General features: G+C 45.4%; 1 protein-coding gene and 1 long non-coding RNA gene across 2 annotated transcripts; both read right to left on the reverse strand.

Annotated features, from left to right (window-relative positions):
- Positions 1-4918: 4918 nt before the first annotated feature.
- Positions 4919-35526, reverse strand: LOC103681364 (low-density lipoprotein receptor-related protein 2-like). Its single transcript, XM_040643174.1, has 23 exons — positions 35454-35526; positions 34616-34784; positions 34068-34236; positions 32704-32929; positions 25113-25424; positions 22892-23089; positions 22119-22334; positions 20344-20582; positions 19336-19465; positions 18934-19118; positions 17987-18173; positions 17187-17405; positions 16608-16791; positions 15010-15211; positions 14758-14922; positions 14381-14581; positions 12850-13399; positions 12315-12440; positions 11096-11206; positions 9567-9803; positions 7272-7752; positions 5763-5871; positions 4919-5076 (listed from the first exon to the last, which is right to left on the reverse strand). Exons 1-23 carry the CDS (start codon positions 35524-35526, stop codon positions 5050-5052), a joined length of 4716 nt encoding a protein of 1571 aa, XP_040499108.1. The 3' UTR covers positions 4919-5049.
- A 45-nt stretch (positions 35527-35571) lies between these two features.
- Positions 35572-37573, reverse strand: LOC103681320. The gene is made up of 3 exons (XR_573256.2): positions 37427-37573; positions 36373-36498; positions 35572-35657 (listed from the first exon to the last, which is right to left on the reverse strand). It is a non-coding gene; the product is annotated as an uncharacterized LOC103681320 (long non-coding RNA).
- Positions 37574-71766: the final 34193 nt, after the last annotated feature.

A 71766-nucleotide genomic window follows, 5' to 3' on the forward strand; every position in this document is an offset into this window, starting at 1 on the left:
GTATGTGTCCCCAATTCATGGGCGAAGCCTTCTCAAGATCACTCAGATTGTGCCTACAGGGACTGAGGAACGTGTGAAAGTAGAGCAGACACCGCGTTCACAGGGTTCCTGCTCTGCCTGCTTGCCAGTCTGGCTCTGATCTAGAACCGTGCCCTCACTAAGGAGGGCTGAAGTTCTTAGCACACAGGCTGCTGAGCCTTTGCGGCGGCTGTAAAGGTGCTGCCAGCGATGCTTCTCGACCACTCTCCTCTTCATTGCATAGGTCATCCAACCAGTAGGTGTGGGGACACCTGTCGTTCTGTCAGCACATTTGTGGACACCTTGGAAAACGAGCATTCCAGGCTCTGCCTTTGGGGGAACTTAACATGCTCAAGCATAGCATGAGAGCTGTGTACAAGGAAAATGACGAGTAACAGACCAGGGACAAGGGCTGGAGGGAAAACGGGTAGTATTTTGGGAAAGGTGGTCAGGAGGGAGGTGATGCTTGAACAGAGAATGGCGAGAAGGGAGAGGAGTGCATTCCAGGCCCAGAGCACAGTGATGGTGCAGCAGGCCTGGGGGCAGCATGTTTTCTTCTGCTTGGCTCTAGAACTGGCTGCTAAGGACAGGAGGAAGCTGGCGGTGTCTCTGAGTGAGGCGGGGGCAATCTTGTCCTCTCCGCTTTGTCAAGCTAAGAGCTTCTTGAGGAGGGAATGCAGTCTGGCACAAACGCAGTCTTTCATAGAATGTTTTCGGAATCAAATATAAATGAGTCGATCTGTGACTACCTCGTAAGGAACCTCACACTCTGTCAACGTACAGACAGCCCACGGTGCCGTAGCAGAGAAGGAAATTCGAATCTCCAGGCCTTGTCACATCCCCAGATGCGGATCTTGCCCCCATACCCACCTCATAGCTTCAGTCCCACCTTCTTAAAGTGAAGGCCTGTCGATCACGTCTTTAAAAGCCTCAAGAACTTCCTTACATGTCATCCACTCTCTGCTTGAATTTCATTCATGGCTTGGCCAAGGCCTCCGTGATCACCCCCCCCCACACACACACACACCCTAAATGGTTACTTTCCCTCCTCAGCTTCAAGGGGTCATATTGGAACGTATCACTCACATGTTCAAGTGTGTCATTTTCTTGATGTACTTTCCTGTTTTACCTCTAAATTGAAGGTAAGGGTACAATGGTTTCTATGTATGTTTGTAGTTCCAGAATGGGTATTAACACTTGTTCAGGGCCCGTTAGAAATTTAATAAGTTAATGTTACTTCTAAAATCTGTTTCTGTACCCTAAGTGCCTCCTCGCCTTATACACGACTTGCCTTGTACAGAGTCCTCTGTGGCCTGAGGCCACGGGCCTACAGCGGTGGAGGCGCATGGACATGGGTGGGGGGGGAGGAACGGGCTGCAGGAGCAACTTTGTGAATTGGGTTATGATCGGCTTGCCAAGACCAGTCCAAAGCAACTGGTGCCTCCTCTGGTCTCAGCACATCATGGATGAGATTTTCTCCATGTACGGGGAACAAAATAAGAGACAGCGTCACAACGTCAAATAAAAATTTGTGGGAGGGGCCAAGGAGGGGAAAAACAAACTTGTATGCAATTCTCATCCAGTCTTCCCAGTGCCCTCCACACACATTCCTCTATTCCCTCACTGCACGCGGTTAAATGACCCCCTCCAGCAACTCTCCATTACACAGGACAGAACACAGGAAAACAAGGACCTTTGTCCGAATCAAGGAAAATACGGACAAGGCTTTTGGGGTGGAGGACCAGGCGGGGAGCCCGAGATGGCAGGTGCACTCACGGGCACTAGTCACGTGGCAAACGCCCCGCCCCTGCTCTTCCCAGCCACCACGGTTGCCTCCCCAAGAGCTGCCACTCATCACAGGGCTGAGGGCCACTGCATTCGAGTTTGGGGGACATAGGCTTCCTAACAGCATAAGCCCTGCCTTTGCAGGATTTCCGTTTTCTCCTCTGTACAAGTGGGAAGACTGGGTTAGATGTGATCACAGAGCCTTTCTAAATTTAATATCTTGAGAGTGAAGGTTAAGAATTAGGTGAGGCCGAGAGGAAAGAAGCGTATGTGGAGAGTGAAGGCTGGGGTTGCCGACTGACCTGTAAATTTAGTAACTGGTCTGATGGTAATAAGCTCCAAGTTCTAGTTCCTGGTTTCTCTGAATTTCACAAGCCTTCCAATAGTTAAAATAGTAGGAACGTGGTGCACTCCTCCCATCATCAAGGATCTCTCCCCCATTTGTTTCCTAAAAAGAGTATCGAGTGTTTAACCAAATTGCTAGCTAGAGACCTAAAAGGTCAAGTTTTGCATTGGGCTCTTTGAACCTTAAGCATGAACCAATGAACTTTTCTTAAGTTCCTTGTCCCTCTAGAAGAAAACCCAAACCTACCACCTGGTTACAGATGTTGAGTTCCTATAAGAAAATTCAAATTTTACATCTGCTACGGAGTTCACTGCCTCATCTATATAGGTGGAGAGAAATTAAGAAATTAACAATATAGAGATCATCACAAAAGAAGGCTCTTCACAGTTAACATGCCTTCGCTCCAAACAGATAAGATTATGAAACTGACCTATGAAAGCCAATTTGGGGGGCAGGGATGGTTAGGGATTGTTAATCTTCGAGTGGGTACTTAACACTTATACCTAAGTCTTTCCGGTGAAGACGATGTTCAGACGTGTCTTGTAAATTCTTGAATTGGGGAAGCAGAGCAAGGTGCATTAAACTAGCTTCAAGCGGGATAATACTTAGGCACGGATAATACTTAGGCACGCATTCATCGGAGACCGAAGGTAGGAAAAGGTGTAACTAAGCTGGGGCAGGGCGTAGAGGGAAGGGGGGCCTACGTGACACACAGATTTGACTGCAGTCAGCCACCCTTTCCTCCCAGGAGAGAAACGGTGGATGTGTCAGGGGTCTCACCAGAAGGTGGGCCTTGCAGAGTGGAAGGTGGGGCCACGAGTCCCGTTCCAGCGCACAGCCTTGGGAAGTCGGAAACAGTCGGAGCTGGCCAGAACGCAAGCCTTGGACGTCTGGTGGCCGCTTAGGGTCTGAAGGAGGTGAAGGCAACAGCTGAAGTGTTAACCAAAGTGGTAAAGCTGTCTTTTTTACTCACTCTGCCACAGACAGGCAGAGCCTTGCCAAGGGCCAGCAGGGGGATGCTCTTGGGAGAGGTGGCAAGAGAAAGCAAAGAGTCACTCCGTGGCGGACAGGGTCTCGGGCGCTTTGGTGCTGAACCGGTTCCTCTCGAATACAGCTAAGTGCCTGAGGAAACTGAATGCTGCTCCCTGTATCTCTCAGCCCCAGGAAGGGCGGAGACCCCAGCATTGTTTTTCCGGCCAAGTTGATCTGTACTTGGGAATTTTTATACTTGACTGCAAAGCACAGTCGATTTTATGTACCGTACCCCCAGTAATAAGTCTAGAACTTCTCTTTACGCCTGGTAGCCTATACAAATGTGTTCTGCAAGAAACTAAATATGAATAGTCTAGAAAAAAATCCAAGCAAGAAAAGACTTCCAATTCATGACTATAATTTGGACTTAGGTTCTCAGCCTCTGGTACTATGCACTGAGCAGTGTACAGGCATTTGTGTATTTTCATGCGATGATCCATTGGCCTGATGTAGGGTTCTGTTAATCCTCTTGTTATCATTGGGGAAACAGTTCCATGATTAAGTGATGTGCCCAACGTTGCTACTGAATTTTAGCCAACACTCCTGTGACCCGTCTCCCATCAGAGATTCAGTGCCCTTAATTCCTCACATAGGAGTGTGAAGGAAGAGGTCATCTGGAGGGTTAAAGGCAGTCTGGGATGTAAGCAGCACCCGCGAGTTCCCCCAGCAGGCAAGAGCTCATTAAGATGAACTCTGGCCCACACCTGGAACACCATGCCGAGGCCCCCAGTGTCTACCCACTTGAAGTCTTAGACAAATCACTCGTCTGAGTTTCTACATCTGTAAAGTAGATTCACCTGTACAGTTGATGTTTGGGCATTCAGGGGTTGGGGCGCCCACCAACTGCAGTAGAAAATCCACATATAACTTGACTCCCCCAAAACTTAACAGCCTACTGTAGACCAGAAGCCTTACCCATAACAGTCGATTAACGCATATTTTGTATCTTACATGTATTCTATGCTGTATTCTTTTTTTTTTTTAAGATTTTTTATTTATTTATTTGACAGAGAGAGAGAGACAGCGAGCGAGAGAGGGAACACAAGCAGGGGGAGTGGGAGAGGAAGAAATAGGCTCCCAGTGGAGCAGGAAGCCTGATGCGGGGCTCGATCCCAGAACCCCGGGATCACACCCTGAGCTGAAGGCAGACCCTTAACAACTGAGCCACCCAGGCGCCCCCCTCTATGCTGTATTCTGACAATAAAGTAAGTTAGAGAAAAGAAAATATTACTAAGAAAATCATTAGAAGATACAGTCACACTGTTGCACGTGCTGACTGAAACAACCTGAATGTGAGTGGACCCACACAGTTCAAACCTGTGCTGTTCAAGGGTCAGCTGGACTTAGTTTTAGAATCAAATGACAGCATAAGAAGAGCACTGTTCTTACAAATTTTCAGCAAAAGTGAGTACTAACTTTGCAGTAACACGTATCTGAGAGGGAGTGATAAAGAATACTTGAACACTCGCTACACTGCAAAAACTTGACCTTCACCTCATTTCCTTATGTAAGACGAGGAAGCCAGTTCAGAGCAATTAAGTACACCTCCAAGTTAGTGACAGAGCCAAGATTCAAACCCGGAACCTCTGACTAGCACTGGGCCGGGCACGCTGGGACTGACAGTTTCTGCAGATGAACTCTAACCGAAACCACATGGAGCTTGTACTGAAATCGGCCCCCGCCTGTGACCGTGCAGTCCTACAACACCCACCAACAAAACCAGACGACCTCTTCCAATTTAAAAAGCAGTTATTTTAATAAATCACCATTTTAGCATATAGTTACAATAAGTTACAGACGTTAAAACAGTACACAATGCAATGTATAAACAATTTTCATTGAGATGTTTCAGCTCCTTTTTTATCAAGTTAGTCACTTTGTAAAGTTAGCAGTTCCTGTAGGAAAAGAGACGTGAAGTTAGAGAGTGCGTACTACCATAGTTTTTTTGGTTTTGTTTTTAAAGATTACTTTTCAGTAATCTCTACACCCGACATGGGGCATGAGCTCCCAAACTCTACATCAAGAGTCACCTGCTCCACTGACTGAGCCAGCCAGACACCCCTTAATATTGACTGATTGATTGACTGATTTTTTTAACTGTAAGCTCCATGCCCAGTGTGGGGCTTGAACTCGTGACCCTGAGACCAGGAGTCACCTGCTCCACTGACTGAGCCAGCCAGGTGCGCCTGAATGCACACGACGTTAAAACACGGCAAACGCAGAGGTGGTTGAGTGACGGAGAGGTTAGGAGAGATCACAGGGGGACACAGTTTTAGGGGTAAATCCAACTAACCCTAATAACACCCCACCCCAGGACTGAGCCCCTTGTGGAGGTTCAGCAAAAGCTGAACGTCTTGGTTACGATTTCATGCACATTTCACTTTGGTTTGAACTAGAGATTGAACAGAGTCTAAACAAGTTACTGAACGTTCGTTTGATTCGCCTAACAGCGTCATTCTCCATTACAGAAAGCTCTCTAAGGTAACACTGCCTGCTTTCACCCAGCTCGGATTTTTCAGAAGGGGCCTCCTTCAGCTGTCTCTCACCATCTGCTCTCCTCAATGACACTTCCCAGGCGTACCTGCTCATCACAGGCTTCGTTGACAAAGGTCTCACTATTCATTAGGTTCTCCTCTTCTTGGCCGTTTTCTTTATGGCGGGTCGAATTTCTTGATGTTGCTGCACGATTTCTAAGAATCAAAAGAACAAAACAAAACAAAAAAACAGAGTCAAAAGAGTGGTTCCTTGAGGTTGAAGCCAGGATGGGTCTATGGTTGGAAAGGGCCAACTCATCCCCTATCAAAGGCTATTGTTATGGGAATTATGTTCTGTTTTGTCTTCTGAATGAATCCAATGACCTAGAATGGGTGATACTTGAGTCAATTATGATTTGTTACTTGGCATTCACTTAACTTCCAAAACAATACACCTTCTCAGTTGGGGCACACTACTAATTGGGGTCAAGCAGAACAGAATCCAAGGACAAGTAGGTGGCGATTAATGTGGTAGAAAGACCTGAGGTGACCATCAAAACCCCAGGGGTAGCATTCAGTCAGTCTTAATGTTAGTAATCTATCAACCAGTGTTACCTTGGGCAAAGACGCACCATTTCTTCTGGCCTTTTTTCTTTAGTCTGTGAGTGCGGGACAGAAACGTAACTTTTCCAACTTTCCTTATCTATTTCTTGAGACACAGGCTGCTTAATGTCCCTCCTCAGCATGTGTAACCTCAACAGCGTCTTCCGTTACTACAACTTCCCATACTAAAGCCAATTCTGTCATCATCCCTACTCTAAGCCAGCATTGTATTATCGTTTGTTTCTTTAATCTCTCTTGCTCTTGGGCAAAACTTAACGTGTTTGCTTTTAATCTTTCCCGAGTTCATTTCACCTCCTGCTATGGGCTGAGTTGTATCCCCTCCAAATTAGTATGTTGAAGTCCTAATCCCTAGTACCTCAGCGTGTAACTGTTTTTGGAGATAGAGTCTTTAAAGAAGTAATTATGTTAAAATGAGCTCATCAGTTTGGGCCCTACTCCAATATGACTGGTGTCCTTATAAGAAGAGATCAGGACACAGACAAGTACAGAGGGAAGACCATGCGAAGACACAGGGAGAAGTCTGCATCTATAATCCAAGGAGAAACCAGTCCCACAGATGCACTGATCTCAGACTTCCAGCCTCCAGGACGAAGAAAATAAACCTTTTGTGTAAGACACGCAGTCTGTGGTATCTGTTACAGCAGCCCCGGCAAACTAACGCACCTCTCGATTCTTCCTCCTGTCGTTGGCACCAACTCTGCCTCGTTGGTAAAGAATCTCATCACTTCATCCCTGAGATTGTGCAGACTGCCGCTGAGGCAAATTTTACCTGCACGAATGCCTCCTATCCCTTACAAGATCATTTGCCCCGGGTCTCAAAGACGTGGCCTCTCTTGTTTCTCCGGGTCATCTAACAAGTGATGGCTGCTTCGTCACCTAAATCCTTCCCCAGCGGACAAGGTCTTAGGGGAAGAGTCATACTTCCAACCCCACTAACCCTAGAAGCCTTCTTGGGCTTGAACTCCCCCATGACGACGTTAAGAGCTGCTCACCTTTTAAATTTGTGTTCTCTTCTGAAATAGACAAACGCTCCCAGAGCGACTAGCACCACTGGCAGGACAACTGTGAAGCTGAGGACGATGTAGCCAGGGGCAGGTCCACGCGCTGGCTCCTCACAGAACTGTCCGCCATATTCCATCAGACAGCGGCACTTCCTCAGCTCGCCCACCACTGTACAGATCCCTCTCCCATTGCAGAAATCCGTGCTGCAGGGCAGATGTGCTGCCCCCTGTGAGTCCTTGCGCTGAACGAGCTCGCCTTTTTCCTTGGCTTCTGAAGTCTTGCTTTCTCTAGCAGGAATTGGAGGAATTAATGTTTTTCTGAGAGGATAACTCATCCCTTCTGGACCCGGGTATCTAGCCTTGGTGGACTTGGTAGCTTGGAGAGGAGGCCGGGCAGCTTTTGGAGTCAACCTTTTTCCAGCCTCTGCATTTTTAGATGTTGGTGTTGAATGGGTTTTATCTGGATAGGTACCTACAAAAACAGGTACGAGCGTGGGTATATACACATATTTGTCAGTTACGAAGGATTTTAGGAGAATAAGAATTCTAGAAGATTTAACCAGATAAGTTTGAATTTATGAAATCATCAAATCATTACCATTACTTTTGGCCAACCAAAAAAGTATTGAAAACATATAAAAAACTGCATATCCTAAGGCACTTAAAATGTTTGGTTTTGAGACCAGTCTATCATACCAATCTACTTTTAAACAATGGTATGCCCAGTTTTAGCCGTGGCAGATTCCCTCAGCTACAAAAATATTTTATTCTGTAAAGAATAGTATGGTAGATCTAAGTGGTAAATATCTAGAAAGATTTCTAAGATGTATGTTTATCTGTAAATATGGATTTTTTTAGTCCAAGTTGACTGTTGGTTTCATAAGATGTACAAGCTGCAAATCTTGGACCAGATTTGGTGGCAGTCGTGGGCAGGAGGGAGGAGGCAACAGGCTGCTTCTAACCAACGAATTGAAAGTTAGGTCTGTGTGTAAGACATTTCACCCTATCCTCCATCATCGTTGGCACAAGCATCGTTGCATACGTAAATACCAAAGACCAAACTATGGGGAGGGAAGGCAGCAGTGTTAGTGACAAAACCGGTTGCTGCCTCTGCCTCGAGCTGGTGTCACAGGAATGTTTCCACTCCTGGGCAGTCTGGGGTCCCTGACAGTTGGGTATACCCAGAGGAAGGCAGTCTAGCTTTACATGCCCACCACCATCCCCTCCGAAAAAGTTTCAGGTACAAGTCAGTGGGAAATACTTATTGAATAGAGCCAACTCGTGGTCATCAGGATGGGGTAGCAAGTGAGGGTAGGTCAGGCTTCCGGTTTAGGTCTAAAACCAGACAGGGAAGGCGATCCATTTCTCACGCACTGACCTGCCTCCTAGAGTCACTGTAACGTGAGGCTTTTGAGAAAACTGCCCTCATTCGAAAGACCATAGAATCAACTCTGGGAATCAAAATCTATTAACTTTCCTATTTAAGATGAAGTCATTGGGGGAACAACTGGTATTCCAACTCGTCAGCTTTGAGGAAGATGAGGATTTAAATTGAGAAGTCAGTAAGGACTCTTCACTGTAAGATTCCTTCTCCAGTTTGTTTTCTCACTAGTTATGACAAGTTTCAGTGTGGAGCCCACTGTGTCCTCGATGCCACGGCTTACGTGACTTGGCTACCACTGGAGTGGTGTAGAATTTGAGGAGAGTGACCACCACAGAATTGCTCTGTAACAACCGTCTACTAGCCAGCATTTAGGAAGTAACCTGACAACGGTAAGTACTAACATGGCCGCTTTATTCACACACTCTTGTATTCTGGAACTGTTTGAGATAGAAAGCGCTACTGCCCCATTAAAAAGGGAAACCGAACCAAGACAAGTTAAATCATTTACCCCACCTCCTCCTCCTGGGCCACCCTCACTATGTGATCAATTTAAATGGACAGAATCAAATCTAGTTAAATAAGTGCTCTTTCAGACAACACACAAACTGTCAAACCCTTTGGAGCTCTCATATCGCCCATTCTAAAACTGAATCAGAGGGCACGCTAGCTTTCCAGAAGGCGTCCGCGTAATCTATACCCAATTGCCCATAGTTAGAAGTTTTACCTTGTTCAGTTTAGAAGTGCCAGTAATAAAAGGCATGATTGAGAGGATAAAAGCTTCAGGGATACTGCAGAATTAGATATTAAGAATTAGATTGTGATACCGAGGATTATATTATAAAATATTCGAAGTATGTCATGTATGGTGATGAACAGTTGGCTCCTGGCTAGGAGTTACTCACAGCTCAGCTCATCAGATCCATCCAGACAGTCAGCATGACCATCACAAACTTGCTCCACGGAGACGCACTTCTGACCATCCTTACAGGCCTGGGACGGCTCAGAGCACGGGGCGGCTTCCACACATTTGCTTAGATTAGCCAAGGAGTGCCCACTGGGACACTTACAAGTCAGTCCTTCAGGGTTTGGTAAACACATATGGCTGCAGCCTCCGTTGTCTTTTGAGCAGCTGTTACTACCTGTGGATCCCCCCCCCCCAAAAAAAAAACCCCATTGATTTAATGGTTTCGGAAGGGTCTTCTGTAGACAGTGCTCTACAAATACACTGTCAGAGTTACAGAACCCAGATGTCCTTTCCGGTGGATAGTTTTTCAGTTTCATCCTTTTGGTCAACCAGGTACCAAGTGATTGGTGATTCTTCTTCACGGGTAAGGATGGCTTTAGAAAGCTGGGAGTTCAGACAAGGGACCAGCTTAATAAAAACTGAGCTGAGCTCTGGCCCACCCAAGACCCCTTGTGAGTTCTCCTTTCCCCTCACACCAACATCAAAACTAGGGGGTCTTAGAAATAACGCTCTCTTTAGATGAAAACATGAAGGCTGCGGTGTCTATTATCCCTAAGAATCCGAGTAGTGAGTCAGCTATTTATAGCTGACCATAGCTCAGCAAGGCTCATATCTCAAGCTTTAACTTCTAGTAAGGTCTTATTTTGAGATATTCCAGGACTTATGGAACAGGTATGTATGGAGTGCAGATAAAACCTACCTCAGGAGCGGCAAGGACCCTCCTTCTGCTTCTCAGAACTAAGCCACAGATTTTCATTTCACTTGGATGACCATAAATCACACTGAAGAATTCTAAGAAGGTTCTCTCCACAAGGCCAAGACTTCAGAAGTTTAAGCTTGACTAACACTAGCTTACAAAGTTTAGCTTTCCAAAACAAGGCAATGGAGCAGCATTCGCTTAAGACCAGTATACTCAACATCCCTGGTAGTGGTAGATGTGGTTAACATTTGCGCTCACATTGTTGGTGTTCCCCTCGACTAGGAAAAGATTATATCTATTACTACTTTAACTAAGCCCATCATTACTCTACTCAAACACTGGAGAAAAACATCCGAGCATGCCCAAGTTGGAATTTCAAGGATTAGTTAACATCGCAAGTAGATACAAGTAGCAATAAGTAGAATAAAGACTAGTTTCCACTGCAGAGCTAAAAGACGATTTCGAGTATACCACGGTTGTAATTCCACCTACAACAGAACTTAAAATTATATAAAACTCCAGCCCAACGTATTTACCACTACTTTGTCTCCTAGAAAAGTAACAGCGCTAGTTATATACCAGAAGTATAATCCATGTAACTGCATAAAGACAAGAGAGTTATGCAGATCTGTAAGAATTTGCCAGAGAAATAATTTAGTGGGAAACAGAAAGCCATTTCAAGCAGATCTTGCGGGAGACAGAGGATCCCCTTCACGGGGAAATTCAGCAGGCTTCAATGTTGTCATAATCATTACAAAGTTGCTTACCCTGTTGACTAAGTTTACTATAAACTTTTAAATCCACAATCTTCTGGTCAATTTGGAACCACTGGTTTTCTGAAAGTTCTGCCTTGCTGTACCAAACTTTAGTGATCTGGGCTGAAACAAAAGCCAGTGAAAAATCATTAAGAAAAGCAAAATTTAAATTTTTTTAAGAAAAGCACATTTTAATTTTAAGACAATTTCCTGTGCCAAGAAAATTGCTCACTTTGAAAACCGTCACCCGTGTGCGTAAACGCCAGTTGAATAACAAGCGTTTTTACAGAAGAGACATGTGTTTTTCTAATTTTTTTTTTTCTGGGAAGAAATTTCAAGACAAATCAAAATTGTTCTATGCCTTCCTCCAAAATAAAGTCAAGTATAAGTTATGAGCATTCATATATGTCCAGATATACAAAGATAGATAATTAGGATCTGAGACACTTAAATGCAGTTCATGCAAATGATGGGTAATGATTTTAAACATTGTTCTAGAAAATACCTGAAAATGGCTTTCTGTAATAAGTGTTACCAGGGGATCTTAAAACAGATACCAAAGTCTCAGCCCACATCTAATAAGATAGCACCTCTCGGGTAGGATCAGACAACTCGTTTTTGCAATTGTGATGTGGCCAGCCCAACTGGTCAATGGACCAGCATTTGGAACTATTAGAGATAGATTTAAATAGCATTTTCCAGTTTAACCAAATCTAGACTCTAGGCATAAACAATGTACCAGGACACTGTTGTTTAGGCAAATCTCTTTAAATACTAGTGATACCCTGCAAGTATAGAATATTCCGTAGTTCACCTAGTACTTTTATGTGTACTGAGTCAAGTGAGACAGGTACTGTCTTCCTTTTACAGGTAAGGTGTTACAGCTACTAACTGACGGAGCAGTTATGCTACCTGGCTCCAATTCCTGGCCCAGCTCTCTCTGTACCGGATCACATTGTCCTTGACAGCAGAGAGCCTGAGATGAAAGCCAGAAATCTCAGGCAGAACAGGATTAAGCACATTCATATATAAAGAATGACCAAATAAGTCAAAGCTTCCCCAAGTCATAGAATCCCTGTTACACATACATGTTAGATTAGGGAAGTTGCTTAATTATTCGTCCCGAAGAAAGACCCTGCCAAAGATCAGTGCTAGGCATTAGCAGATTCGCTTAAGAGACCCAGGAGTAAATTCAGATCGCAAAGACAATCAGACGCTGAATGAGACTTACCATCATCAACTGTCGTCCAGAACATCATGCCTTGGCCGAATGTAAAGAGGGTGAGGCCCTCAATTCCTCTGCGGTCTACTCTGTAGCTAGAGCCATCTTGTTGAATACTCTCTAGGAGTCCTGTCCCTGGAAAGAGAGGCTCAGTGAATTCACTCGGCCTACAGCTCTACTCTACCCTGTAGCTGTGTCTTGTCTCGTCTCCCCTCCAGGAGGCCTTTGTCTACTCTGAGCTTTCTGAAGGACAGTTCTTTACTCACTCTACTCTAACAGTGATACGCCAAGATTTGCACATGCATATTTGTTAAGTTCCCGATTTTATGCCTTCACGAAAGGACAACTGCACGGCTCTGTGGGCCATGACATTCTACTCAGAATGGGGAATCACTGGGTTTGTTCGGAAGGTGGTGCAGAGTATGTAAACTCAGACCTAAAAGCTGTTTGAAGTCACGGCTGAAGACCAGAAAGCAGAACGTCACCATTTCACTCTGGCCAAAGTCCTTCCGACTCACGTTTAGGGTGTGTTCTAATTGCTTACCAGTATCAGCCCAGTAAACTCGGGTTCCCGAATCTGAAAAGGTCAGGCCCTCAGGGACCTGGGCTTTCTGCCACAGCACCTTCCTCCTGCTGCCGTCCATGCAGGCACATTCAATGCTGGACCCACGCCCACCATCGTCCTGGGGGCCCAGGTCCACAAAGCACATGACTGCAGAGGGTGGGTGGAGCACAACAGAGGTCGGGCGGTAGAGATTGCCACTGACCAGGACGGTGGGATACTGGCCTTCTGAGGAAGCTACATTGATGTGAGGATTCTCACTGTCAATCCAATATATGTTTCCACTCAACCAGTCCACAGCAAGGTCGATCACTGTTCCCTCCACAGATACGATTTTCCTCCAAGAGAGTCTTCCGGATTCTTTGAGCCTCAGTAGCCTGATATCACCGTTATCCAACTCTGAAAGGTAGAGAGCCTTTTCCTGGACTATGTAGTCCAGGGATGCCAGCTGGTTCACACTGGTAAAGGGAAGTATCCTATGTTCGGGTAAAGCTGGTTGTCCTAGTAAAGCTTCTAGATTTTTCAGATAAATCTATGGGAGAAAAATTAGGTGGATGGCACCAGCTGAATCAAGTGTAATTCTTCATCTTGATTTTGCATTAGTGTTACAATACTTAGAATATATGAAAATCTGAATTCATGATCTAAAAACAGGTAGCCGTTATTTCTCTCGCTTCCTGGAGCTTTAAGCACTTAAAAGTCCTTGAATCCACGTGTTTCAAAGATTGACTCCTTTGTTAAATGCCCTCCCCTTTATTTTGTAAATATTGAGCTATAATTGACATATAACATTTGTCTAAGTTTAAGGTGTTCAATGTGTTGCTTGGATACATTTATATATGAAAGGCCCTCCCCCTTTAAATGAGACGCTACTAATATCTTACTGAAACTCAAGTCAATCCTCTACCCCAGCATTTGCCATTTTAAAGTGCCCAAGCTGATAAATACTCTATATGGTAGAAGACAGAAGTAACTTGTTTGTTGGTACCTCCTATGACTTAAGAAAAGTTTCCTCATAAAATGTACCTCCCCCTCACCAGGCTAGAACCCAGCCGAGCTGCTCGGATTCAGAATTACTCTGTATCATCAGTGAGATGCTTGGACAGCTGCACTAGGTGAGCCGCACTCTCAGATCCCTAACCTGTGCTCTGACGTACTAGTTCTCAAGCTGCAGTCTTCGTCTCATAGCCCCTTCGTTTTTGGTCACGATAGCTCCCAGAACACAGTGAACACGAAAATTTAAGTTGTTTTTGAAGACTATTCCGGGGCAGTGGGGAGCACCTGGCTGGCTCGGTCAGTAGAGCATGCAATTCTTGATCTTGGGGCTGTGAGTTTGAGACCCACGTTGGGTGTAGAGATTACTTAAAAAATTAAAAAGTGAAAAAAAAAAAAAAAGAATACTCCAAGGGCCATGGCCCCTACTATGTATAATTGTGCCTAGAGAACTCGAATTACTCAGTCTGTAACAGATCAGCCCAGGCACAGACATGTGAGTAAGGCTGCAGAACAGTACCTGCGTGATAACTGTGGGCAACGCGAGGAACAGAAATGCGGACTCCTGGAGCGGAACACAGGTGATGCCGTCATCTGCGAGCAGGAGTCCAAGTGGGCAGTGACAGCTTCCCTTGGATCGTGGGCTCAGAAGGCACAAGTGAGAACAGCCAGCGTCCAGACAAGCATTAGGTGACTTGGGCTGGAGCACTTCATGCATTATCTGCAAGAGAGGAGCTGGATGTCACTACGCATGATTGAATCCTTACAAAGAGCACATGAAGAAATCTTGCTTTTTAATCATGAGAAGGAGGTCACTACAGCTTGTACTTGGGAAGCTCATACACGTAGCCTTTTCAGGGAGAAGTAGGGGGATATTTTGAAGAGTACACCGTAGACCTTGAGTCCATAAGGCTGTTGGGAACGCTTGATGAGGACCGCCCTATTCTTGCCTGTCGTCTTCCTCATGCGCTGTACTGTTCTCATCTTCATCTCAGACCAGAAGACCTCATCCTCAAACACGGCGACCGAAAAGGGGCTCTTGATTTGTGTTAGCTGCAACATCTAAAACGGGGATGATGTGGTTTCTGGGTGAATTTTATACAGGCTTATAAGACATCTCCTGCAGCCTAATAACCAAGGAATACTTACGCTAACACCAGTACCGTCTAGGTTAGCAGAGCCAATGCAGTGAAATTTGTCATCCGACCAGAATATCTTCCAGCTCAACCGGTCGAGAGCTATGCTGGTTGGCCAGCCAAGACCTTGACTGATGAGGACTTTTCTGCTGCTACCATCCATCCCTGCTTGTTCTATTTGAGGTTCTCCTCCGATTTCAGACCAGTACATTAACCTGTACCGATAAAAGTCAGCTTTCAAGTATTACCTCCCAGAAAATATTGATTCATTCCTTATGATACTGATGTCTAGCCCAATTATTTCCTCCTCAAACGTGGTCTATTCCTTAAGTGAAATTGTGAAGTAAAAGAGAGTCTCCCTTGAAATCTAATGGTGCTTGTTTAGTCATCACTTGGGGATAAAATATCCTGATAGCTATAAGCAGCCAAGGACCACAGGAGTTCCTGGACCTGGAAAGTAGCCAGGGATCCCGCCAATCTTTCCTGGGCTAGAGAGCAGGTTGGTTCTATGGGAAGATGTGCACCTCAGACCTTATTCTTGGTCACAGTCAAAGCCATTAGATGCCTCGGAAACTACTGCCAATTTCCTGAGGACCATGGTAACTGATTCCCGGTTGAAGGTATTGAAAAGGTGAGAAAAGCAGATAAACGGTACCCAATCTGGGTCACCTTTCAGTCCTAAGTTTTGCTCTATCTTGTTCGTACATTGGATGGCCATCCCAATGAGGGCTTGGGTTCTGACAGCTGGGAAATGTTGTGTCTAAGTTCCTGGCCTTTTCCAGAAAGAAAGGACTCTGGATGCAAGAACCTAGATTCAACCTCAACACATAATTATTTCCACCACTACCACCAAGCACATTAGTGTAAATTAAACACTATCCTGGGGTGCCTGGGTGGCTCAGTCGGTTAAGCACCTGACTCTTGATTTCAGCTCAGGTCACGATCCCAGGGTCCTGGGATGGAGCCCCGCATCGAGCTCTGCACTCTGTGGGGAGCCTGCCTGAGATTCTCTCTCTGCCCCTCCCCCTGCTTGCACTCTCTCTCTCAAATAAATAAATCTTAAAAAAATAAATACTATCCCTAGTTTCATTCTCCTTCCTCTTGCCATTTAAAGCCATAAACAAATATACCTCTGAATGGAGAATTATTTTAGCAGAAGAAAGTACAGGTGGGCCACCAAGTGAGAACATCTATATCTCACTTTGCTGAAATAAAGAACCTTTTTTCAGAAGCTTTTAAGATTACTATACATATGGGGGCGCCTGGATGGCACAGCGGTTAAGCGTCTGCCTTCAGCTCAGGGCGTGATCCCGGCGTTATGGGATCGAGCCCCACATCAGGATCTTCTGCTGTGAGCCTGCTTCTTCCTCTCCCACTCCCCCTGCTTGTGTTCCCTCTCTCGCTGGCTGTCTCTATCTCTGTCAAATAAATAAATAAAATCTTAAAAAAAAAAAATTACTATACATATGGTTGACACACATCACCGTAAGATCTGAAGTCAAGTCAGATAGGTTTTTTACTCATTCTGTGTTAAGTGAACACAACCAAAGTAGAACTAAAGAGGAATAAACAACTTAGAGGACTTAGTGGCATTCTGACCCCTGGACTCACCCACTTAGGGGATCTAAAGCCAAAGACCGTGGTTGAGTCACGTCGTCATCCAGGACAATCGTGTGCTCAGATTTTCCTCTCCACACAGCGGTCAGCGGAACTGCCGAAATCTGGCCAGCTGTCCCATCCACCCAGTAGAGATTCCTCCCAATCCAGTCGACCGCGACACAGTCCGACTTTACCCCTGAAGAGAGAGCGGAAACCACTCAAGGTGTGAATCTAGGTTAAATTATGGCTTTTCCTAGGTTTCAGCTCAGAGGCATCGGACTTGAGTACCGTGTTAACTCATTTTACAACTGGTATATGCGTCTCCATCAGAGCAATCTTCAAATTCCTCCAAGGTTCTATTTGTAGAGGAAGATGACCGTGAGAGATAACGGCCACTGGCTGACAGTCTGCCGGGCTCCTGTGGTCTACTGAGGTGACAAGGCAGCCTTCTCATTTCTAGCCCACTAGCAGGCCTTGGTCACTTTGAGTTAAGATTTCATTAAATCAATGTCTAGAACGTTAATGGCCATTTTACTTTTCATGTTATGCATCATTCATAAAGGCAGGACAAAGCCCACACAGGGGACATACCCTTCACCATGGTCCCTCTCTTCTTTGCGTCCATACTCATCCACTTAATGCTTTCTGCACTGAGATCCGCCCAGAAGACTTTCTGGCCCACTAAGTCATAGTCAATAGAGATAATCATCACGTTCTTGTCTACAGTTGTCAGAATATCTTCCTTCAAGCTCCTCAAGCCATAGAGGAGGAGGCCGAACTGAATGGCCACCAGCAGGATCGGTTCGGTACCTGCCAGATAAGAACTGTGTTCAGCACAGGGCCTTACGGAGCTTGAAACTAACCTCAACACTGGCTAAGGAATTAGAGAACAAAGTAGCCTTTGCCTTCTCACTGCCAGGGCTGGGACACCAGCTGGCTGGTGTCTCAGCAGTTCTCCCCTAGATGTCATGCTTGTGCTAATACAATTTAAAGATACTTAGAATAAAGGCATGATTGGCATAAATTGGGGGAAAAAAAACATTTCCAACTAAGTATTTAGGTGTAGGTGGAATCTAGCACTTCTACGAAGGGCTTGGCAAGACTTTTGACTCTTGTTCTAACTTGAAGTAAGGCTGACCTGTAGCTACAGGGGCCAGAGTTGTGGTTCTGCTATCATGATGGCTTATCTGTCGACACCTTCAGACTCTATTCCATCGAACCGCTATATTTAAAAAGGGGATCTGGAGAATGTGCTAGGCTTGCTCGGCAGACAGAAAGCAGGCAGGAGCATTTAAGACTCAAGAAAGAAGGTTTGCATTTGTAGTCCTGGGAGATTCAGGGCTTCGAAGTTCCTGACCTGTGGCTCCAGAGACATCCCGGTTCCAGCTTACCTGTTGCTTTACAGGTGTGGCCATCGGGCTCCAGCAAGTAGCCAGGGTGACAGGTGCAGCTGTAGGAGCCCTGGGTATTGACACAGGTCTGACTGCAAGGCTGACCGCCCGGCTTCTGGCACTCATCCACGTCCTTGCAGACATGGCGACTGCTCCCCAGCTCGAAGCCTTGTGCACAAGCACATACCTGAATGGGATTCAGAAACATTAAGACTTCCTGAAGACACTGAGACATAACCTTGATGAAAAGGCCTGACCTTGTTCTTAAAAGCACATGGCGATGCACTCAATTTCAGCAGCTCAACACGAAAAAGTTCTTAGAACCAACTTCATCTTAAATTCAATCATTCTCTCAGTCTTATCGATGCTGCCACACACCTCACACCCTTGCCACCACCGTGGGTCCTGAGTTAACAAAGGGGTCCAAGTTCAGCCCAGGACACCTGGAAGCCCAGCAGAACCAGTAAGACGCATGGAGACTGAGCTGAACTGGCTGCCCGCCACTAGAGAGGTTACCGTGATCAGACGTCAGAACACTGTTTTCTTTACTTGCCCATCAGAGCCAAGTTCACGATGTTCAGCCCGCTAATAATGCTAGACCAGAACACGGGCAGTCCTCGATTTAAGGGCGGGTCCATTCCAAATACAGCTATGGAAGAGACGTCCATAAAAACGTCTGGCTTAGTCCCAAGTGTCACCCTGAGCTCACAGTAGCAGTTTCTGGAAGTTGGGTGATAAAGTTCCAGGAGACACGACACAGGGAAGGAAGCTGACAGGCCTCCGCAGGAGCCAGCGAGGGCTCGGCGGACATGAGAGGACGGATCAGGGCAGCTCAGCCATGTAAGGCTCGGGGCTTCGTGACCAGTCAGGGCCAGACTGATGAGGTTGCCCCCCCGTCACTAAACCAAGTTTACAGCTGCTGGTGAGCAGTAGCTGAATGAACTCACAGGCCCGTGCGGGGACTGGTAGCAGGCGTGGGAACACTGCGCGTGGCTGCATGCTGACGACAAGCACCTTCCCCCTTCGTCGGAGCCGTCGGCACAGTCCTCCTTCCCGTCACACACCAGGTGGAGGTCGAGGCAGCCATGGGAGCGGCACTGGAACTCAGAGCTCTGGCACTTCTCGGGGGGGCCTACAGAGAATGACTTGTTACTTTTATAGTTTGCTCCCCACCGTCCCGAACATCCCTCCCGCAGCAAGGATGTACAATCATGACACCTCCATCCTGGTCAGGGAGTGGACGTCAGGGCCAGTGGCACTTGCCGGCTGAGCCAGCTTCAGGCCAAGAGGAAGCGAGCAGCCGGGGCCCCTGGAAGTGCCCTCCCCTCCGGGGGAGCGCCCGCGCTTACACCCAGCCTCGTCGCTGCCGTCCTCACAGTCTCTCTGGCCGTCACAGCGCCACATGTCAGGCACGCACTGGTCTCCGCCGGCACAGGACCACTGCCAGGAGCCACAGAGAAGCTCCTCGGGGTCACAGTCCTGAGGGGACAGTGACTCCGTCAGTGACACCTGCACTCAGAGCCCAGGATGGGGGTCTCGGCGGAAGAACGAGCCTGGCTTACAAGACAACGCTCGAGTCCCTTCTGCAACAAGGCCAGAGAAAGCCCCAAGACTCAGAAAAACGTTTTCAGCAGCCAGAGTTGAGGTGAGGAGGTCTGGGTAAAGCGAACCTGGCTGTGAAGTGAAAAGGTCTGTTTTATCAAATCAGGATATCTCCATTTAAAAACCTAGGCAGGAGAATGTGCTCTAGAAGCTTTTCTTCAGAATCCCTTTGCCATTTCAAAACCATCCCAGCACAGTAAACACTAGGGCACCCTTTGCACCTGCCCTGACTCGGACGCTAGGCTCTGGGGCAGGATGTACTAGAGGAGGGCAGGGGACACCTGTGCCTCTGCTAATAGCCCCGAACCTTCGGAGGCATTCTCACCCCCTCAGGCACCACAAGGCCCATCTCCTACCCATTTGACAGAGGAGGAAGTAGAACCTGAGGGGAGTAAGTACTTCCTTCAGGTCAAATGCAAGCAGCAGGATTCAAGCCAGGCTGCATGTCCCACAAGGTGGCAGGGTCAGGGCACTTCTCAGTGATGCGGAGGCAGAGCTTCGGAGCAGATCTCCTGGGCGACATTTACACCATGGCCATGAAGACCGAACACTTGCAAACCTACAATAAAAGCCTCTTAAACATTTGTCTTTTGACAAGAGATCTTCTCTGGACACTCTGATGTCATGACGAGTGGCTTTTTGGACAGTAGGGATGAGAGCCTTCACTGTTTTTGGGTTTTCTCATGTTTTCTATAAGGAGGGCATGCATTCTGGCTGTGAGGAGAAATCCAGTTTTCTGAAGAAGGGTGTCCTACCTTCTCGTCAGTCCCATCTTCGCAGTCGAAGTCACGGTCACACAGCCACTCCGTGGACACACACTCTCCGCTCCCCTGGCACTTCACCTCCCCTGACGAGCACCGCAGTGGCCAGGCCACAGAACAGCCGTCCTCGTCGGAGTGGTCCCGGCAGTCTCGGTTCCCATCGCAACGCAGAGAGTTTGAGATGCACTGGCCGTTCTCGCACTGAAATTCAGGGGCACTGCATTTTGCACGAACTGGAAAACAAAGCTTTAGGTAAGAACTCAGCCAGATGTGGAAGCCATTTGAAGGCACATGAAGCGGTCTGAAGACTCCCCAGTCTTCTGCTCTCACCTGGGGAACCAAACCCCAGCCCTCGATGGTGGTTTGAATAGTGTTAGGCCAGAAAAGGCTACTAAGCTAGCCCAGAAAAACCCTGTCTCGGAGAATGAGGGCTGGGGGACAGGCATGGGACACACGTAGACGGACACTGGGATAGGCTGAGGAGTAGGACTCTTCTCCAGGACCTTAACGTCATCCATGAAGAGAGAAAGTCTCTCATGACGTCCAACACACCCTACACGTTACGTTCTTGGGCTCAGTTCATAAAGACAGAAGTTGCTTGACTTCGCTCAAGAAAACTCAGGTCCTAGGCAAAAACCATACATATGCATTGAAAAGTAAATTATACCTGGGGTTCCTTCCTGCCTCTCCTCCTGATGTTCTTCTCATAAGCCCGAGTGCACTGATATTGCCTGGCTACCCAGTGGCCTCTGCATTCGAATCTATCATGGTACCTCACCCAGCCTCCTCTTCTTCCCACTTCAATTCTCCAAGTTCTCTCTTCTACCCTATTCCCATAATGTGATTAAGGTCCTTGAAACAGGTCATTGAGAAGACTTAAAAGAAAGATTCCCATCGAAAAGAGGGGAAAGCAATCACACGTAAAGATAAGGACCCACCACATGAGAAGACCTAGGATCAAAATTCAAATCTTCAAGATGGTCGATTCAAGCTCAAGAAACATTGTGTCAAGTAAACTGGTTTTTCCACTGATGGGAATCTCGTCACGGAGGGGAAGTGTTATATCACCAACATCCCTCCGACTCAGACCCTTTCACCCCAGTCTGTTAACTTTGTGGTAAGTACAGTCCATCTCCATTATCTGCAGATTCATTATCTGCACATTCCCCTACTTGCCAAAATTCGTCAGCCGCCCTGGAATCCATGCTCCCATGCTTTCATGGTCATTTGAAGACAGGCATACACACAGCAGAACTCTTGTGTTGCCTAGCGCATGCGTCCACTTGAGATGGGACAAGGTGACGCTCTGCCTTCTCGTTTCAGTCCTCACACTCTAAACAAGAGTCCTTTCTGTGGTCAATCTAGAGCCATACTTCCCACATTTTTGTACTCTGGGGGGATTCTGCTGTTGAAAAGGGCCCCCAGGGGTAGTGCGGAAATGCTGTCTGGTGTTCCTAGGGCGAGAAGTCTGTAGCTGCCTTACAGAGCAAATACATGTGTTAGGCTTTGTTTGGGCAGGAGTTCCAATGCTGTTGGCTGTGACTTCGATGTTAATGAGACAACAATGTGTGTATCACATGGTCTTTAAACAGCAATACACCTAAAACAAGGTTATATGTTGATTCGTTGACAAAAATATTGTCACGACAGATTCTCAGAAACCTCACCCTGTATTTTTTCTACGAGCAATGATGTGCTATCTGTTCACTCAGGGTTGGTGGCAACTTCGGAGAACGTAACCTACCACGAATGAGCTGCACGGTACTTACTGCATCCTTGCTCATCGCTCTGGTCAGAACAGTCTGCGTTGCCATCGCACAGCCAGCTCTTAGGGATACAGCGGGTCTTGTTGTCACAACGTAAAGAGCACTCTTCAGTGGGCTTCCAGCAGCCCAGCTCGTCAGACCCGTCGGAGCACTGCTGAGCCCCATCACAGTGGTATTTCTCCTCAATGCACTGGTTTCTGTTCAGACACTGGAAGACCCCTAAAATGGAAAGGACCAAGGGCTCGCACCATCTACTCAGTCCTACTGAAGGCTTAAAATTAGATGAACTCACCCTCTTCCCGGAGTTTGAGGGGTAAGTAGACTGCACCCTATTTGTTCGAGCTCGACAGTTCATCTAATCCAGAAGCAAGCCTTACTAAAGTGCTCAGGTCAATTACACTAGCAAGCTGAAGGAGGCTGTTTAAGTACCAAACGCTCATAGTGGTTTGGTTACTTTAACGACTTACTGAAAAACACCGCCAAATCTGTTCTAAGCGGTCCATTCAGGTCAGCTTATGGCTCAGCCTTTATAAAGGCAAATATTGGAACAGTTAAGCAAATTTGAGGAGGCAAGGAAGCAATAGTTAAAAATTACACCTGGTAAAACATCTGACTTAACTGCGATAACACGGATACTGGCAGAGTGCGTATTCTGACAGACCAGGACCTTCAGCTACAACAAGTTACCCAGAGGAAGCAAGGGTGATTGTGATGAACGCTGGGCATTCACACCACCAGCCCAAAGCCGCATCGGCATTCCTGACGCAGAGACAGACCTGGTCCGTTGCAGAACCGGGAACAGTCCCCTTCATCCGAGCCATCCTGACAGTCCGGCTTGCCATCGCAGAGGTTCTCCGGAGAAACGCATCCCTCCCCGTTCCGACAGGGGACAGAGGATGGGGTGCAAAGCAGTGGGGGTGCTAGAGGAAGTGCGAGGGGAGGACCGCCTGCGGCCGCCTCTTCAAGCTCAGGATCTGTAAGAAACAGTGGCTTCAGCAAGGCAGGCCCTGGGGTCTTGGCACCAGAGACGTACTTCTGTTGTCCCCCTCCTCCAAAAACCATGTCGGGGCTCGGCAGCTACATGTGTCTACCTCGTAGGAAGAAAAAAACGTGAGATGGCCTCAAAGCCTAGATCCTTAGGTGAGATGCTGTCCATCGGCCTATCATCTCATGGCTTCAAATTTGGGCAGATTGTTTTCTCCTTCCAAACCTAATAACTTCTCACTGCCTGATGCTATCTGCTAGGAAGGAAAAATAAAGTTTCGGGCGCCTGGGTGGCTCAGTCATTAAGCATCTGCCTTTGGCTCAGGTCATGATCCCAGGGCCCTGGGATCAAGCCCTGCATCAGACTCCCTGCTCGGCGGGGAATCTGCTTCTTCCTCTCCCACTTCCCCTGCTTGTGTTCCCTCTCTCGCTGTCAAATAAATAAAATCTTTAAAAAGGAAGGAAGGAAGGAAGGAAGGAAGGAAGGAAGGAAGGAAGGACAAGAAAAATAAAGGTTCTGTAAGCAGGGACTTGTTCTGTCTGGCTTCCTAGCCTATGACAAAGTCCCCCGGATCCTGTAATAGGATTTCTGCTTTTTCTGCCTCATGAGCCAGAGTCTGATTTTTTGTCTCCAGGCCAAAGGCTCGTGTGAAGAGAAAAAAAGCAGCGTAAGCAGGGTGATCTGGACTACCCGTGCAGCTTCAACAGCAGAAGGAACTGCGTGTCCTGGTATCCGCAGCCCCAAAACGGCTTTGCAAAGGATCCTCGGTGAGATGTTGCTGCTGGAGGAAAAGGGGGTTCCTCGGTGAAATCTGTTGGGGCAAGTGCTTTAGAACCAATTAAATGGATCTCTATACCGCCAGGTGAAGAGGTTTAAGGTGCTAACATGCAAGAGGACTCCCCAAAGGGGTTATGGGGGGCAAAGTTCTGGGAGTTTTGCCTGGGGTCTTGTGTCATTAAGCAACTTTGAGAAACGTGTCCGATTCTTACTCTTCCAGATAAGGCCAAGTTAGGGAGAAGGTCCGCTGCACTGTGGGCTGGGGCAACTGCCAATACAAAGATACCCAGGATTTTATCCTCAGAAAACACACTGATGAGAGGCAGAGAAAGTGGATTTCAAAGAAGAAACCCACAAAGGAAGACTCGCCTGAAACTTGCTGATTCTCTGCCAGGATGATCATTGTCCTCACATATGGCTCTCTTGACACTGCGAAGGGCTCCGGTGTCCTCCTGTCCCACAGCAGGAGGGCTCCCCCGTGCACGGTCACCAGGTAGGGCTCGTGAGCCGCTATAATGCCGTCACTCCAGGTCTTGTTCAAAGTGTATGTTCTATTTTTGAGGAGACTCAGACTTTGCAACCCTAAGGAAGAGTCAGGTGCTTACAAGCTGGCAGAGAACAAGGAGCCCATGACAGTGGGGGGGAGGGGGGCATGGGTAGCCCTCTATTGAGGTTCAATGAGCCCCACTGAAAATAAGCACAGATTCTTCCTACTGAGTTTTGTAGTTAAGGATAGCCCTGGGAAGTGTTTAAAGCTCCAGGAACGCGAGATGGGCCTCGTGGAAGCATCAGGCATGCTTTACCTCTTTCAGGCAGTGTGCTAACACACTCGGTCGCCTGCGCGCAGCCACCAGCCACCCGAGAAGACGGTCAGCGGCAGCGGCAAGGCAGGAGTCACATCTGCGACCCAGTGGACCTAAAGCACACCTCTGCTTCATTTGCAATGCAAGTTCGGGTCTGCTACTTCTACTCATGGAGACAGAAACACATTCTGAACAAACTGCGACTAAGTATGTTAGCTCTGCAGTTTTCTACCTTTCATGTCAGAAATCTAGACTTACAAAGGAAACCGGGTTTGAGCCGAGGGACGTGTGCCCAGGCTGTAACTATGAAAACCAGAATCTGAGCCTAGATCTAGCTAGTTCTAGGAATGACCGCGATCCTCATGCCGAAACGAGACTTACCATCACCACTCCCCAGCTTCTTCCAACCGCGTCGCTCTGGGTAGCCCTTACCTGACCCTTTGGTCGTCCAGAAGATGCTAGACGAGCCAAGGTCTAAGGCCATGTGGGTGTCCGCCGTCCAGGTGCCCGTCCAGACTTGCCGTCTGTTTTTGCCAGCGAGGGTCATACTTTGCAAGTGTTTCCCACTTTCTACCCAGTAGAGCACTCTCTTTGGCCAGTCGAGAAGAAGATGCAGTATAAGGCTGCCTGTTCTGTAGAGGGTCCATGTGTCCGGGCCAGGGATGCTAGTTTTCTGGATGGCACTTCGGTCACACGGCAGCCAGTACAAGTTCCCCGTGGATATGTCCACATTCGCTGAGCAGACTGTGAGGGGGGGAAAGGAACTCCCAGTAGAAAGGACATTCAAATACACTCGTGCTTGGTCTTACCGTTTTGGGTCAAGGATGGAAGGGAGACACTTGGAGGGATGCAAAGGCTGGTCCCTAACAAGCCCGCATGCCTCATTTACACGGGGAGTCCCATCATGCCCACTCTGGTTCCCGCACCCATCTGTCATACGAGCTCATGTGATCCTCACGACCAGCTGGTAAGGGAGATACCCACCACCTTTTAGAAGTTAGAGATCTAAGTGGCAACGCTTGCATTTGAACGCAGACCTGCAACTTTGGATTCACCTCCCTCTTCGTCGGTTAAGTATGAAAATCAATCAATTACATGCCAAGTGCCTAGGACTGAAATCGCTATGGGAAAGCAGAGACTGGGTCAAGTGTCACCACAATAGTGGTGTGAAAGGTCACCAGTAGCATGGATAGATAGTGAGGAGACCTAGAGCTAGAAGACAGAGATAGCATAGGGACCAAGTATATAGAAGCCACAAAGTGGTAGCTTTCAAGTGTAACAGACGTGGGCACCAAGCCACCAAGCACTCCCTACTCCCATCCGGCCCACTAGAGCCACACAAGTCTCAGCTAGGTAGTACGTACTCTGGGGTGCAGGATAGCATAAAAGCTAAGAGCAGGACGAGGCTAGCAAGTCAGACTGCCATTTTGGAAGCACATTTCAAAATAAGATGTCAGGTAATTACTGTGCTGTAGTTTCTGCAAACGCGTGATAGGGACAGGGCTTCTCTCAGGTTTGAGGATTAGAGTGCGTACCTACGAAAAGCTTAGGTGAGCACCCGTTATTTCAGAGCGGTGTGCTGGAGCTCGTTTGCACAAGATCGAAATGGCTGGTTGTTAAATTCAGGAATGCTGCAAGCTTGCTGTCCAGAATAGTCGTTATTAAAACTAAATTACATCAACTTAATTGAATTCGAAACGAAAATACTCCAGTCCTCACTTTCCTGCATTTTGCTACCACACACCCCTTCCTAACCCTACGTTAAGTGACATTACATTGGGAGCTTGAAACCTGGCACTGTGGGAATATTTTTAACCAGAGACATTGGCAAACACTCCATATCAGGGCTTGATTTGTTTTCGGTTTTGTTTTCTAGACCAGGGACTGACAAACAATGGCCCTTGGGCCAATTCCAGCCTGCAGTGTGTTTTTGTAAATTCCGGGGGAACACACCACGGTCAATCGTGCACATATGGTCCTCGGCTCCTCTGCAGATACAATGGCAGAGTGCCCGACCAGCCTGAAATACTTATTGTCTGGTCTTTTATAGAAAGAGGCTGACAACCCCTGGCCTGGACTTAAGTGGTAGAGGAAAATGTTAATACTGCACATTAAATTCATGTGTGTCACACCTATGGCCATGACATTTTAAAGACCACAAAAGTTGGGAAACCATTTTCCTAGAATTTGAAAACAATTATCCAAATCCATAAATAACTCCTTTAGTTCAATAAACTTATTCTAATTGGTCTTCACTGCTGCACTTCTTGCTTGTTTATGGAAACAAGTGTCACATAACGTTACAGGACTATATTCACTCAGGGATGGCAGCGACTCTTTGCCAAATCAGATCGCAATCAAGCATTTATTCATAGTTGGATTTTGTTAAAGTTTGACTGAACTGCAACTATAAACTGCTTTTTTATTCTGAATTCTTGGATCTGTAGCCAATCTGAAAATCATGTAGCTACAAGAAGTTTACAACAAAGAGCACTGTATACTTTGTTATTTGTAAATTGTGTTACAACCTTTGTATCAGTAAGCTTTATTACAAACATATATAATGTATCTATGCACACATCCCCCAACCCCAGAGAGCTGGGTCTTAATAGAATACCCTGTGGTGTGCTGGGATATATTTCAGAACTCCAATGTTAACTAAGGGGGAGGCTGACCAACAGACGAGGCGGGAAGCTGGGGCGTGGCTGGCAGAATGGACAAGCCTGTACACACAGGACTCCTGTGTTCTAGTTCTCCCCACTTCCTGGGTGTTAGGGGGAGAGGTCCTACTATTCCTCACATTTTCATGTGGAGGAACTCACACAGAGTTGTCCCCCACGTTCCTTAAGTCGCTCCAGGAAAGAAGGGCTCGAGGTCAGCCAGTTAAGAACAGACCAGCCACACCCGGTGCAGCTTCTCTCTGCTCCTTTGGGCTCCGCCATCTGCACAGAAGATGCTCTCTCTCTGGCATTAGATTTTACTGGTGCTGTGCAGATTCAAAGTTGAATGCCCAGTTGCCAGGGCCACGGAATGTTCTTTGAGAGATTCTACACAGGTTCCTAAAGACATGCACTCTTGCCTAAAATGTATTTTTGAAGCCCTCCTATTTTTTTTTATTAGCAATCTCCTCTGTATTTCCCAGCCTACACTTGTCAATGAGGACAAGATTAACTCATTCAAGAGAAAACACCGGGGCACCTGGGTGGCAGAGTCGGTTAAGCGTCCAACTCTTTGTTTCAGCTCAGGTCGTGATCTCGGGGTCAAGAGACTGAGCCCCCCCACTGGGGTCCACACTCAGTACGAATCTGCTTAAGTATCTCTCTCCCTCTGCCCCTCCCCACCATGTGCTCTCTCTCTCAAATCAATCTTTTTTTTTTTTTTTAGAAAAAGAGAAACCGCTGATATTAGCACCCTCTGATGTAAGAAGCTGAAAGCTGCATGCTCACAAGGGCTGTAAGGAGGCCCTGAGATCTGCAAATAGGTCCTGAGAGGTAGTGACCAGCCTGATTGATCCCTGCTGTGAAGGGCCTGCCTGGCTTTGTCAAGCTTTCAGGCACTGTACAAGAAAAAACACACCCCTGTGGCTCCTTTACTCCGCCAACACTTCTGACACCAGATGTGGGGGTATGGGGGGGGTCGCCATACCAAGCAATTCTGCAACACTAGCCGAATGTCTTACAATTCAGTTCTGACCCTGTCCTCCTAGACAGGCATCAGATCCCACAGGTTAAGGGCTCCATCCCAAGACTGCCCCCACTTCTGATGCCAGTCACAAGTCCGGGTTGTCACGTGCACGCTGATCCACTGGCTGTAAATCAGTGGATTTACAACCCCCTCGAGTTTGATAATTTGCTGCTCACAGAACTGAGGGAAACACATTTACTGGTTTATTTCATAAGCGATACAAATGAACAGCCAGCCAAAGAGATCCACAGGGCAACACCCAAAGGGCCCACGAGTAGGAGCTTCTGTTCCCATGGTGATGGGGTATACCGCCCTGCCAGCACAGGGATGTGCTCACCAACCCAGAAGCTCACTGGAGCCCCTACTTTGGGGATTTCATAGAGGCTTCATCACACAGGCATGATTGATGACTGATTCCATTTCTAGCCCCTCCCCCCTCTCCAGAGGACAGGGAGTGGGGCTGCAAGTTCTAAGCTTCTAGTCATGGCTTGGTCTTTCTGGTAAATACCCTCCCAGGGTCAGTGGTAAGGTTTTTAAATTTTTTCTGGTCTTAAGTCTGGGTAATGTAGAAATGGATCTTAAATTCAATTTTGCATTACACTGCAGACCCCACTAAATTTGCTTCATTCAAACCAAACTCTTCCAATCACCTAGAAAAATTCAAAGGACTTAGGGGAACTCTGTGTCTGATGCTATGACTCAGGACGTTGCAAAGGTCTTAGGAACTCTGTGCCATTAACCAGGGACAGAGACCTACAGATTTTCTATTATTTCAGAGCCACCTACCACAGGGACACAACGTTCCACCCTAGAAGACTGCTCGAATGAAGTTGCCAGTCCCTTACAAACCCTTGATGTGATCACTGTAACACAGAAACCTATTCGCTAATATTAGCCAGTGGAGCGAAGGTGGCATTTTAACTGGTGGGAAGATATGGGAAGAAATTCAAGATCATAAGATTCCTCAAACAGCCATCAGAATGCTGCCCATTTCACTTTTTCCTGAAAGTTCTCTGGGGCAGGTACTGGAAGTTCTTAGGTGTCAGGCATTGTGCTTGCCCACAGGACTTGGTAGAGTCTACCGCTCTGAAGGATGTCTCAGGAACATGCATTTCAATATGGCGCTTCTTGTAGTAAAGCGTATCACTGGTACTTAGAGTACGCAGGGCGCAAGACATTCAGAAATCAAATTACTCACCCTAGAGCTCTAGCCCCAGTTCTCTTTTATAAAATAGATGTTTGCCTTTAGGTGGAGTACAAGGCGCTAAGGACGGGCTAAGTGGGCGAGTGTGGGAGAGGAGAGAAAGCATATATTACCACGTTAAGAAGATATCTTGCTAGTTCTCTCAGAAATCTGCATTGCAAATCACTTCTAAATTAGTGCAAGAAAAATCTGCAATGCAAAATTGAAATATTTAAGGTCTATTTCTATCTTACCCAAACTTAAGGCCAAAAAAATAGAATTTCAAAAAACTTACCACTGACCTTAGGATTTCCTGAATCATGGTAGCCTTTTAACAGCCTGCACACCTCTTGTAAGTACAAGGGTAAGTCACAGTTCATATTTAAATTAGTTTAAAACCACTCTTTGGCATTAAGGTTGATTCAGATCGGGAACAGGTACTTTTTTTTTTTTTTGTTCTAGTGAATATTAGAGCCAGAAAATAAAGGGGAAAATCCAAAAAAGCCATCCAGCTTACCTGTATGCTCTGTCCAAATCTCTTGCTTTTCTCCTGAATAGCCAGTTGAGCAGAACAGCTGTCCCTGGGCATTTGTCCAGTAGACGAGGTTTCTTTTCCAGTCAATATCCAGTAAATAGATGTTTCTAGGATGCTCTTGGACTAGGGTTCTCTCTATAGCAGTCCCCATAAAACCAACTTTCAACAAGTAGAGACGTGTGCCAGAAGAGAACACTAGCTTTAACTCTACCAAGAAAAAGGAGATTTGGCCATTTGTCAGATAAGCCCCATGCTTCCATAGTGAGCAATCTCTCCAGCTGAGGTACACCTTGAAAGGGGTCTTAGCAAGTTCGCTTCTGAGGCACAGAAACAACACGAATGCCCTACCTTCCTTAGAGAAAGGAGTCATTTGGGCAAATGAAGAATTGCTCTGCTCTCCCTGTATATATAATGTTCAAGGTACAATTTTTTAAATTTTTTAAAACTTTTTTTATTTATTTGAAAGAGAGAGAGATCATGAGCAGCTGGGGAGGGTAGAGGGAGAAGCAAACTCCTCACTGAGCAGGGAGCCTGATGCAGGACCAATCCTAGACCCTGGGATCATGACCTGAGTTGAAGGCAGACACTTAACCAATTGAGCCATCCAGGTGTCCCTCAAGATACAATTTAAACTGAAGTCCTGAGTTTGGCACAACAGCGTATTACATACACCGTGATCACGTTCAGTGGCTTCCCCTGAGAATTGTGTTCTTTAAAGGTAGTTAGGGCATGAACATATTTACATCATTTATCCTTCTTAAAACCTGAGTGTTCTTTAGCAAAAAAAGTAATTTGGGGGGCACCTGGGTGGCTTGGTTGGTTAAGTGTCGGACTCTAAGTTTCAGCTCAGGTCACAATCCCAGGAATGTGAGATCAAGCCCTGCACTGGGCTCCACACTCAGCAGGGGTCTGCTTGAGATTCTCTGTCTCTCTCCTTCTGCCCCCTCCCCGCCCGTGCACTCTTTCTCTCTAAATAAAATCTTTCCCCAAAAAAGTAATTTGGATAGAGATGTTCAATGGAGCTTGTAAGCCTCAATATTTCAAAGACAAAACAACATGAAGAATTTATGTTAACAATATTGAAGTAGACCCTGCTTACAAACCTAAGTCAGAGTACACAACGGTCATAAGACTATGGAGGATTTCTTTCTTATACCAACTTAATTTGGGGTAAAACTGAGTGGTGTAATCTGTTTTTCCTGTTTTATAATCAAACAAACCCAAATATTCATTGATGGATGAATGGAGAAACCAAATATAATACAAATAAAATGATTATTCAGCCTTAAAAAGAAAGGAAATTCTGACACATATTACAACACGTATGAACCGTAAAGATATCATGCTAAGTAAAATAAGGCAGCAATAAAAGGACAAATACTGTAGGATTCCACTTACATGAGGTTCCTAGAGTAGTCACATTCATACAGAAAGCAGAATGGTGGTCTAGGGGTGGGGCTGGGGGGAGACGAATGGGGAGTTATTGTTTAATGAGTATAAAATGTCAGTTTAGGAAGATGAAAAAGTTCTGGAGAGGGGCGCTTGAGTGACTCAGTCAGATGTCCAAGTCTTGATCTCGGCTCAGGGCGTGATCTCAGGGTCATGAGATCAAGCCCTGCGTCAGGCTCTGCACGCAGCAGGGAGTCTGCTTGGGTGTTCTCCCTCTCTCTCTGCCCCTCCCTCCTGCTCATGCCCTAAAATAAATAAATCTTTAAAAAAAAGTTCTGCAGATGGATGGTAGAGTTGCACAAGAATGTGAACACACCTGATGCCACTATACACTTGAAAGTCGTTAAAACAGTTATATTTTTAACGCAATGAAAAAAACCTAATCAAGATCTTTGGATAACAAAACTTATCAGAGTAAAGTTGTCAGTGTAAAAGTGATCCCCAAACGGAAGCTATGTTATTTCCAGGCCTACCATGCAATGTGTCTCCTTGAGCCAAGCCCATTTCACCCAGCATACTTACCACTACATGTACCAGAAGGTAAAAGGAACATTCCCTCCGGACAAACACACTTATAGCCCTTGGGATGGACAGGGGACAGGAGACAGAGGTGGCTGCATGAGCCTGGAGCACATGCTGGGTACCTGCCTATTTTCAAATAGAAATAGGTTAGATACGATTTCAGAATTCTCCATACTAGTTCAAAACTTAATACTCAAGGGGAGTTAAATTAGTTTTGCCTTAAGAGGAATCCTAGTACACTCGTTACCTTCTAGGTTAGGCATGCTGACCTTTAAACTCCCGTAATCCCTTTTGGATAGTGGCAATTACTTAACCATATTAACCTCAGGCCAATAAGTCTTCAACGAACAACCAAGTCTTTTGCCCTAGAGTTAAGACAAAAGGACTGCCCGGCTTCTGGATAGAAAGACTCCTTTAGAAGTAAATAGTGGTCTCGGCTCTCTACTTCAGTGAGTCTCTCAGACCCACTTAAGAAGCATTATCTGAGTTGAATTTGACATATAATTTCTGATTAACAAAAGCTTTTAACTCCTAGTCAATGAATATTTGACTTCCTCCAATAAAAGGATGCTGGGCTTTCTTCAATTTGCTGTCAAGAACAGAAAACTTTTAGTCAACAATAATTAACACTTAATGTGTCAATGACATACCCTTGGGCTGTTGGGATTTGTGGAGCACCGAGAAAGCAGATATGGAAGCATTGAGCAATATCACTCTCTCCTTTGGGGTGTGGGGTGAAGTGTGAAACAGCCGTATTTTATTTGCCCAGAAGAAAGAGTTCTCGAATACAGCTAGTCCTATTGGGTTGTCATCTTCCAAGAAGATCTCAGGAAAGGTGTGCCTCCCACTGCCATCCACGTTTACCGTCTCTATGGACTGAAGGGTAGAGTCATGAGAGCCGGTGAGCATTAGCAAGAGATGCCAACGTCAGTGCGCCTCTTGGTGGACACCGATTTACCATCTTCACATGCTATCAACTTGATAAAGATGAAAGCATCTTAGAATTCATGGAGGCTAATGCCAAAGCCAGTGGCTGGACTGCTTCTTGCACGAACTGGGGTCACAGGTACCCTGTACAAATAGCTACTATATCTCACTGTCTGTATTCAGACATTGTACCAAGTCCTTTCCCTATGTTCTCCAACTGCTTTCCGAGGTAAACATTCTCTCTTTTCAGAGAGGGCAATGGGAGCTCAAACAGGTGCCATAAATGGCCAAAGTCACGACTGAAGTAACAGACTTAAAAATACGATTGCCAGGGTCCCTGGGGGGCTGTTGGTAGAGCACGCAACTCCCGATCTCAGGGTTATGAATTCCAGCCCCACCCTGGGTGTAGAGATCACTTTAAAAAAATGGGGCACCTATGTGGCTCAGTCGGTTAAGCATCTGCCTTCAGCTCAGGTCATGATCCCAGGACCACGGGATCAAGTACAGCTCCCTACTCATCGGGGAGTCTGTCTCTCCCTCTCCCTCTGTCCCTCCCCCGCAAGCTCGCCAGCGCTCTAATAAATAAGATCTTAAAAACAAAAACAGAACAAAACAAAAAAACTAAAGTCTTAGAAAAAAAACCTGTGACTCCCAAGCCTATGCTTTTAGCCACCATGTCATATTGGTCTGTCAGTTTGATGCTTCCAAAATAAGATAAAATCAACAGTAATATTAAGACCTAGAAATAGGAATGCAAGTAAGTACTAAGAGGTACTTAAGGAGGTGATCTGCCATCTTAAAAGGTTTTATATCCTGGGTACAACATATAATATGACCTATGCTACCAGGAAATTCCAGTGCTAAGTTTGACCGCAGTGTTCGAGAAAGTCACACTGCGTCTCCCCACCCATGTTGATCCGGTCGAGCTCTACTAAAGATACTGTGCCATCATAGCTTGCTTTTCTCACTCTTCATGGCCAGAAGGCACCTTGCAGTGCCCATGCGAGACTTTGGAGAACTTTGCGGTTACCCACTGTCCTACCAAGCCCTGACTAAAACGTTTTTCTTCCTGACCTCTCTCCAGTACCTCTTTATATTCACTGATCCAGTACAGCCGGCCGGCCACATAGTCAAGCGTCAGCCCCACAGGCTCCTCCATGTGGACAGCTGCAAGCACCTTCCGATCTGAGCCGTCCATCCCTGCAGCTTCGATAGTTCTCGCGCCTTTCTCGCCACGATTTACCCAATACAAGGACCTGAGGAACGCAGAAGCGCAAAGTGTTAACAGTTCCCCCACCCCCCCGCGCTGCACATGCGCTGTCCTGAACAGCCCAGTCCCCCCCCCCCACTCCGCCCCCATCCACCACACTGCACATGCGCCGTCCTAAACAGCCAGGCTCCCTTAGCGCTCTTGTTCAGGCCCAGGCCGTTGTGCGGCTAAGAATGCGGAGATTTCTGCCCTTAGACTCAGTGGGCTGAAAAATTGCTCTCCCTAGGATTCAATTTAGACTTAAAATGAAGACATTTCTGGAGCAAATGAGACCTACACTGAAAACGTTGAAGGGCTATCTTATCAATTTAAACATCAAAGATAACCAATGATTTAGGATATATTCTCAAAGAAACACTACTTACTTCTTTGTGGGAAACACGATTAGCTGCTCTGGCACCAGATCCTTTTCCAAGATTTTGACATAGCCTCTGCCATCACTCAGACCAGCACAGATGACGCTCGCGAAGCTGCTAGCCCAGTACAACTGCCCCGTGAGCCAGTCCAAAGAGATACTGTCTATGGTTTTAAGTTCTGGGGATAACGAGACAGTATTATGCTCCTGTATTCTCTACCTTCTTCTTACCTTGAAAAAAAGATTCAGACTAAACTTTTCTACATCTGGTTTCAAGCTGTATGAGGTGGCAAATGGGACACAGGGAAGGAAGACCAGAGACATGCTATGTGCAATCTACAGTGGGCAGTAGGGCAAGAGAAGGACCTTAGCAGAAGCAGAACCAAGAAATCCAGCGAATGCAACAACCTCAGTTTGGGGCAACATCTATTACAGAAGTCTCAGGGGAATTGCTAGGAGTTGTTCATCCCATGTACCATTCTATTTGAAGCCCCCCTCTTACCCAATGAGACAAGGGCTATCGCGTTCGTCTTACTGAGTATGGTTCAAAGGAGTTAACAACTTGCTCAAAGTCGCATACCTAGGGATGAAGCTGAGACTAACCTTGGCCTGAGCCCACGTCCCCAGACTTTCTGTACGTCTTTAGAGCGATCCATTCTCTGGTTATGCTCTACCAAAGCTCCTGTTGAGCCAAATCACGTGGTCTTATCTCAAATCGGGATTGTATGTATACACTCTCATGATTCACGACAAGTGAGTCACAGACGATGTCCAGATGAATACATAGGCTGCTTATACTCTGCTGAAGTAGCTTTAAGAAACTAGGCTCTTAACATCAAGAAATATACCTGGATAGAGAGGAACTGCGTTTGGCTTCCCAAGGATGAACACATGTAAGACTTCATCCACCCAAAAGTACATGCTTCTCTCAAGATCATAGGCAACAGAAGTAGGCCTCGATTTTATAGGTATCAGAGGCTCATAGATGCCTGTTCTTCGGTCCAGGACCCCAAGTTCTGTGTCTGCTGCTATGAGAATTTTTACAGCAGCATCTGCAATAGAAGTTGGAAAAGGAATAGTGACACATTCCTTTGAACTTTCTTTCACGCTGTTCTCTTTCACCAAAGATCCTGTCCCATCCGCCGTGCTGAAATCCACTTATCCCTCAAGTCTGGACTCAGGTGTGTCTAGAGGAGATCTTGCTCAGCACCCTAAGTCACAATTCCTCCTCTGAACTCCAACACATTCCAACTCATCTTTGGAACTTTGGACCTATTTGATTTCAGATGCAGCCCTTCCCCCAACCCTAGACAGAAGTACTCTCCCTGCCTCGGACATAGCAGCCAAATGGAATTCACTGTCCCATGATTAAAGCAGCACAGGCCAAGTAGACATTACATCAGCGGGGTCTCTGGAGCACTTATGTGTATAGCCCACAGAACAGCTCAGTCATCTTAAAGATCCTTAATAGGGGCACCTGGCTGGCTCAGTCAGCAGAGTATGCAACTCCTGATCTTGGGGTCGTAAGATCGAGCCCCATGTTGGGTGTAGAGATTACTTGAAGAAATAAAATGAAAGAAAAATAAAGACACGTAATAGCAACGGACACTTGATTTGGCCAAGGAATGCTGCAATAGCAGCTTCTTTATGGAAAGAATAAAGTCACCCCTAATACTAGACCCTAAAGTGAATCGATAGCACTTCTATCTATACTTACCACTAAGGACAGAGCAAGGGCTAGGCTTTGCGTAGGGTCTCGAAACTCACCTGTAACTCGACAACTGGTACCATTGTAGAGCTGGTGACCTTGAACACACGCACAGGAGTAGGAGCCTGGGACGTTATGGCATAGCTGGCCACAGGGACCGTAGGCCTTGGAGCACTCATCTATATCTGATGATAGAGAGTCAAAGTCAGAGGCGACCATGGAGTCTTGAGCATTTGGGGGCCATTGGGCCCCCTTTCAGATGCTCACTGGACATGTATTATGTGGAAATCCGTGTGCTGGGTGCTGGGACAGACAGTCCCTGGCTCTATGGAGCTGCCATACGAGTAAGTGTAATTCAGCCGGAACGTCAGTGTAGAGCCCCCGGGTATGTGGCTGGTACAGAATCCAGATGGAGGTTACCCTAGCAACACTCTTGGGGGCGTTGCTGATTCAGAATGAATGGTAAGACGTGGAGAAACGGAAACACTTGTGTGCTGCTGGGGGGAATGGCAAGCGGGGTAGCCCCCATGGAAAACAGTTTGAAGGTTTCTCAAGTTAAACGTAGACGTTACTGCAGGATACCATAATCCCACTTCTGGTGTATACCCTGGAGTATGGAAAGCTGGGATTCAGACATGTGTACGCCAATGTTCATGGCATTGTCCACGACAGCCAAAAGGTGGAAACCTCCCAAATGCCCGTCAACAGACGGATAAACAAAATGGGGCACATACATACAATGAGGCATTTGGCCTTAGGAAGGGAAGGAGAGTCTGTCACCTGCTATGACATGGATGAACCTTAATGACAGGCTAAGTGGAATGAGCCAGACACAAAAGGACAGATGCCACATGACTGCACTTACATGCAGGACGAGAACAGGCAAATTCAGAGAGACAGAAAGTTGATGGAGTTTCCCAGGGACTGGGGACAGAGTTTCTGTTGGGGAGGATGAGAAAGTTCTGGAGATGGATGGGGCTGATGTTTACACGTGTTGTGAATGTGGTGGAGGCCACTGAATTATACCCTTAAAATGATTCAGATGGTAAGTTGCATGGCATGTATATCCCACGGCCATAAAAACTTCGGAGGATGAGCCAGATGAACTCTGACCTGCACAGCTCTGCCCGTCCGGCTGTAACTGCCACCCAGCTCCACACGAACACTGGACTCCCCAGGTGGTGTCACTGCACTGCCCCTCACAGCCCCCGTTGGCCAGGGAGCAGTTTTTCCCTGGTAGAGACAGGGCAGCGGTCAGGAGAGTTGAACATGGTACAGAGCAAACGTTTTCTAAACCATGGTGTTACAACCCCCTACATGGTGTGAGGGCTACAGAGGACCTCTAAAGAATAACCTTTGACCCTGCCCTCTGACCTAGGAATGTGGAGGCTTTGGGGAAAGACCATAGAACAGGGAAAGTGAGGAATCATGGAGCAGGAAAAAGGACTTTTCTAGGCAGACAGTCTGAACAATTTCAAATGCTGGTGTATTGCTCACCCACGGAAGGGCCAGCAACCTCTTCCCTATTTTCTCTAGAAAATATGAGTGGCCAGGACCCTCACCTCAGGAGGAGATACAGTAACTTCTTAACCTCAGTGATTTATCTCTACAGCACCGGAAACCTGTGCTTTGTCCCACTGTTCATGCTTTCAGTGTCTTATGTGTTCCTTTAGTAGAAAGCAGCTTTCTCAGCCCTCAGCAGCACTACAGGGGTCTCATCACATGCATCTAAGCCCAGATTTAAGGAGGAAATGAGACAGATGACAACGTGACCTGGGGACAGGTGCCCTCTCCCCCTCCCACCCAACTTGAACCAACAGTGATTTTTATAGTGAGAATCACAAGGTTTTAAAGCTTGAGATGCAGGGGCACCTGGGTGGCTTAGTTGTTAAGCGTCTGCCTTCGGCTCAGGTCATGATCCCAGGGTCCTGGGATCGAGCCCCGCATCGGGCTCCCTGCTCAGCGGGAAGCCTGCTTCTCCCTCTCCCTCTCCCCCTGCTTGTGTTTCCTCTCTCACTGCCTCTCTCTCTGTCAAATAAATTAATAAAATCTTTTTAAAAAATAAAAATAAATAAAACTTGAGATGCTTGCTCAGGAACCTCCATCCTCACCAGGGGATAGTCTTCCTCAGTCCTTCCTCAGTTAAATCCTTACAGAATTCACCATATGGTCTTGAACACGTGATCTGCTTCTCAGTGGCAAAGTCTATGTTCTTTATTCCAGAATTTTTGGAGCAATGTGGTTTGAGGTGTTTAGTCTATTTCCCTAGAGCCATAACGTGAGGAGAACTCGAAAACTTTTACAGCTCAGATAAGCTTTGCGCATCCACAGGAGACCAGAGCCAAGGCCTGGAACTTGTAAAATGTGGGGGACCCATCACAAAGGATGATTGCTGACATAGGAGTTTGGTCCAAGCACTCTCTTGAGAGCGTGGACCCCCATGATAACTAAGGCATCGGCTGATGTGATCGGATTCTCCCCACCCCCACGTGACACCCGACAATTGGGTCCTCACCACATGTAACGGGTTCATCAGCACCATCTGTGCAGTCTGCTTCCCCATCACACATCAGGGATTCCAGGATGCATTTCCCTTCATCACATCGAACCATGCCTTCTGGACAGGAAGCTGTGTAGGAAGGAAAGCCGCCTTTTCCAACAGCACGTGGGGGAAGGGGGAGTCAAAACAGACAATTATTAATTACAGTAAGGTGGCAGTATTTCTAGAACCCAAGGCAAGTCTAGGTAGGAAAGAAAGTCTTATCATTTTAAGCAGAATTGTCAGGGAATTAGGACTTAAGACTTGATAAAGACAAAGTCAAGGGAAGCCACTTGGGCACTACATTGAAATAATAATGAATTCGAATTGAATTAGTATTAAGTAGTTCTAATTGAAATGGTGTTAAATTCTGTCAACATGAGCCCTAAAGGAAGACCCTCTTAAGAAACCAGTTTATACATGATAAAAATGTTAGAATCTGAATATATTCAATATTGCAGATTTATTTCTAGAAAGATCAAGTGGGATTGTGGTTTACTAAGAAGTTGGAGGTTCAACTGCATTGTGTATGTGGGGTAAAGAAAAGGAATGTGGTACTCATGAAGTTCTTTGCAGGGGTTGGGGGGTGGGGGGGTCCTCCTTTAATAAGAAATTTCCCCCTGTCATAGTGACTACACAAGGCCATGAGGCGTCTGTTAGGAGACCTCCTTCAGATATGGGCGCTCCTGCGTTCTGTGCCGTGGCCATATTGCCTAGAGTGTCCAGCACTGATCAATGTTTCCATGGATAACTACATCTTGGTTATTGCTAGGAAACATCCTGTTTTTAGATATAGGATGGAAGTCTCAGTCATAGGAATTAAAATGCAACTTGCAGAAAGCAGCTCACATGGTACAACCTTCCTCTTTAAAGGACGGGGCGGTGGGGGGGGTTGTTGGGGGAGGGACAGAGGGGGAGGGGCACTCACCACAGGCATCCTCGTCCGAGGAGTCCCCACAGTCATTGACCCCATTGCACCTCCAGCTATCCGAGACACACACCTTGTTCCTGCACTGCCATTGGCCCACCAGGCAGCGGTTCGGGGAGCAGCGTGCTTCATCGAGACCATCTTCACAGTCCCTATGGACATCACAGAGTTCCCAAGCCTCGTGACACTGAGAATGTCCCGGACACTGGATTTTCTGGCCAGGGCACGCCGTGGAGTTCTCTGTAAAAGGCGGGTGTCGGCTTAGTGAGGTGGAACGGCTGACCTGCAGGCTTGTGTATTTGGGTATTCATGGTTTGCTCATGGATTTGGTCTCCAGAAAACCAAGAACTGAACGGGATGCTAGTCACTGGACATGTGGCCCCAACTCTGTACGCGGAAGTTTCACCCAAAGGAGTTTAAAAAGCCAACAGAGGCAAGAATCTTTTAGGTAAGTTTGCAACATGCAGAAGTGGATAAAAGGTCACGTGTCATCCTGGCAACAAGTGAACATGTGGATTTCGCCCCTGTCCAGCAGAAGGCTATCTAGTGACTTGCTGGTGTCGCCTAATACCGTGGAGGTCATCAATGAGGCTAACACAGAGAGAACATGTCCGAAGAGAAAATAAATTGTACCTACCACAGTTCCCCTCATCGGAGCCGTCCAGGCAGTCCCCGGCACCGTCACAAAGCCAGCTAATAGGAATACACTTTCCGTCGTCACACTGCCAGGCCTGTGGATGTCCACGACACACTTCCTCTGCGGACCGGTGGCGGTGTTCGAGAGGCAGAGAGGAAGAGGTGTTTGTCAGGGCACTGACAGCTTTTCGACTGGGGTTTCATATGAAGTATTTTCAGTAGCAAAAAGCACAATTAAGTCCTGATCTGCCACGGAGGCCATCCTAAATTTGCCTGTCCTTTCCATGTCACCCTTAGCAACACACCATACCCCTGCCTTAGGGACAATCATCTAGCAGCCCAGTAATGCTTACGCTCCCCATCATGCTTCTAGAACACTGTCGTCCAACAAAAACTTCTGCAATGATGGAAGTGTTTTGTACCCACGCTGTCCAAAGTGGCCATCACTAGCCACGTGTGGCTATTGAGCATCTAAAGTGTGGTTAGTAGGATAAAAGAACTATATTTATCATTTCAATACATGTAAGTCTTCACATGTGGTATTGGCCAGTATAGCTTTATAGCTTCACTTCTTGGAACCCCTTTGGTGTTTGAGACCATATTAAGATCGAAGATAACCTGGAAACTGTCAGTCTGGGGTCTAACGGGACCTTCGAATATTGCCACCTAAGTGTGCCTCCTGGCAGATGCAAGTAAACCTTGACACCTGGGGGGGGGAAATGTACCGGGGAGCAGAGCACAAGGTATTTCTGCAAGTACAAAATTTAATTCGAACCTGTAATAGTACAGGTTTTAATATCAAAGGTTTCACATTAAATTAGTTACAGTAAGTGGCCAGCCCAGGAATGTGCATGTGGGGTAGAGAAAAGGAATGGATCACTTCCCAAGTTCTTTGGCGGGCGGGGGGGGGGGGTTCCCTCTTTTAATCAGGAATTTTCTCCTTCCATATTCACCGCTCGAGGATGTGAGGTATCTGTTAAGAGGCTTTCCTCATCTACAGGGGCTCAGGTGTCCCTTCTGGGGCTGGGAGCACTCTTAGCACAGAGGTGTTTGAGCTGAATTTCAGGAAGACATTTACCACACGGCTAACTTGGCTTCTATTGGTTTCGTAGTTTTCTTTGTCCTCAATTTAAAAAATCATCTTCTCATTGTCCAAAAGCTCTAAGCAAAGCTGAAGTAGTTGATTGTATATATTTACAAGTAAGTGTGTGCACTGGGGCACTGGGGCCGGTGAGGGTTTCCCATAAGGCAATCTGTGGCATTCCAGTTTCAGTACCTGCCACATGTTGAAGCTAGAATTGAAGGTAAGAGCCAGACTTGTACTGGATTTTCTATCCCAACTAGCCCTCCACTCTTGTCTTGATAACAATGCTACCAACGTGTACATCCCTAGACTTACCTGCTGAAAGCCTGCAACAACCCAGAACACCGCATATTTCCGAATACCCCCTAAGAGGGAAGACCCTAAGACCCGACACCGTAGAGCCAGGCACGCAGCACTGAGGACCATTAATGGATGAGAACACGATACAGCGAGGAGTACTCACCACACTGCTCATCGGTCCCATCAGGGCACTCTTGCTGTCCATTGCAGAGCCAGGCCACAGGAATGCACCTTTCCCCACATGCAGCTTGCTGCGTCATGGTACACCTTACTTCATCTGCATTGGATGAATGAAAAGCAAATCCATGCGAGTTCCTGGCTTCCTCGGGTCCAAGAGAGCACCTTTTCAGAAGAAGCTGCAGTGAAAAGGTCATTCAGAGGAAGGTCCTTCAACAAACACCCAGGAAAACACTAGGGGGATTCAGTACCATAAAAATCCATAGGACTTCTGCAGTAATGATCCATGGAAACTGTTCTTTCTGGTGGCGTGCAGTTGGGAAACTGCCATTCGCCTCTGTTTTCCCATTCGAATGGGGCTGACTTGCACTGTGCTCAAAGAGACCCAGCAACGTCTTCAGCTCTGGTTTGATCTTAAAGACTCTGTATGAACAGTTGCATGTTTAGAAGTCTAAGCTCAAAGTCTAGACTCCAGTTCACTTTTAAGCATGTGCAGACACATCTAAAAATTAGATTAGGATTTGGGGTCCTACATACTATCTTCATAAAAATGCCTCTGATAGGTTGGTTATAAATATTTAAGTTTCCAGTTATTTGTGTGAGACTGATTTACACTATTTTATTCAAGTCACGAACTTGTGTTTATCAACCTTGAATGATTAATGCTCAAAAATAAGCCTGTTATGGAATGTGGTCCTCAGAAGGAAGCACCAGGAAGGGCTAACTATACTGAATTTACTATACTGTCCTAACCTTCAAAGAGAAAAAGCCAATCTTTAGTTCCTGGAAAAGATAAACCACATGGCCTATACTAGAAGTCTCTGTAAGATGCAGTGAAGACCCCCCCCCCCATGGTCTTACTCCCAGGAACAATTTGTACATGGAATGGAAAGTGGTACGCAAAGTTGTGTAATGGAAGTTGACAATGGAAGGCCATTGTGTAGACCACACCTTCCATGGTAAGGGACCATTTCTCAGTCTTACTTGAATCCCTCTAAGATAGTACTTTCAGCTTAGCTACTCAAGGTTTTTTGTTTGTTTGTTTAAGGCTGGCTTATAAAAAAACATTTTAAATAAAATATTCAGAAAGTATTGGTTACTAGTTGGTAGCTAACAACTCTGCCATCTACTCACATACCATCCAGGCAATCTCACTTAGCTTGACCAAAACCACTGAGAGCAGGTGATGTTACCAGCCACTAATATGGGAGCACAGACTTAGCTCTCTGGCTACATAGGCTGACCTTTTAGTGAGACCACTTACTAACAATATGACCTTGGGAGAGTTACATTCTCTCTCTGGATCACAGTTTTCTGTCTATAAAATGAGAATAGTAAATAAGTGATAAGAAGAGAAAGATTCATAGATTAAATGGCCACAAAGCCACTTGGTGCCATATACCCACCATATAAATCTTCATAACGCTTTAACTCTTTTGCTACCACTTCCAGCAGGTCCTTCCAGAAGGATCCCAATTAGGGGTCCACTCAGCCCTCAAAGACTTACACTTCCAGGTGAGTCACACCTTGAACAATATTTTGCCCTGGTGCTTCTCAGTCTGGAGACCAAGTGTGAATATAGATTCTACACACCTGCAGATGGGCCTCAAAACATTACTTTTCACTTATGTAGATGCTTGCTGTGAATAAATAAGAGATGTATTAATATATTTACTTGTATGTTAAGTATAGTCTCATAGTCTGTTAATATGCCAAGTAGGGTGATCACATGCTATTCTAGAACAGACATCCTAAAGAGGGCTACATGCCAGAAGGCTTTGGGAACGACCGCTTAGTAAAAAATGCAAGTAACTGTAAGGGTGCTTCAGGAGTGGTGCAAAAAGACCACACAGAACAAGAGCTTCTCATCACTGCATAGATGCCCCACCAGGCTCGGCACAAACCCTGTGGGTTAGAATCGCTCCTGGAAGACAAACAACTCAGTTAAAAGTGGCACCTCCACCGAACTAGTTAACACCCCCTTGACCAAGAGTCTGTGTAAGTTAAAATGATTTAAAACCAGCCCTCAATCTATGAGGGCCATTGAGAGCACCTGTCCGGAGAGCTCCGCAGGCCAGACGGTTTGACAAAGGCTAGGCACCTCCTACACGTGGCTAAGCCACCAACCGGCCACCACCCCTTGGCAACTGTGGGTGTCTCGGTCACCCTGGGACATAGACTCAGCTCTCCTCTGCCCTGGGGATCTGCCTAAACCTGAGTGGAATCAACAAGTGCCACAGAAAGTTGCGTCCTAACTGCACCTCAGACCCAAGCCCCATTTCCCCGCGCTGCTTCTGGAGCAAGGTTACGTCTTCCCAAGGCCCCGGGCCTCCACCCAGGCCAAATCTGCTCCCTGGTGAACGCTGAGCGGCAGGTCCCCTCGGAGACCGCCAGGGCTAGACAGCGAATCCCACTGGGCCACGACGCTGGGGGAAGGAAGAGGGTGCGCCCTGCGCTCAGGTGTGCAGACAGCTCTCTCCCACACGCTTGGGGAGGAAAGCCACCGCGTGGGTCCGCTGAGCCCACCTACCCTTCCACCCACTGGACAGGGTGGGAAGGCGTCCGGGGCAGAGAAGCAAGGGGCCACGCGACTCCCCGGGCAGTCCCCCAGAAGGCTCGAAGTCACCCTCCTCTATGGAAGGTCACTGCACAACAGAGGGTGGGGGGCGTCGCGCACAACAGAGAGGGTGCCCCAAGCTCTCCTCCCGCCCCTTGCAGCGCCGCCCAGCCCGCCACCCCCTCGCCCTGCGAGGCGGGCTGCGGTCCCTTCCACGGCGCCCCGCCCGCGGCCCCACTCACCGGTCCCGGAGCCCACGAGGCAGCCCAGCGCGGCCAGCACCGGCGGCAGGAGCAGAAGGAGCGCCCGGCGCCCCATGGCGGGGAACCGACTGGGCGCCTCGGGGAGGTCGTCGCACTCACGGGCGTAGACCGCGGGCGGGAGGAGCGCGGGCGGCGCCGGGGGCGGGCTTTCCTCCGCTCGCGCCGCTCATTGGGGCTGGCTGGGGCCGTGGGCGGGGCGTGAGGAGCATCGGCACCGCCCACTCCCGGGGTCGCGCTGCCGGGGACCCAGCCAGGCTGCCCCGAGCACCGCGCCCGCCTCTCCGCAGGTCACCCCTCCTGCCGTGGGAGAGCAGACGCTCGTCTAACTCGGGGCCTGGCCACTGCCACGCGGGGGGGAAAAGTAGGAGCGCTCAGCCATGCTTAACCAAAGCACTCCCAAACTTTTACGAGCACAAGAATCACCTGGAACTCTCCTTGCTAGGCAGACTCTGATCCTGCCGGTCTGGAGCGGGGCCTGAGAGTCTCTAACAAAATCGTCGTCAGGTGAGGTCTTTGTTGCTGGTCCTCAGACCTCCCACTGAAACGCCAGGGCTTAATAGCTTCCAGACTAGGGCAGCACTGTGACCCCAGGTCTCCCGCTCTGCCTCCTGTCTTCCCAGCGCACCTTGGCAGAAGCAGGCCTTCCTGACCTGGGTCTGTGCTGATGACTGAGGCGTCTGTTCTCTTTGGCTGGCGGTCAGTAGACTGTAAATACAAAGAGTAACAGTAGAAAACCCTGAAAGACACCATTCCTCTTTCAGTCGGTGTCCCTGAGGGAGTGGAATGCTCTCATAAACAATGGGACCCCGACCGTGATCGGATTTGGTGGGTTGAAACCGGAGTCAAACATAAGCCCTGGAGGGTCGCAGACTTATAGGACTGGAAGTATTTGAAGGTCATTTTATCCAAATGCTGCCATCCCGGGAAGAAGATGATGGATAAAAATGAGAGTTGGTGACACATTACCAAAGACATAGACTACCGTCCCATCCCCTTATTTAGATAAGCTGTGGCATTCCTTCTTTCCAGTACACCGGGAGAAATGAATGTCAGATTCTTGGAGAGAACATGACCAAGTTAGAATTTTAGAATGTAAAACTGGCAAGGAACATTTATAGTGTTTGGGAGTGCAAGGCAGCAATAAAACACCAGGGGAAAAAAAATAGAAACAGAAAACTGAATTGCAAAGTGCCTGCTTAGATTTTATTTGCAACACAGTACTCCAACAGCTTTCTTTAAAATCATACCTCCTCTTCATGTTCACTGCTGGTCCCATCAAACCACACTTTGAAGATATCAGAATGCCATATGCTCTGAAGTTTTCTTTAAATTTGTTGTATGCTCTGATTGCATAAGCCACTTAAAAGGACCCCCCCACTTTTCACAAAAATCTCCTAGTGTATCACACTGATTTCTGCTGAAATGTTGTTGTTTTAGAACCAGATTATCTCAGATGCTTCATGGTCTTGAGGGACACAATAGAGCCACTCAGAGTTTTAAGAATATAGACTAATTTTCCTCCCAGGAAGGAACTGAAGCTAGAGGTGAGTACCTGGACTCGAAGTGTGAGGACCTGGGGTCGGTCTCAGCTAAATGAAGTGATATGTGGATACCAATGGCAGCTATATTGTTATGAACAGCCAGTGTTGGCTCTTAATAACCCACACCAGCTGAAAAAAGCCACATCCATGAGTGACATAAGAATTTCAGTAACATTTATATTTGTCTTTAAATCCTTATATCCTAACTTGTTCTTAATGACATGCGTTGTCCTCTCCTAGGTCTGTCCCCACATTTCACCTTTTCAATCAGCTCTGTCAGCCTGTGGTGAGCAGAATAATGTCCCACCATTACCTGAAAAAGGTAACATTCTAATCCCCAGAGGCTGTAAATTGTGATTTATTGTTGTTTTGGTTGCAGGATATGAAGAAAATCTGGCCTCACAGAGATAAGTGTGGGCTTCAGAAGAAGTAACAGCCTTTCCAATTAAGTGTAGATATTCTTTGATGCTGCTCTTCGTTTGATTTTCTGCCCCCCAAAAAATATGTCAATGTCCTAACTCCCAGTACCTCGGAATGTGACCTTATTTGGAAGAGGATCTATGCAGATTTGCTGGAGTTCAGGTGAGGGCATTAGAGTGGCCCTAATCCAATATGACTGGTGTCCTTATAAAAAAGAAATATGGACACAGATATATATAGAAGGAAAACAGTGTGAAGAGACCCAGGGAGAAGGCCATGTGAAGGTGGAGGCGGAAATAGGAATTATGCTTCTATAAGCCAAGAAGCATCTAAAGCTCCCAGAAGAGGGAAGAGGCCAGGAGGATCTTTCTGCTAGAGCTTTCAGAGAGGACATGGGCACCTTGGTTCCAGACTTCTGCCCTCCAGAACTGTGAGGCAATACATTTCTGTTCTTCTAAGCCACCAAGTTGCTGGTAGTTTGTTATGTCCTCCCTATGAAATTAGTGTAGATACTAAGACCAAAATTTAAGAAGTGGTCATTTCTTAAAGGTTAACTGCAGTGTGGAATCTGAAACCACATCAATGAGCATTTCATACTGCTCTTATTAAAATCCGTCACCCGAAGGGCACCTGGGTGCTTCAGTCGGTTAGGGGGTCTGCCTTTGGCTTGGGTGCTGATCCCCGGGTTCCTGGGATCAAGTTCCGCATTAGGCTCCCTGCTCGACGGGGAGTTTGCTTCTCCCTCTCCCTCTGCCCCTCCCCTGGCTCATGCTCTCTGTCTCTCAAATAATAAATAAAATATGTAAAATAAAATAAAATCCATCAGCCTATTTTGTACTTCGAGTGGATCTTTCACCCATGCATGACTTTGTAACATCATGCATTGGTCATTTGGAAAATAGGGGTTCACTAACTTATGCTGCTATTCCAAATATTGACACCTTCTATCCTACAATATCTTTAAAGTCACCCTTGTGAACATCCCTACTGATATCATCAGAAAAGGTTTGGACTGCTGGGAAGCTAGTAAGCTCATGATGGTAGACTCCAGTTTCCAAAAATTATAATTTTCCTTCGAAAGCTCAAATTATATCATTGGCAACAAATACTGCCAGTTGTTTTCCTTGAAGTGACACATATGCACCATTCATTTTTGAGAATCGTGTCTGCCAAGTACCCGAGTCTGAATAACCAGATGTCTATCAGTCATTCTTTCCTGGAATAATGGTATTCTGTGAGACGTGGGGCTCATTATGCTTGCAACTCAGATGGTGGCACAGGCGGCTTCCTCCTCCAACTCTGGTACGCAGCAGAAGGGCTTCATGCAAGCTCCCCATTTAGTAACAGAGAATATTAAAAAGCTATATACTACCAGGCTAAAATTTAATAAAATTAATCTTTTTTACTGCATGAAGTACATTCTTAAGTTAAAAAAAAAAGGCATATTTTAAAACTACAAGGGTGTGGCCGTGGAGAGTATACTGACCACTGGTCCAGCTTGGTGCCACCACCTTGATTCATGGTAAGGAGGTAGGAGTTTTGCCCACCGTTAGTTTTTGTTTGTTTGTTTGTTTACCATCAGTTCAAATGTCAACATAACAAAACAGGCAAATATTATTTTGGAAATCGTTTTGACCTTGCAGACCCACAGGTATCTCAGACCCACCCCTATCTCAGAGAGGTCTCATAGCCACCATATATAAAAAACTCTTACAACTCAATAATAAGAAGCCAGCTGACTCCTTTCTTGCTCCCAGCCACCTTGGCAGCTGCTCTTGGTTGGAGCTCTCCCGTACCTAAGGCAGGAAGATGGCCACAAAGAAAACAAAAGTCTCTGAATTCAATCGACTCTAGGCTCCAACTCATTATAAGAAGTGGAAAGTACGTGCTGGGGTACAAGCAGACTCTGAAAATGATCAGGCATGGCAAAGCAAAACTGGTTGTCCTTGCCAACAACTGCCCAACCTTGAGGAAATCTGAGGTCGAATACTACGCCACATTGGCCAGAGCCGGTGTCCACCACTCACAGTGGCAATAATATGGAATTGGGCCCCGCATATGGGAGATACTGCAGGGTATGAGCACTGTCTCTCATCGATCCAGTGATTCTGATATTATTAGAAGCATGCCAGTACAGACAGATGAAAAGCAAATCACATAAGTTTTCTTTAATAAAACTGGCCAGAGCTTATTTTTTTTTAAAAAGCTAAATGACCAAAATTTTTACCTGGTTAACCAAGATTTGAACAGCCCCTTCACAAAAGTAGATATATGAATGGCCAAGAATCCATAAAGAGATTTCTATACTTGTAATTGTCAGAGAAACACAAATTAGAACAAGTTAGGTAGACACAGCTTTACAAGCACTTAGATAAGCTAAAATTTAAAAAGCAACAACTTGACAATATTAAGTGTTGTGGAGCAACTGGAACTCTCATCCATTGCCGGTAAGTATGTGAAACAAAATGACCAGTTTAGAAAAACAGTTTGGCAAGTTTCTTATAAAATTAAACATCTACTTAATATATGACCCAGTGATCCCTCTCCTAGCTGTTTAATGAAGAGAAATGAAAGCATGTGTTCATAAAGAGAATTTTACATGAATTTTATAGCAGAGAATTTTACATGAATTTTATAGCAGTTCTCTCTAGCCCCAAATTGTACTAATGCAGATATTTATCAACAGTGAATCAAAGTGTCCGAGGTATAGCCATACAACAGAATACTGTTCAGCAATAAAAAAGGACAAACTACTGATAGGTCCAACAACTTGGAACAACTTGGATAATTCTCAAAACCATCGTGTTAAGTAAAAAAGACAAACACAGAAGAGTACATATTGTATGATTCCATTCATATGAAACTCTAGAACAGGCAAAACTAAGCAATAGAATGGAATTCAGACGAGTGGTTGCCTGGGGCTGGTGACGGACTGAAAAGGTATAAAAGGAAACTTTAGGAGATGATCGTGCGTGGGATGGTGGTTGCCCAGATGCGTTCATTTGCTAAAACTCATTAGACTATCCCCTTAAAATGAGGGCATTTTTTCATAAACTGTAGTTCAATAGATGCTTTTTTTTTTTCTTTTTAAGTGTTAGGCTCAGGTGAGTTTTTGTTTGTTTGTTTGTTTTTTGTGTTTTTTTGCCTGAGATCTAGTTCACTTTTAAAGGAAAGATAATTTGGAAACTATTAAAACTATCACTAATCAGAGAAAATTTTGGAAGTAACTCCACTTTATCTTATGAAATTAATATAATTTTAATACTTCATAACAGACATATTACATATAAAATGGAGGCAAAACGTCTAAGCACAATAAAGCAAATTGCATCAAGTAGTTTAAAAAGCATAATACTGAATAACAAGTATGGTTTATCTTGGTAAGGCAAAGTTCATTTATCATTAGGAAATCTTCAATTACTTACCTCAAAAATTAAAGGATTAATGTTATATTATTCATATGATTTGTAAATATATGCTCAAAACCTTCGATGAAATTCAGCAGTCATTCCTACAAGATAGGGAAACAAAATAGGCAGTATAATAAAAGGTATTATAAAAGAAAGAAAATATTTTATTTACCAATGCCGCTATATCCAGAAAACTTAATAAACCCGAAGTTAAACTAAAATTAGTAAGAGAATTTGCTAACATAAGTGGAAACAAAATAACAGCATCTTCTCTGAAAGCAAAGAAGCAGTGGAAATGGAAATTAAAAAAAAATAAAAACAAAATCTATAAAATACTTTGAATAAAAAAGATAGTGGACATAGATTGAAATTATAAAAACTTACCAGATTTTATTAATATTAAATACAATATATGGTAAATATAATGTTACATATTATACTATTATAATATTTCTATTAATATTAAAATAGTATATTATTAATAAAAAGATATATATGCTTCTAGATAAAAAGACCTTAATTTCAATAAATGTTTTTTTTATTTACCTGAACAGCAAACTACTCAAAATATAGAAAGACTTTCTTAAACAGGCAGGCAGTTTTTACAGGGTCATGCTAATCACTATTTTTCATATTATTACACAACATTTTACTCTAATTATCTCTTTACACTTCTGTTCCCCAACACCCTTGAGATTTTAAATTCAAGGTAAGAAGCTTTTCTCTTTTTTTTAAGGTTTATTTATTTATTTATTTTGAGAGAGAGAGAGCGCGAGTGCACATACTTGATGCGGAAGGGCAGGCAGACAGGGAGAAGCAAGCTCGCTGCCGAGCAGGAAGTCCAACTCGATTCTAGGACCCAGGAATCATGACCTGAGCCAAAGGCTTAACAGACTGAGCCACCCAGGTGCCCTGGTAAGAACTTTTTCTTAAACATCTTTGAGCTCCACCATCTAGCACATTTTTAGTATAAGCGAAGAATTTATGACTGTAGTGTTAGAAGTTATGGGTGAATAACATCTAGAGGAAAGGACCCAACCATTCTGTTCGCTGCCGAGGACAGCGTCCTTGTACAACAGTGCTCCAGAGCCTGGTGGTCAAATGCTTAACTGACTTTAGATGTGGTCCAGCAAGACACATCTTGCAAACATCTGCTAGGGCTACCTGAACTGGTTGTGATGGTTAATTTTATGTGTCAACTTGAGATGCTAAGCGATGCCCAGGTAGCTGGTAAAACATTATTTCTGGGCATTTCTGTGAGGATGTTTCTGGAAGAGATTATTTGAATTGGTACACTGGGTAAAGATCTACCCTCACCAATGTGGGCTGGCATCATCCAATCCATTGAGGGCCCCGATAAGAACAAAAACAGGGAGGAAGTTGTGAATTCTCCCTTTCATCTTGAGCTGGGACCTCCATCTTCTCCTGCGCTCCAACATCAGAACTCCTGGTTCTCCAGTCTTTGGACTCCAGGACTTATACAAGCAGCCCTCCAGGCTTCCCGGCTCTCCAGCTTTCAGATGGCATATTGTGGTATATATAGACCCCCATAATCATGTGAGCCAATTCCCATAATAAATCTCCTCTTATCTATATATCTATATCAATGTCTCTATTTATATACCCTATTGGTTCTGTCTCTTTGGAGAACCCTGACTAATCCATCAGTGTCATGAAATGACTGGATGTCATCCTAAATTTGAACCACATATAAAACCAAAATCTAGACTTCAGCCCCTGGGCCTCTAGAGTTCTATTAGGTAATTTTTGGCATGTTCAAGATTCTGTCTAGAAAAATCTTATATTAGTTCTCCTATTTTTATCCATATCTTAACAGGAGATTTGCATTTATGGTTATGCCCCAAAATTGCAACCCATATAAGGGAAACAAGACAGAAGAATTATGTAATGTAATCCGCAATGCTGAACTCTCACAACTGGGATCTATCATGCAGGTATTCTGAAACTTTATATTTTTACCTTTTTTCTGAAGTTCACTGTCTAGTGAAAATAAACCGATAGCATAGTGACCAGTGTCCTGCCTGTAGGACATACCTGATAAATGATGAACCAAGTTGAACTGCTGTTAATGATTGTTCTGCTGTGGTTTTTTTTTTTTTTTTTTTTACTTTTTAATTTAATGCCTCAGCCTTCTGATCTGATCTAGAAAATCCAGCTTGTTTTATGAAAACTAAAGTGCTTTATGCATTTAGTTGATTATTATTAATAAAACTGCCCTCCCTCTCAGCTCTGGTTGATTTAAAGAAAAAAGTCAGGAAGTGAAACTCTGAATTCCATGCAGTAAGCACTTAAAGAATTTTATGGAGCAGAAAGCACTAAAGATTCAAAATAATTTAAGATATGTGTCCTACGATTTATAGCACTGGTAACAGACCAGCACACCAATAGCTGCAATACAGTAGGATAGATGTAACAGCAGGAACACACAGATATGTCATGGATGCAAAGAGGAAACAGCGGTTGGCCTTTGAGAGGCACAATCAGGGCAGGTTTCAGAGAGGTCATGACGTTGAGCTAACTTTTGAAAGACGTGTTATCTGTGTAAAGAGCATACTAGGCAGACAGAGTAGAATATATGAAGGCACCAAGGTATTTTCTAAGAAATTCCCATTACTCCAGAATTGCTGGAGTGAAGGGTTCTCAAGAGGTGGTAACAGGCGAGCAAGCTGGACAGACAAGCAAATCCCCAAGCATGAGGTGCCTGGTGAGCTAAGCTGAAGAAAGTTTTAGCAGAGGACAAAGGTTCAAACTAGACCCAGGTTGAGCCTTTCAAGAGGAAAAGAGGAGAGCCAGTGGGGAGGGTGGTTAGCAGTAAAGGGGTTGCTGGCATAGCCGTTCTAGAAGTTTTAACCAGATGGAGCCGTGTTATAGCAACTGAAAGTAAGAAACCAGACACCTACTGCTGGCTTCCCTCTCCCTGGACCCAGGAGAAGAGTAGAGTCACCAGACAGGGACTCTGTCAGGAAAGGAATGGTCTGGAGACAAGGATGGACAACCTTTATTTCAAAATCCATTGGCCAGATTCTTTAATAACATTGATGTTCATAATTAGGATATCAAAAAATCTTTTGAATCATCAAAGACATACTGCAATGTGGTGACATGGCAAAGAACTTGGAGCGAGTAGACCTGAATACTACCAAACAGCAACACTTTGTTGATTTTTTGGCCACTTGGGATCTGGGCCCCTTCTTAAGAGCGCCTGAATAGCCTTGTGGAATTACCTCCTCCCTGCTGTGGGGGCATCTTGGTGGGAGCCCAGCCCGTGCCTCCCACTAATGCCCAGAGTCAGATTCTTTCTCTGTCCTTCCCTGAAGGGTAAAGGAGCAGACACATAACCCAAACGTGGCTGATTAATCTCCCCTGGGACTTTGAATTTCAAGCTAACAACATTCCCAATCTTGAGGGAAAGCACTCAGGCTTTCTCCATTACATAAGATGTTCACTATGGGTTTTTTTATAGACACCCTTTAACAGGTTGAGAACGTTCCTTCTATTCCTGGTTTGTTCAGTATTTTTATCATGAAAGGAGTTAGGTTTTGTCAAGTGCTTTTTTTGAGTCTCTTGAGATGATAATGAGGTTTTTATCCTATTTTCTACTAATATGATATATTATTATATTGATCTATTTGCAAATGTTAAACCAATGTTTTGGCCTGGCCTCAGCCTGTCACGTAGGAGTGCCTGGGGCGCTCACCTGGGCCCCACTACTCCCCGCAGCACCCACAGACATTTCCCAACCAATACTGTGGTCGGCCCTTGCGATTCTTATTATGATTGCAATTAATAATAAAATGATGGGATAAATTGCTACAAAGCTTTATACTAATGACTGACACTGAAACTATTCATTTGTGTTCCATGTGTTTATCTTCTAACTGTGGGATTTGCTAATTTGTATATGTTTAAGCATCACGAATCTGCGTCAGTGAGCTGATTCACCAAGACCTTATACTCTGCCAAGCTGGGTAGCGGAGAACCGCGTGGGTGTCCACTAAGTCTCAAACAGCCAAAAGGAATAAATGTTGAATGATGACGTGCCAAGAGATATCAGCCTGGAAAGATTTCATGAAAGAGATGAAATTTAAGCAGCCAGTTGAAAGAAAAGAGAAACATGCTTCAGAGAATCATTTACGTAGCAAGTCAGATCTGTGTTAATTTCCCTAGCTGTGGATTTGGCAGCAATGGCAACCTGAGCCACGTTGGAAGCACCCATCTGTCAGAACATAAATACCAGAGAATCACCTTTTCCCAGCCTCCCTTGCGGGTGTCCATCTGGGCCCATCTGATTAACAGATTGCTAATATAATCTGGTGTGACGTGAGACATTTTGAAAACTGCGACCTGCTTCACCGCCAATGACTTTAACCATGTTTCCTGGAGGGGTCTCCATCCCATGGATCCATTTGACTTCACTCCTGGCCCCAATTGGTGTCATTGGATTATTTCAGTTTAAAAGGTCGCACTTTCCATTTCTAAAGAGTCATTCAAATGTTGTCACGGTTAAAATAGTCATCTTAACTCCTTTTGCTGTGCTTCTCCAAAGAGTATGCCCCCGGGCCACTCAACCTGAACAGAGAGAGTAGAAGATCTTGAAGTTATAGAGCAGGAAAAAATAGTAAGTCCCGTACTGGCATTTCAGTTATAGAGTTATTAGCCTTTATCTTAAAAATAGTGGCAAATGTCAGCATGGAATCATCACAAGCAGGGACCACGAAAGGTACAGATATAGGAAGACCTCAGAGCTGCAGCTGAATGTTTGGGGACTGTGTCTGTGCCAATGTGTTCTGTGTACATATTAATTTTCTAAGAAGAAAAGCATTTGTGGGCACCTGGGTGGCTCAGTCGGTTAAGCATCTGCCTTCCGCTCAGTCATGATCCTGGGGTCCTGGGATGGAGCTCCAAATTGGGCTCCTTACTCAGCAGGAGTGTGCTTCTTCCTCTCTACCCTCCACCCCACCCCCGGTCGTGCTCTCTTGTGCTCTCTCTCTCTCTCTCAAATACATAAAATCTTAAAGAAAAGCATTTGTTAGTGAATTTCCTCTATAGGCTTCTAACAGTTGCCTTGTTGGTTCAATCAGGTATTCATCACGTCAAATAATTCCTCCTATTCTATGTGCTTCTCCCTCTCACATCACCCCCCCCCCATCTCGCGCCCCTTGGCCGCAGCCCAGCTCTGGCCCCTGAGGTGCCTCTCAGATGCTCTTCTCAGCGGCTTGTGCTCAGTGTCTGTGCTGAGAAGTATTTTCCACAGCCCGACTTCGGTGGGGGCTGAGGGACCCCCCCCCCCCAGCCCACAAGCAGGCGGCGAGTGAGGAAGGGTGGGCAGGCTGGTTGAGAACAGGGGGCTTCCGCTGAGGTAGAATCGGCACACAAGACAGGAGGACATTTTAATAAATACATAAAAATAACTCTTTGGAGATATCATTGGAGCAAATAGAAGACTTTCAGAAGTTCAAAACACGATTTGCGAATTTAGAACGTCAGCAGACATGAGAAGTACCGTGGTCACTGCTGAGAGCCGAACTGGGATTTTGGGAGAAGTGGAAAAAAAGAGCTGAGCCCACTGAACAAAATACAAACAAATAGAAAATATGAAGGAAGAGCTAAGAATGGGCCTCGCCTGGAGATTTATTATGTGAATAATAGAGTTTCTGAGGGAGAAAAAGCACTAGATGGGGAGAAATTAATGCTTATATAAATATAGAAGAAAATTTCCCTAAGCTGAAGAGAAACTGTTTTCTGTCAGAAGGTGCTTGCCAATTCCCAGGCAAACTTAATGAGAACAGAATTCTGTCTGGCCATACATCGCTGAAATTTCTGAACCCTGAGAATGGAGAAAATACAATGTTTCAGACAAGGAACACTGTACTTGCGTAATGAGAATCTGGGCTAGCAGCAAACGTCTCATGGGCAGACTTCCGGTGACAAAGGCTGTGATCTGGGAGCTGTGGACAGAAACATGCCATTCAGAGGTGAGGGCAGAGGAAGGGGATTTGTAGACATTGAAGAATTCAGGAATGTATCACCCTTGTTCCTTTACCAAGGAAATCACACAATGCTCCAAAAAAACAAGAAAAATTAATTTAATTCCAAGACCTAATGACAAAAAAAGTGAGAATACAAAAAAAAATTGTGACAAGTGTATATACACTTATAAAATGCATAAATTTAAATTGATAAGGCTTAATGCAAATGAGCACAAACTATATGTAGTTCTGCCATTTCTCCCTCTTCCCTCCTTCCTTCTTTCCTTTTTTCTTCAAGCTTGTATTTATATCAACATGAACTGAGTGATTTTTACTTTATGCTTTCCATTATAATCCAATACTACTTCTTCAACATCTCTTTGCTCAAATTGTTCTTGTGTATTTGTGTATAGGAAAGAAGGAAGGGAAGGAGGGAGGAAGGAAGGAAGGAAGGAAGTGAGGGCAGGAAGTAGGGAGGGGAGGGAAGGAAGGAAGGAAGGAAGGAAGGAAGGAAGGAAAGAAGGAAAAGAAAGTTAGGAAGGAAGGGAAAGAAAGAAAAAAAGAAAGAAAGAAAGAAAAAGAAAGGAAGAAAGAACAGACCAAGAACCAAGAAGGAAAGAATCCAAGTACCTTGCCAACACAGTATTTGCCTACATTGCCTCATTTCGGGCCATTGAGGTGGAGAATTGGAAATGAATCTTGAACTCTTTTTAGTGACTTGCTTACTTTAGCAGCATGGACAAAGTAATTCTGAAACTGTTTTAGCTGGATTAAAGGAGTGAACAAATGATGACACGTGCTGATCGTTGGGAGCCAAGTCCTCACTGCAGAAGAAGGACACACAAACATGACTCCCGCTGCCATATGTGACACAGTTTGAGTGCCAGAATAGTTAAGTACAGGACGGAATTACAGACCATTGAAAATATAGGGATTAATCATTTCATGCCAATAGATTAGATCAATAGGTAGATAGATAGATAGATAGATAGATAGATAGATAGATAGATAAAATAAGAGCTCTTGGTTACAAAAGAATGCCAAGAGCTGATTGGTAAATGTGCAGGAAGTGACAGAGCTGGAAAAATCGCTACTTTGCAAACATCGTAAGTAATGACTGGATCAGGCAAGAATCATCAGTGGATGATAAATCGGGGGGGGGGATTTTGATAAGGAGACGGAGAGATGCATGGCAATGAGGCCTATCACTCTGGACTGCTCGGCAAGGGAGAAAAAGCAAACCATAATGACAGAACAGGGAATAAGATAACAGTCTGCACAGGTGGTCGAAGTTCACATCAGCAGGGGAGGGCAGGCAGGTATTGTGTGAGGGCAGAGGAGATAAACTCAGGGAGACAGGAGCTCACTCGATGAGAGCGAGATGAGGGTGCATAATCTGAATTAATCATAATGGAAGAGTCAGACTAGCACAAAATAAACAACCTTATATTTTTTAAATGTCAAGGGAAACTCTGCTCTTATAAAATGTGAACATTTTCCAAAGAAGACATCCAGATGGCCAACAGACACGTGGAAAGATGCTCACCATCGCTCATTATCAGGGAAATGCAAACGAAAACCATAATGAGCTGCCACCTCACACCTGTCAGAATGGCCAAAATCAACAACATAAGAAACAACAGTTGTTGGCAAGGATGTGGAGAAAAAAGAGCCCTCATACACTGTTGGTGGGAATGCAAACCGGTGCAGCCACTGTAGAAAACAGTATGGAGATTCCTCAAAAAATTAAAAATAGAACTACCCTATGATCCAGTAATTCCACTACTGGGTATTCACCCAAATAAAATGAAAACACTAATTCCAAGAGATACATGCACCCCTATGTTTATTGCCCCATTATTCATAATAGCCAAGATTTGGAAGCAACCAAAGTGCCCATCTATAAATAATGGATAAGAAGAGGTGGTAAATATATGTATATAGAATGGAATACTACTCAGACATAAATAGAATGGAATCTTACCATTTCCAACAACATGGATAGACCCCGAGAGTATAATGTTAAGCAAAATAAGTCAGAGAAAGACAGATATCATATAATTTCACACATACGTGGAATTTAAGAAACAAAACAAATGAACGAAGAAAAAAAGAGATAAACAAAGAAACAATAAAATGGACTCAAATACAGAGAACAAACTGGTGGTGGCCGGGGTCGGGGTGGGAGGGTGGGGGTGGTGAAATAGGTGAAGGGGATTAAGAGCACGCTTAACGCTGATGAGCACTGAGTAATGTATAGAGTTGCTGAATCAGTATATTGTACACCTGAATCCTGACATAACCCTGTCTGTTAGTTACCCTTCAATTTAAAAAATGTGGATGTCATAAAATACCAAGAAAGGCTATAGAAATTTCCAGACTATGGGGCGCCTGGGTGGCACAGCGGTTAAGCGTCTGCCTTCGGCTCAGGGCGTGATCCCGGCGTTATGGGATCGAGCCCCACATCAGGCTCCTCTGCTATGAGCCTGCTTCTTCCTCTCCCACTCCCCCTGCTTGTGTTCCCTCTCTCGCTGGCTGTCTCTCTCTCTGTCGAATAAATAAATAAAATCTTTAAAAAAAAAAAAAAGAAATTTCCAGACTAAAAGAGGCTAAAGAGGCACAATCGAATGTGATGCTTAACCCTAGACAAGGCCTGCACTGGTGGGTGGTGGGGATTGCTATAAAAAACATTATTAGGTCAACTGACAAAACACGAATGTTAACCATAGATTAAGTTAAGATATTACAACAAAATGTATGAAACTGATAATTATATGATGGAAATTATAAAAGAATATCACTCTTCTTTGGAAGAACACACAAAATGTTAGGGATAAGAGTAGATATAAGGTTATATATGTAGGGGTGCCTGGGTGGCACAGCGGTTAAGCGTCTGCCTTCGGCTCAGGGCGTGATCCTGGTGTTCTGGGATCGAGCCCCACATCAGCTCCTCTGCTATGAGCCTGCTTCTTCCTCTCCCACTCCCCCTGCTTGTGTTCCCTCTGTCGCTGGCTGTCTCTCTCTGTCAAATAAATAAATAAAATCTTTAAAAAAAAAAAAGGTTATATATGTAACTTACCCTCAAAAAATAATTATAGCTGTGTGTCTGTACAGGGAAGTAAATAATAGAGGATATTGGGGTAAACTGTTAATAGGTAAATCTAACAAAGGGCAATGTAGGTGTTCTTTGTACTAGCTTTCTTTGTCTTTTCTTTTTTTAAGATTTGATTTTTAAGTAATCTCTATACACAACATGGGGCTTGAACTCACAACCCTGAGATCAAGAGTCACACATTCCACCGACTGAGCCAGCCAGGTGACCCTGGTTTTGTTTTTCTAATCGTAAAATTGTTTTCAAAAAAAGTTAGAAAAAACGATCCACAACTACGAATTTAATTTAATGAACAAAATATAGAGGTTAGGAATGGTTGGTGGGGAAGACAAGGACGATGTTAAGTCTTTAGAGGGTCCAGGGGACACTGCGATTCCAGCACACTGACGGGGACTTCCAGCTTGAAGGATGAGGTAAACGTAAGAGCAGGTGTGTTGCCCGACAGGAAGGACAACAGGCAAAAGAATTTGAAAAATGAATGTCCCGATTAATCTGGAAGAAATGTGAAAGGGGAAAAGCATGAACAACAATAAATACAGTAAATGGTAAAGATAAAGTAAGAAGGAAGGCAGGAAATCAAACTGCCACAAGAGATGGGAATGGGGTGATGGGGGGATCTGATGATAGGGACTCTCGGACTGGGTGAAGATACAATATGGAGCTCTATGCTCTCTGTGAGACACATACTCTACATTTTTCACAGAAAATTTGAAAATTAAGGGATAGGTAAATATAAATCAGGCATATGCAGACCAGATAATAGCAGATGAAAGGAAATTCCAAGGCGATCATTTTGAGATTACCTGTAGGAGAGCCACATGGGTTTACAAGTGATGAGAAATCATTTTAGACCTCCCCATCTTCTGTCTACTTCTCAGAGGGTCTGCATTATTTCCACAAGGGAGAACCTGGGGGGCGCCTGGGGGGCTCAGTCGGTTAAGTGGCCGGGTCTTGGTTTCCACTCAGGTCTGATCTCAGTTTCGTGAGATCAAGCCCTGCGTCAGGCTCTGCGCTCAGCAAGGAGTCTGCCTGAGTTCCTCTCCCTGTCCCTCTGCCCCTCCCCCTCTCAATAATAAAAAATAAATCTTTTTTTTTTTTAAGGGAGAACTTGTCCCACCGTGAATAACATGAATGATGACTGTCACAGGCCATAATTTGAAAGCTATCTCTCATTAAATGTTGAACTTAACCTAATAATGCCCTATTGCTAAAGACATTCTGATTTTCTTTTTAACATGAAGAACCACAAATGCATGATCTCAGATGTCTTCATTCATGCTGAACAATAGATAAGAAAGCTTCAAATAGTATGTCAAATCTACAAAGTTATGGATGCTAAAAACTTCCAGGTCTTTCTTACAAATTACTAAAGGCAAGTAGCAGACCCCCTACAGGGCAGTTCCGGGAAGGCTTTATGCACTGGCTTCTTTGTCCATGCCTGAGTTTCTGCTGCCACCTACAGTCCGGTCTGGGCATAGCACTTTGCCCTTAGCGCTATTTTTCACAGTTGCCAAAAGGTCCCTTAAACGTCGAATGTGCTGCACCTTGCACAATGAACATGGTGTGCATCCAGCACCTACAGACATACATCTACGCGCCAGAGAGAAAATGACACAATTCATTCCTACCAGGAACATCTTCCCTTGCCAGGCCCTGAGTTGCCCCGAGTGCAGAATCCCAGGGTCTCACATTCTCAGCCTGGAAATCCCGCTTACTCCACACTCACCCCTGCTCCTCCCCTCCTGAGTCAGCCTCACCCTGCCCACCCCGGCCTTCCAGTGGAAATAAGAATGATGATATTCACAAGAAACACCAGCATTTATTTCATGCTTCCTCTGTGCAAGCATCTTGACTGTGCCTGATCCCATTTATTCTTCACGGTACAATCAGATAGTTACTCTTATCCCCTTTTTTACAAACAAGGAAACAAACCAAGGTTCAGAAAAATCAAGGTCCTTGTCCAAAAAAATAATGCAACCAGTAAATGATAAGCCCCAGGTTCAAACCCAAATCTTGCGGTTCAAAGTCAACAGCTCCTTACAGTATGACATTCTTGATTCGCTCAAGTACATGGGAAGATCACCCCCATGGCTGAGCAACTGAGACAACCTCTCCCCAAGAAAGATAAAATGTTATTTCACCATGAGGCTTTTCCATATCTTATTTTCCTCATAGTATCTATAGAGAAATGTCCCATTCAAATAACCTAGAGCAGGGATCCTGGGTGGCCCGGTTGGTTAAGCATCTGACTCTTGGTTTCAGCTCGGGTCATGATCTCAGGAGTCCTGAGATCAATCCCCCCAGGGGCTCCTCGATCAGTGGGGAGTCTGCTTGAAGAGTCTCTCCGTCTGCCCCTTCCCCGTCATATAAATAAATAAATCTTAAAAAATAAAAAGCCAAGAGTAACTGGAAGCATGAAATTGCTAAGTTCTTGAGAAGTCAAATTAGTAAAATGGCCATATTAGGCGACCACACTAGCTTCAGTGAGCTGTCCATCTGGTGAAACAGGTTGTCATTCCTCTCTTCCTCCCTCCCTCCTTCCCTTCCTCCCTCTCTCCCTCTGTCCCTTCCTTCCTACCTTCCTTCCTTCCCTCCCCCATTCATTCATGTCAACAGGTTCCTGGAGCCACGTTGGCCACGGAAACCTACCGGGTACAATGCAGTGGTGGCACCAACAGGGGCGTGTGGGGCCCACGGGGCGCAGGGTGACACACTGTCATCTGTCAGCATTCATCTCGAGTCAATTACAGTGTTTCCTTCTTCAGATGCCTTCTTCGTGAAAACTGTCTGATACCTTCCTCAAGCTACAGAGAATGTTGCAAACCTTTCTTTTTACTGCTATGGGTTTCAGAGCTTACATTTTCTTAATTTTTTCCACTTTCATGCAGTTTTCCGCCTTTTGCTGGGCTTGGCTTCACTCTATCTTCTCCCTCCCCCACGTTCCTCAGGATAGTCCCCACTTAGCAGGATAACACATATTGCAAATATTACATGTTTTCCTCCATGTTTATATATTCACATGTGGACATATAAACCCCCACACCTTTGGGGGGAGAAAAGCCAAGAAAAACTTCTTTCTGTGTGTACCCATAAAGTGTGCAAAGCTATTGTGTGGCTGTTATCTTTCACCTGCTCAGCATCTGTGCACTCTTGCAGCTGGAAGGTTCCAGAACCCACCTGCTCAACCCCTGCCTGTGGCAAGTGAGAGGCAAAGCCTCCACCTCAGATTATTCTCCTCTTAAAGATCTTCCTGATCAAAGGCTTAGTGATGAGCCCAGGCAGGTGGACAAACATGTCTGTGTTTCGTCTTTTAGGGCAGATAGAATATTTTCTTACATCTAAGTAACAGCTCTCCAGCTTCATCTAAATCCGTTTTACAGAATAAATATTTACTGGATCCTTTCTTTCTAAAATCTTTAAAAGCTATTTGAGAAAACAATGAGAACCCCGGAATTCACAGCAGAAAACTTGAATTGGCTAAGATAACATTCCTACTCTTGGTGGAATGTGGGCCCCAACTATGAATGCAGATACAAGAAATAACTGATAAAGTTCACGTGAAGGGCTTGTGTTTGAGAGCTGAGCAATCTGTTTCTCTTTTGCAAATAAAGCACTTAGCAGAGCCGCTGGCAGCCATACGTGCCCCGTCAATGTTACTGATGATCATTCATACAGTACAGGCTAACAATTCAGGGAGGCAGAGCGAGAAAGTACTGAATGACAAAGGTGCCCAAGTGTGGGGGCCCTGTAGGTGCATGGCCCCTGGACCTCCTCCTGCAGGAAGCCAGCTGATTGGGTGCCCTTGCATCTCCTCTCAGGACTACTCCTGGGCCAAGGCCGAGGACTGGGGCTCCTCTGACCCCACTTCAGCCCTGGAGTCCTTAGAGCTGCACCTTCCCCCCAGCCCTCCCTCCTGCCCCCCTCTCTCTGGTCCACAGGCTCTGGCCCGTCCTGGCTCTCCCGTTTCATCCTTCACAGCGGACCCGCAGGTAATCCCTTGCACGCAGAATCCTATCTCCGTGTGTCTACTAAATAAGGGTCCTGACCCCACAGTCACTGAGGGCCAAAAAGGACCTACCTAGGTGGCTTCATGAAGAAGTCAGAGTGGGGGACCGATAGGAAATAGACATGGCCCGGCTTAAATTCAAAGAATGAGCACTCAGACCCACGTGACCTTCGGAGCAAGTGTGGACCCGGACTCTAGACCATCCACTCAAGGCCGGTCCGCCTGCAGACCCGGTTTTAAGACGTTGGGCTTTCTGGAACAGTCAGTAGGGAGCTCATTGAAGGGCTTTGGTCATGAGGACAGAGGATGAAGGAGCAGACCACAGCTCCGGAATCCTGCTCTTCAAGCTTTCTCTTTTATTGTGGAATGCAAACCCTTATCTTCCGTCAAATGAATTCTCTGCTTTAGCAAGTATTTGAGGAAAGGTATCTCATTGCACCATACAAACGAAGGCTGATACTAGAGACACCGAAGGCTTGGTGTAATTGCTGCCGAAATACCCAACTTAATAAAGACTCTTCATTATAAAAAGTATGCAGGATTTCACTGGGGGGCTCATCAAATTATTTTCCCTTTCTGAGCCTTTGTTTCAGGAAGCTGAACAAAATAAAACGAAACTGGTCTTATTGCCTCTATAAAATCCACTGCCGCGCTGGAACCCGTGCTTTGAAGAGTCAGCCAGCCGTGAGTGGTGGCGTCTCGTCCAACTTCCGTTTCAGTAGCCCAGAGACGCTAAGCTGGTTGTATCTGCCGGTGCTTGACGTGGTGTCACCAAAAAAGGTGTCTGAACAAATGTGTCTTTCTTGTGATGTGAGACTTTCAATGTCATCCGTTACACGAATAATCACTGTTGGCAGTTTATACTGACCAGTGTTTGAGCAGTTGTTGGTAAGATGTTCCTTTTATTGATTTTTTTTCTTACTTATATATAATAACTAAAATAACTGTAGCTCAGAGGGTAACTATGAATTGAGCCGTAAGAGCTCCCTGATACATGGCCAAGGAACCCTCGGCTTCCCCTCTGACGCTCACATATATTAGAAGTAACAAGAGTGCAAGAAGAATGACCAGAATGAAGACAGGCTTAGATTGGTATCTGAATAAGTTATCAAGAAACCCTAAGAACAGCCACAGGTGTCTTGAGAGACGATTATCAAAAGCCCTCCGATGGACAGCATAAGCCACCAGATCAGAAAATAGAAGTGAAAGTCTCCATATTGAGGGGCGCCTGGGTGGCTCAGTCGTTAAGCGTCTGCCTTTGGCTCAGGGCATGATCCCAGAGTGCTGGGATCGAGCCCCACATCTGGCTCCTCCTCTGGGAGCCTGCTTCTTCCTCTCCCACTCCCCCTGCTTGTGTTCCCTCTCTCGCTGGCTGTCTCTCTCTCTCTGTCAAATAAATAAATAAAATCTTTAAAAATAAATAAATAAATAAAATCTTCAAAAATTAAAAAATAAAATCCTAAATCAAAGTGATTCTTCCACCCCAGAAATCCAGACCGAGCCAAAGGATCAAGTTTGAGGCTAAAGACACGTTCTGTGTTACCTCAGGCAGGGGTCATAACCTCTCTGCACTTCCAGTGTTCCCCCCTAAATGGAGGGGTAACACCTGCCTTGCCCATCTCACGGGGTCCTTGCTAAGCCGTGAAATCAAACACGGCTCCGTCCATGGAGGACTAACTCCCCTGTAAGTCATAAATTCTGGGGCAGTGTCTAATCCTCTTTGGATTGTCTAGTCGCCCAGGTCAGTGACGTACACACAGTAGGCATCAATAAAGAACAAATTAGTAAGATTTGTAGAAAGACTTTCTAAATGTTGAAGCATGGGGCACTTTATATAATAATGACAATTTAGAAACTTAATATATATAATACCGCATTAGAAAAAAATAAAGGATGGCATAGCCATCAGATAGAATACTATGTATTTATTTGGCCTGGCAGAGTGTTCAGGCTATAATTCTGGGGTGTTGAGGGAGAGTTACAGGTCTGTGGGAAGTGACATCCCCCCCCACACACACACCCATGCAACCTGCTATATTTCCCAATTTAATTCCCAAAAGAGAAATGAGCAGAATGCAGTTGCTCCCTGAGGGAGCAGGGGAGAGACTTGAGAGATTTGTCCCCGCCTTTGGCTTCCAGCTGAAGAAGCCGGTGTCACTCTCTGTCCAGGTGACCCTGTCAGGGTTGAGAAAATAGCTAAATCTTTGCAGGGTCACTACCCTCTCGTGCTGAGGTTAGCATCAGCAACCCACCATAATATAGCACCCATCATCTATGTGCTTCCATCTGAAGCACAGAAGAAATACTTCTGAACATCGATCTTTCCTTGCCCTTGAACCTGATTCCACAGCCCCGAGGCTGCGTGCTCTTCCAGGTAGCAGGTGAAGGCTGTACCTCGAGGGCCCTGAGTCATAGCTCTCTGCTCTGCTCTCTCCACTGTCCCAGGAAGCCTGTCCCCACCATCCACTCCCGCGCTCATTCCATCCCCTGCTCCCCGGCGCATGCTCACACTGGGTTGGCTTGAGGCCACTATCACAAAGCCATATAATCCACCATCTCAAATATTCAAAGCCGCGCATGAATGGGACTAGAAGAAAATATGATGAAATATTCATAGTAGCTGCCTTTGAGTGGTGGGATTACAAATAGGAGTTTCTTGTTGTTGTTCCTTTATTTTGTGTTGTTCTGATTTGGCTCGAACGCTTTTTCAGTACTTGCTGAAGGTCCTGCAGTCCGCAGGCATTGGCCAGAGCAGGGGAAGCACTTCGCACAGTGACTCACGCTGCTGGGTACAACCAGAAATCATTTGCCTGGGGCGCCTGGGTGGCTCAGTCCGGAAGAGTCTGCCTTCCGCTCAGGTCCTGATCAGGGTCCTGGGATCGAGCCCTGCCCGCTCATCCAAGCTCCCTGCTCAGTCAGAGGGGAGTCTGCTTTTCCCTCTCCCTCTGCTTCTCTGCCCCCTGCTTCTGCTCTCCATCTCTCAAATAAATAAATAATCTTAAAAAAAAAAAAGAAATCATTTCCCCTGTTATCATTACTTTTACTGTCAACAATAAGCTAAAATAGCTCAAAATGTGCGGGCAGAGATGTTGACTATCTTGCCAAATATCATGGGCATACTTGTTTCGGTAGAGTTCTGGGCAGTTAGGACTGTAAGTCCCTGTGAGATAATAAAAAAACATATTGGCCTCTGCCCCTGGTTTCTGGCACAAAGGTCCTGCAACCCTTGTGATTTCCCGGGTGACAAGAGTGCCTTGGTTCTAAGGAGGAGACTGGATGGGGGCTGGTCTCCAGAAAGCTCCCCCCAGGATTAAATGCTTGGAATTTTGGCCCCGCCCTCCATTCTCCAGAGAGAGGAGAGGGACTGAAAATGGAGTTAATGATTAACCATGCTTCCGTGCTAAAGCTTCCGTCAAAATCTCAAAAGCATGAGTTGCAAGGAACATCCAGAGACCGGGTGGGTCACCCCAACTGCACAGAGGCAGGAGCCCCTGTGCCCAGAACGCTTCCAGAACCCACCCTATGCATCTCTTCAGGGTGTCCCTCTGCGTCCTATCATAATACACTGGTCAGCACAAGTCAGCGTTTCCCTGGGCTCTGTGAGCCGCTTTGGCAAATGATTCGAACCTGAGACGGGGGTCATGGAACCTCCAATGTGTAGCCAAATCACACAGGCGTCGTGGGTAAGCTGGGGTCCTACTGTTCGTGATTGGCATCCGAGGGAGGGGGCAGTAGCAGGAGCCTGTGGGATCTGACATTATTTCCGGGTAGAACATTGTTCGGTGGGGGGAAGGAACCCACACATTCGGTTACCAGAAGTGTCAGAAGGGAAGCATTCCATGTGAGTCGTGACAGGCACACAGGAAGGGAGAAATAAAAGTTTTTCCCAAGAACTTCTGGTACCACACAGCCAACATCACGTTCCAGTAAAATCCAACGTGCCTCACATCTGATGGTGAGGCATAATTCTGAGAACTGGGGAGGGTGGGGGTGTGGGGGGTGGGGTGCAGGGCATCCCCTCTGCTGGTAGGCACTGCCCTCTTGGCTACAGGTGTGAAACCAAAAGGAATTCAGAAATCGAGAAAATGAGGACATGGTCTTCAAAAAGCAGAGGAAAGAGCGCAAGAAGAATCGAAATCCCAACGAACTATTTAAAACCAGACTTTTAAATGAATTTCCATTTTCTGTTTTGGGGGGAGGCGGAAGTGCAGACGAATGATTTGGAGACCATAAGACATCCCCCGGCACCAACTCTCACCTCCCCGTCAACCAGTTGCAATCTCCTGCCACAACGTCCTCACATTCCAACCACCCGGTTCCAACACCCCGCAGAATTCTCGATAACCAATGAGCATCTGTCGAATAACCATAGGGGGCATTAACTTGCTTGGTGATTGCGGAGGCCCCTTTTCTAGCTCCTGGCTCCTGCTGCAGATCAGCTGGTCTACGGAGCGTGACTGAGGTCATTCCAGGAGGTGAGCCCCTGGTATGGACACGTGAGAAATGTTTCAGCAACAACTATGTCTCACACGTTATAGTGAGAAGGCCGCGAGCCCCAACAGGCATATGCTCATTTGGTGGAATAAATCAATAGAAACCTCATGAGAAAAATTCCCATAGTGCCTCTCCTTAATCAACTTCCGGTCCCCACCCAATTCTGTAACAAAATTATTAATGCTAGCCTTAGGATATGGACAGTTGATGCTTTTTTTGGTGATCTGTACTCTGCAAAATAAAAACAAAATTCTTAGGCAAATAACTGCAGCTTTCCAGCCGCACATCCCCCACTCACCCGGGCTCGTGCTGTAGCCAAGCGTCCCAGAGAGAGACTCCAGGGCTGGGCACCACTCAAAGAATTACCTCAAACTTTTTCACTCCTGGAACAGAATTTGGTAAAAACTGCGCACTTCCTTGCACGTGATTAAGCTGATACAAAGATTTCCTCATCCCATTTAAATTGCTACAAAAGATGTCATTTCTGATGTATTTGTAAATGCTGACATTTAGAAATAAAACTTTCAGTCTTCTAATATATTCAATAGAATCCAAGCACTCTAGAGATTTAATAACCACCACGGTTCATTTTAAATATGCATGAGCTCCTTTCAAAGTAAGACATTTGACATTATTTCTTTTCCTCCTCGACTCCATTTCATTTCTTCCAGAATTGTAGCCTTTGGCAGCACTTTTTTAAGCTTGCAAATCTTTTTTCAACCATGCTTCATATTTCTTGGCCATCAAAATATATGTATCTAAATAGAAATTTGCATTTTTTTGTTGCCTATCATAGAATTCTAAGCGCTACAATGTTTTTCTCTTGGATTATCTTTACAACTAGCAGTACAATAATTTTAACCAAAGCAACATCGGTATCTTTCAAATTGTGATAAATATTCAACATAAGAAGTGAAGACGCATTGGAAGTCCGGCATTTAATTAAATGAATGTTGCTCTTTTACTGCTAACTTCGTGTATCCATAGATCAAAATTAGTTCGAACACATCCAATCTCTTCCTATTTTTCCTTATTAAAGACTTAATCAAGGGGCGCCTGGCTGTCTCAGTCCGTGTAGGGATAGACTCTTGAACCTGGGGTGGTGAGTCAGAGTCCCATGTTGGGTGTAAAGATCACTCAAAAATAAAATCTTTAAAAACAAAAGCGACTTAAGCAAAGAGAAAGGTCATTCACATAAATAAATAAGTGGAAATGGCAGGTATGTTGTTACCAAAGTGTTACCCGCGTCTTTGAATTCCTCTGTAATGATACTGGGAGAGCTACACCACGATCTATTATGTGGTCATTGCCAGTTATCTGTCAGCGGGCAAATCTCTCCTTTCATTTTGCTCCTGACTTGCAAAAGCATTTGTTACCCCGGACGTTAGAGTCCATCATTCACCAATACATAAACCTGTTCTCCTGCCAGTTACCGCGGAGATTTTTGCACTCCAGGGCAATGAATAGGCTTGGGGGCGGGCGAGGAGTGGGGATTGAGAGGGTGGGGACGACGAAAAGGGCGTTTTGGGGAGAGACGCCCCCTCGTGGCGCCGCACCTTCAATGCAGAAAGATTTTAGACGAGTACAAAGGAAAGCGATTCACCTGTAAACAAATGTCCGAAAGCCACCTTGCAAGAAACCCTTGTAAAGTTTCCGTGCCAGCTCAGGGCTATGCAGGGGTTCGAAAACTACTGATTCGGAGCTCCAGGACTACAGGATCTTGCTACGAGTACAGCCTGCTAAGAGAAGCGCTAGCTAGGCAAGATGCAGAAGGGACTTGGCAACGATCCACTTCTGTAAGGTCCGTATTTCCCCGAATGGACTTCCGGATCACCTGCATCCAATATGACCTGGATGTTTATTTAATATGTTTAAAATAATATGTTTAAAATAAAATACACTCCGCCCCTGGCCAACTGACCTGGAATCTAGGAAGAGATACCTAGGAAGCTGTTTTTCTTCAAACGAGCAAGCCTTGTGTTTCGTAGGCACAGTAAAGTTGGAGAATATTCTCTTGGCCATCTAGTTTCTGTTGTTTGGATCTAGCCGGAACACCAGAGGGTGTATACTTAGCTGTATCTTTTGCCCGCTGCTGCCTTTACTGACTTTCATCTTATGTCCAAAGATGTTGTAAAAGTTACAAACATATATACGTACGATGCTGTCACATCAGTTTATTGCATTGTTACAGAGCACATCGATGTCTCTATCACTCAGTCTCCTGCATTACAAGCCTCATTAAGGAATTTAATTTAGAAAGCAGAGCTCAGAAATATAGTATATCCCTTGCTGGTCTGGCATGAGATGTAATACATTGTAATGAAAATGTGCTGACCCTGTTTTTTCTTTTTTTGCCCTAACTGCCTGAAGCTCATAAGTTAAAGTTTAATCACACCAACTATGCTGAACTTCATAATTAAAAAATGGATGTTCTTTTTTATTGCTCCTGAATTTTTACGTCATTTTTTTAAAAAGTCATTGTGCTTTTGTAATAAACTATGTTCAAATATAAATTTTTTTAAGTTTTATGTATTTAAGCCATCTCTACACCCCGCATATGGCTCAAACTCACAATCCCGAGATCAAGAGTCCCTAGGTCTTCTGACTGAGCCAGCCAGGCGCCCCTCAAATCTAAATATTTGACAGGACTTTCTGCAAGGAACTTAAGCCAGAAGGTTTAGTTATTTCCTTTTTTGTATTTTGTGTCAGTTATTATTTTTTGTTTATTAGAAAAATATAAGTTAATTATATACAATTTTAGAAAGCCTGATAAAAGTATAAAGAAGAATCGATCCACAATCTTACCATTTGGAGATAGTCACAGTATTTTCTTGCTTTTCTTTTCTTCCTTTTCTGTATATATGGAGAGTTTTTAGGGTTCTGGGTTTTGTTGTTGTTGTTGTTACAAAATTGGAATCATACTATATGCTGTGAATTCGGACTTTTTAAAATTTAACATGATTATATCCACAAAAGCATTTAACCATGTCATTAAATATTCTTTTTTCTTTTTAAGATTTTATTTATTTATTAGACAGAGAGAGACAGCCAGCGAGAGAGGGAACACAAGCAGGGGGAGTGGGAGAGGAAGAAGCAGGCTCATAGCGGAAGAGCCTGATGTGGTACTCGATCCCGTAATACCGGGATCACGCCCTGAGCCGAAGGCAGACGCTTAACCGCTGTGCCACCCAGGCGCCCCGTCATTAAATATTCTTGAACCCATGTATCCCTTCTTCTGGATATATCAAAATATATAGATCTCCTCTGGTTGCTTCTAGTTATCTTCTGCTCTACCAGTACAGTGATAAGCATATGATACACACAAGTTTTATGCTCACCTGTGATCATTTGAGATAGATTTCTAGAAGTAAAATCACTAGATCAGCGGATAGGACCATGTAAGTCTTTTGCTGTGCCAATTCACTTTCCAGAAATGCTCTCTGAAACTTATTTAATTCTCTAGTTCCCCAAACTCCATAGCAATAAAACCCCTCAGTTCTCCTTCCACGAATTTCTTTTATCCACTCCTGCGGCCCTAGGTCAAGTCCTACCATCTCTTACCTGGGCTGTCGGGAGCCCTCCCCACCCAGTGGTCCATCTCTGATTCTTCTCTTCCTGTTCCTCCTCCCCTCTCCTCCTGCCCCTCTTCCTCTGCCCTATGGCCTCCTCCTTCTCCTTTTTAATTGGGATGCTTTCTTTTTAGTATTTTGTTTTCCCTTTGCTCAAAGTGGCTTTTCTTCGTCTTTTAATGAGTGAATAGGTGTTCATACCATGAAACAGAGCTTTCCAGAAGTGGCTAGAGTAGTGAGCCCTATTCTTTCTCTTGTTAAAAATCCAAGTCCTTATCTTTATTAAGCAAGGAGCTTGAATGCCCTGTGTCCCTAGGAGGAGAAGAAGCCCCCATTTGGCCTGTGTGACCGACAAAGCTTGGACAGATAACTTCTTTAATCATAGATCTTACTCTCCTACTTCTTTGCTTAAAAACGTTGAAAGGTT

This window comes from Ursus maritimus, unplaced genomic scaffold, assembly GCF_017311325.1.
Source record: "Ursus maritimus isolate PB19 unplaced genomic scaffold, ASM1731132v1 scaffold_28, whole genome shotgun sequence".
NCBI lineage: Eukaryota > Metazoa > Chordata > Mammalia > Carnivora > Ursidae > Ursus > Ursus maritimus.

Bases quoted from the DNA above. Each gene is read 5' to 3' on its own strand.
- LOC103681364 (XM_040643174.1), bottom strand. From the start codon at position 35,526: ATGTACTTTTGGGTGGATGAAGTCTTACATGTGTTCATCCTTGGGAAG. The intron at 23,090-25,112 runs GTAAGGGCTACC...TGTTTCTTACAG, and splicing joins CTGGACGACCAAAGGGTCAG to ATCCTGAGCTTGAAGAGGCG. The intron at 19,119-19,335 runs GTAAGCGCGGGC...CATTCTCTGTAG, and splicing joins CGGCAGCGACGAGGCTGGGT to GCCCCCCCGAGAAGTGCCAG.